At 39.4% G+C, this 72089-nt stretch overlaps 2 protein-coding genes across 3 annotated transcripts; both read right to left on the bottom strand.

Moving 5' to 3' along the window:
- Positions 1–18694: 18694 nt before the first annotated feature.
- On the bottom strand, positions 18695–35555 carry SMPDL3A (sphingomyelin phosphodiesterase acid like 3A). 2 transcript variants are annotated; one of them, XR_011145825.1, is made up of 9 exons: positions 35403–35555; positions 29555–29768; positions 28399–28543; positions 24306–24402; positions 23435–23604; positions 22665–22845; positions 20880–21004; positions 19106–19473; positions 18695–18928 (listed from the first exon to the last, which is right to left on the bottom strand). XR_011145825.1 is itself a non-coding variant. In XM_068985195.1 (8 exons), the coding sequence occupies exons 1-8, from the start codon at positions 35503–35505 to the stop codon at positions 19156–19158; spliced, it is 1353 nt and encodes a 450-aa protein (XP_068841296.1). In that variant the 5' UTR covers positions 35506–35555; the 3' UTR covers positions 18695–19155. The 2 variants fall into 2 exon arrangements, 1 of the variants encoding a protein (XP_068841296.1); XM_068985195.1 differs by having other exon boundaries at positions 18695–19473.
- A 4926-nt stretch (positions 35556–40481) lies between these two features.
- On the bottom strand, positions 40482–43863 carry FABP7 (fatty acid binding protein 7). The gene is made up of 4 exons (XM_068985284.1): positions 43791–43863; positions 43159–43331; positions 42409–42510; positions 40482–40532 (listed from the first exon to the last, which is right to left on the bottom strand). Exons 1-4 carry the CDS (start codon positions 43861–43863, stop codon positions 40482–40484), a joined length of 399 nt encoding a protein of 132 aa, XP_068841385.1.
- Between the last annotated feature and the right edge of the window lie 28226 nt (positions 43864–72089).

Raw genomic sequence — 72089 nt, forward strand, 5'->3', positions numbered from 1 at the left:
CAGTTAAATTTAGTACTGAAAGCTTGACCTCTCTGCCAATGCAATCTCAGAGACAGTTTTGGGTGAAGTAGAAAAGAATAGTTTTATTGCTTTGCCAGACAAAAGGGGAGACAGTGGGCTCCTGCCCTTAAAAACTATTGTTTACCAAGCCAGGAGGGTTTGATAAAACTTTTTTTTTTTTTAAGCAATAGACCAGGGGTGGAGTTAGGGCTTCCCAGCCCAGGTGGCACTATGGTAAAGAACCCACCTGCCAATGCAGGAGACATAAGAGATGTGGGTTTGATCCCTGGGTTGGGAAGATTCCCTGGAAGAGAGCATGGCAACCCACTCCAGTATTCTTGCCTGGAGAATTGCATGGAGAGAGGAGCCTGGCTGGCTACAGTCCACTGGGTTGCAAAGAGTCAGGCATGACTGAGCATACACACAATATGTCATTAAGACTCCACACAATATTTGGCTACTTTAGAGCCAGAAATACAGCATGGGGTCACTCCCCGGGGGCTTTGCAGGTGGCTCAGTGGTAAAGAATCCACTGGGCAGGAAGATTCCCTGGGCAGGAAATGGCAACCCACTCCAGGATTTTTGTCTGCAACGTCCCATGGATGGAGGATCCTGGCAGGTTACCGGCCATGGGGTTGCAAAGAGTCAAACACGACTGAGCAACGAAACAGCAGCAGGAGCACTTCCTGGGAAATCTGTCCGCCTGGGGCAGAACCCTCACCAAGGAGCTGAGGATCAAGGCTGGGTCTAGAGCAACTGCCTGAGCTCTCTTTGATCAGGGTCAGAGCCTACATGTCCAGCCTCGAGGTCTGCAGAAGATAGGCTCAGAGGATTAGAGAGAAGCAGGCACTGGTTAGGAACATTCTTATTGTATCTGGAGAGTCACTCAAGCCATGGGCGATCTGGTGCCCTGAGCTGACTTTTGGGGCTGGTCAGAAAGCTCCCCAGCTGCACCTGCAGCTACAGCCATCTCCCCAGCTTAAGGAATGAATCCGTCAGATCTCAACTTGTTTCTCCCTCCTTAACAATTCCTGTAAACTAAACTCTATCTCAGGGCTCTTCAAACATTTTAACTTACATACTTTCTACAGAAATTTATCCAACTGTGTACTCTCACACACATGTTTAAGTTCACAGGGAACACTACTCACCTTAAGTTTAAACAATTGCGAAGAATCTAAATTCCGGTGTATTGCCAATGTGACATTTTAAAATAGATCTGTTAAAAACTCTTGGGAAAGTAGCCAAAGTGTGATAGCTCCACGTTGTGTTGATTGGGCTAGGCCACACTGGTTTTCCCAGAATTCTCTTCCCTGTTTGTTTCTGGTAAGGGTGGCCACAGGAAAGGGTATTGTGAAAAATTTGGAGAAAAGCAGTGACCAGCAGACATTCTGAGGCTCGTGCGCATCCTTGCCTCCCTGCTGGCTCACCTTGTCTGTAGCTGTGCCACCGGCTCCTTCAGCTCTTCCAGCTCCTGGGACAAGTGTGTGTTTAGCTCTGTGGTCAAGGTACCACCCTCGCCTACAAGTCGCCCATGTCAAGACTAGAGGCAGTGAGAACTGACATGGATTCAAGTCTCTTCTTGCTAGAGCTCATGCTGAAAGGATGCGTGTTCTTCCTAACTTTACATCCATTTCCCCTCCAGCTGCCTTGTTGACTTCAAGATCCAGGACCAGATGCAAAGGCCACCACTTCACAGGGACTGTTTAGCCAGTTTCCACAATTGTATCAGATCCAAATGTGTATGTGCGTGTGTGTGTGTGTGTGTGTGTGTGTGTTCAATTGTGTTTGACTCTTTGCAACCCCATGGACTATAGCCTACCAGGCTCCTCTGCCATGGGATTCTCCAGGCAAGAATACTGGAGTGGACTGTCATTTCCTCCTCCAGGGGATCTTCCCAACCCAGGGTTCGAATTAGAGTCTCCTGTGGCTCCTGAACTGGCAGACAGATTTTTTACCAGTGTGCCACCTGGGCTTAAATCCAATCATTGTGGAAAATCTCTTATTCTGTAAAAATGGAGAAATTGATATAAAGAGGTAGACAGATGAATAGACAGACTCCCCCTCAATGGTTCTGGCTGAACCCTGATACACAAATCACCAGAGTGATTTGATCCCCATCATTATTCTTTTTTTTTTAAAAATACATGATCTATCTCTTCTTGAACAGTCATAAGCTACTTCATCTATTTTATTCCTTGAATTCACATTTTCATCTCATTTTAACTTAAATGTAATACTTTTGCATTTTACCCAAATATTAATCACTCAATCATACTTCTCTTGAACTAGAATAAATTCATATGTTATTTTTTAGAATTTCTTATGCCCATAATGCACAAGGTATTAAAATATGCTTTATTGATTTTATTCTTATTCTGTTAGTAATAGTAAGCAATTGATCAACATTACAGAAATACATCTTTAGTTCTTAAATTTTTTTTTTTCCTGGTTAGCTGTTGCTGCTGACACCCCAAAACTCAGGGGTTAAATCAATCATTTCTTTTTTTAGTTCATGTGTTTGTGGTTGGGAGTCTACTTTATTTTAGGTTGGTACTGGTGGGGGCAGATGATCTGGGATTATTCTGCTCAATGTGCTTCTCGTCCTTTCCATGGAAAAACTGCCTGGACAGACCATTCCTTTCCCATGACTATGATGGAAGCCTTAGAGAAACCAGGAGCATGTAAGTCTGTTAAAACCCAGGCTTACTATCTCTTCCACCAACTCTATTGGTCAAAGCAACCACGAGGAATTGGGAAATTCAAGATGCTTCAAAGAGAAATACAATCACAGGGAAATATACTTGAAGTGAATTTGATTGTAAAAGAGTAAAAGTAGAACTGATTAAAATCTGCCTTAAAACTCTGCATCAGAAAGCAAACATGATAAAAATTCCCCATTGTCAAAGAGTGCATGTCTTTCAGGGAGAATGACTTCAAAGCAACAAGAAGTACCAGGAAATGATGAAAATAATCCAGGTCACTGAAAATATGAATACTGCTTACAGTGGTGTTGGGTAAATTCCTGCATTATAATCTGCCAGTTTTTAATCAGTGAAAATGTTAAAAATTTTCAAAATAAAAATTTGATTGATTTTGACATTAGGTAACGTTGGCTGCAGTCCATGGGGTCGCACAGAGTCGAACACGACTGAGAGACTGAACTGAACTGAACTGAACTGAACGTTGGCTCAGTGGGTAAAGAATTTGCCTGCAATGCAGGAGATATAGGGGATACGGCTTTGATCCCTGGGTCAGGAAGATCCCCTGGGGGAGGGAAATGGCAATCTATTCCAGTATTCTTGCCTGAAAAATCCATTGAACAGAGGAGCCTGGTGGGCTATAGTCCAAAGGGTCACAAAAAGGTAGACATGACTGAGGGACTGAGCAGACACACAATCACAATCATATACACAAAAGAAAACTTTATATTTTTGTTTTACACTAAGCTTCAAAAGAAAGTATGAGAGAATCAATCCCCCCTTTCCCAGAAAAATGTAACTTATAGTCATATAGCTTTTGGCTACTCATTGCTGAATTAATACATAAAAGAAAAAATATTTATTTCAAGACCATTTAAGTAGATGAGAATCCCTTACAGAGATCTGAAAATGGAAAGAAATCATGTTAAGAAGGGTTATCCTTTCTTTTTAAAGTCGCAAAAAGAAACTGAAAATGTCTGTAAGAAATTAAGAATGATTCATACAGCTCTTCAACTTGGCCTTTTGAGAGAACAGATATATTCTACCCTGTGTTTACAGCATCTAATCCCCATTCCCTCCACAAGAAAGCCCATAATGAAAGCTGACTACACCACAACATACCCCTAGAAAGAATGATCCGTCTATTTTCCATTGTTTACTGAACTACAAAGAGTTACCATGGTTCAGGCAGCCTCATTACAGGCAGTGCTAAGCCTCATTACAGGCAGTGCTAAGCATGCAGTGTGAATACAGATTACACAAAGGCACCAGGGATGGTGAGGTATGTAATCCAAAGGTTCCTTGTTTTGTAGCAACAAAACAGTCTGGTAAATGGTAAGTACAGCAAGAGAGAGAAAAAAGCTCAGTATGACATAGGTAAGTTACATTTTATGTAAAATGTTTCTTAGCTTTTTATTGGAAGATAATTGCTTTCTAATATTGTGCTGGCTTCTGCCATACCATCAGCATGAGGCAGCCATAGGTAGACAAGTGTCCCTCCCTCTTGAACCTCCCTCTCATCTCCCACCCCTTTAGGTTGTCACAGAGCACGGGGTTGAACTCTCTGTGCCACATGGCAAGTTCCCACGGATATCTATTTTTATGTAAAATTTTATAAGTTAACTTAAGCAATTAAATAGTTTAACACTAAAGCCAAAAAAATAAGAGGATATTTTAGAAAGTAAAGAAGCGTGTAAACAAAACCAACCTCAATATTTTGCCCCTAATCTTTATGACTTGGTTTAAGTATTCCATTTTTTTTTTCCAAGCCACAGACTGTAGGAAAAACAATCCTTGTTGCTTCAATACTTTTCACTTTCTTTTGCTTTGTTTTACTAAGGTCTTTATCTTAGAAGCTTCTCTCGAATTAACTCGGCTATACATTGGTGTGTGGTTGCAAATGCAATTGTAGGATTTTTCCCTTGTGAACAAAGAGACTGATGGAGGCATGTCCAAGGAACATATCATCTTTTATTATCAGAGGCTCTGAGGACCCAGAACTGGTTCAGAAACTTGAAAACTATTCGATAAACTGAAGTAATCGAGTAAATAGGAACTAATTTTGTGCCTTGTATAAATGAATGTTCAGTAGATCATGTTAAATGGATAACTTAGATCTATTAAATACATACAATGAGAGGTTAGGGTTAGAAGATAAATTTTTCTAGTAACATATTGAAAGTAACGATACATTTACCATATACAAATCAAGACTGAACAAAGTCTCTTATACCTAGAAAGTTACATTTTACCTGTGTGATACGTGTTGGTCATTTAGTTGTGTCCCACTCTTTGTGATCCCATCGGCAGTATAGCCCTCCAGACTGCTCTGTCCATGGAATTCTCCAAGCAAGAATACTGGAGTGGGTTGCCGTTCTTTTCTCCAGGGGATCTTCCCGACCCAGGAATCAAACCCGGGTTTCCTGCATTGAAGGCAGGTTCTCTACCATCTGAGTACCTACTCTGAAGTACAAGAAAAAGGATAAATTCTTTCTTACAAGATTCCTAAATTGTGTCTGTCAGGAGAAAAAAGAGACCAAAATACAAAACAGAAGTTTTAATATGAAGCAGGTCAAGACAACATCATGAAGTCTTCATTGTGTTTTCAACCTATCAATAAGAATCAAGTGAATGTTTCCTCATAGGGAGGCATGTAGCATCAAAAGAATATTAATTCTGAGATCTCAGAACAGGCAGTTTCTAACAGGAAAAGAAGCAAGAGGTTACTGAATAAACACAACATTTTGAAATAGTGACAATCTTGGCAATAATCCATTGTGTAACTCAACTGTGAAGCACATAATTGAAACTGTTTTAGTAGAAGAGTTTGTTATCTGTTGCCCTATGAACCTGATGAATTATACATCAGTGTAGAAACTGCTGGAAACTGCAAATCTGACTAGTATAATGGAAAGAGTACTGAGCTTGGAGTCAGAAGGTGTGGGCTGTGGTTCAGCTCCTTTATTTACTTGAATATATCCCTTGATCAGGTTACTTAATCTTTCTGAGTCAAATGTGCCTATCAATAATGTAGCAGATGATCTAAAATGCTTTTGAAATATTAAAGAAGTAAAGGAATTATTATTTTGAATATTCATGTAAGAAATATATACAAAGATATGTAGTTTTATTTTTAAATGTTAATTTCCTTAATGAGCAATTTATGGACATATAAATGGATTGAACTGATAATGACTTTAAAAATGAAAGTTCACTATATATGCCTTACATGTCTTCAGGTGAACTTCAGTGTCAAAGGACATTGCTCTAGCAGGTCTTCTCCATGTATTCACAGAATAAAATCAAAAAGCACAGCAATAATTTTAGCTCCATAGAGGCAGGGATATTTCACCCTATATCGCCAGTGCCTAAATAGCACCTAGCATGTAGGAGGAATTCCATAAATATTTCATGAAAGAATAAATTAATTAACCAGGACTAAGAGTCATCCTGTTGTCAGAATCCAGAAAAAACTTGAACTGATGACTTGATGGGAAGAATAATTACTGATCTCTGCAAAATATATACTTAACCAATGCACATCTGCTGGTTTGAAAGAAAAAGAGAAACCTTTGCCTTTATCCCATGTCTGCTACTTGCTCAGAAGGAAACATTCACCAACTGGCAGTCTAGAGATATTCTTCTCTCCAGCCAGAGCACAGAAACTTGAGAATTGGTTTCCCTCATCCTTAATCAATGAGTATTATTCTGTAAAAAAATTTAAAAATTAGACTAAGACCCCCAGAAAATAAATAGGCAAGAAATAAGGAGGAGGGAAGGGGCTTCCCTGAACATTTATGTTGCTTCCAAGCCTTGACTGTTCTACATAGTGCTGCTGTATTCATTGGGGTGCATCTGTTTTTTCAAATTAGAATTTCATCTTTTCCAGACATACAGCCAGGAGTGGGATTGCCACATGCAGTATCATGTGGTAACTCGGTTTTCAGTTTTCAAGAACCCTCCATACTGTTCCTCATAGTGACTAACACATTCCCATCAATGGTATAGGAGCATACCCTCTTCTCCACACTTGCCCCAGCACAAAAATGAGCTTTTATTGGTGAAAACAATGCCCCGTGGACTAGCAAAATGAATGTGGGAAAAGAACTCTTGAAGGTGAAATTAAAGATATGCAAAATATATAGATTAGCTAAAATGGTACGGATAGACAGATAATGAGAGATAAATAGGCAGACATAGACATATACATGTGTATTTTTTTAATAGACATTCCTCCTATCATACACAAGCAAAGTAGATGAGCCCAGGAGGCAAGCAGCCTCATTTGTAAGGATGATACCTTAAACAATCCTCACCTTTCTGCCTCAGAAGGTGAACTCCTAAGGGTTTTAAAGCAGTGCCCCATGGAGCTATATTAAAGCATAAGCTCAGCAAAGAAAAACGTGCATCCTTATATACTCTTACCAAAACATGCTTTCATATTTTGAACCAAACATCAAAGTTCATAAAATCTCTACAATTAAAAACATGACCATAAAGAAACTTCATGTTTCCCAGCAAGATCACATGCCATTGTTAACCTTCACAAACTGTTCTGAAAATTTGGTAACCATTGACTGCTTGGAAATGACTTCTTGTTGCACAGATGCAGAAATATAAAACAATGACTGTTTTTATTTTAAAATTTGACATTTTATTCATGTTAAATTATATTGCATTCCTTTGGGTTTTTTAAAATATTATTTCTCTTGATTACTAAGTGTTTTGGCACCTCTTCAAGATTTGCACTAGAGGCTAATGCCTCAACCGCCCTGATTTTGAGCATCTGAGGAGACAAGACTGAAAATTTATCTCTAGAATCTGGGGGTTTGACTCTACCAAATCTTTTATCCAAGGTGCCATTCAAAGAACCCCAAGGAATGGAGAACTGGATCTTCTAGAGACTATAAAATGAACATTGTAAAATGCCTGTTATTTGGTTTTATATTGTATTGTTTTGTATGTTATTTTACTATTAATATTTAGTTAATAAATGTCTGTATGTGTGGTATAATCTGGCTGAAACTTGCTTTCACTATTACCTGACAGGTAAGAATTTGGGGATGGCTACCTTTATCTGCCAAAAGAGAATCTGAGAATAAATTGACTTGTCAATGCACAGCACTCAAGAAAACAATGGATGGGGTCAATCAATGTAGTAAAATAAGATAAACTATGTAATTTAAGATAAAATATAACTTTTGTTTTAAAATATTTATTTTATCAATATATTCATATAAAATATAAAATGTATATAAAGTATAAAATATTTATGTATTTTATAAATATACTTTTCCTTACTTAACTACATTTTCTAGCCCTTCAGTTCAGTTCAGTTCAGTTCAGTCGCTCAGTCGTGTCCGACTCTTTGCGACCCCATGAATTGCAGCATGCCAGGCCTCCCTGACCATCACCAACTCCCGGAGTTCACTCAGACTCACATCCATCGAGTCAGTGATGCCATCCAGCCATCTCATCCTCGGTCGTCCCCTTCTCCTCCTGCCCCCAATCCCTCCCAGCATCAGAGTCTTTTCCAATGAGTCAACTCTTCGCATGAGGTGTCCAAAGTACTGGAGTTTCAGTTTTAGCATCAGTCCTTCCAAAGAAATCCCAGGGTTGATCTCCTTCAGAAAGGACTGGTTGGATCTCCCTACAGTCCAAGGGACTCTCAAGAGTCTTCTCCAACACCACAGTTCAAATGCATCAATTCTTCAGCACTCAGCCTTCTTCACAGTCCAACTCTCACATCCATACATGACCACAGGAAAAACCATAGCCTTGACTAGACGGACCTTAGTCGGCAATGTAATGTCTCTGCTTTTGAATACACTATCAAGGTTGGTCATAAATTTTCTTCCAAGGAGTAAGCATCTTTTAATTTCATGGCTGCAGTCACCATCTGCAGTGATTTTGGAGCCCCAAAAATAAAGTCTGACACTGTTTCCACTGTTTCCCCATCTATTTCCCATGAAGTGATGGGACCAGATGCCATGATCTTCGTTTTCTGAATGTTGAGCTTTAAGCCAACTTTTTCACTCTCCTCTTTCACCTTCATCAAGAGGCCTTTTGGTTCCTCTTCACTTTCTGCCATAAGGGTGGTGTCATTTCTAGCCCTTACTAGGTGTCAAACATTGTTTTATATTTTTTTACAAAAATTCATTCATAAGAATTGCCTATATGAAGTACTGTTATTACCTCTATTTCACAAATGAGAAAACTCTCTTCTTTCTCTTGGTAAAATCCAAAACTATGTGTACCTCATTTGAAAATGCATGACAGAAAAAGTCCACAATGGGTATTACACAAAACTAGTGTAGCAAAAGGAAACAAAACAATAAGCCTTTAATATTAATTAATTTATTTATTTGGGTGCAATAGGTCTTAGTTGAGGCACATGGGGTATAGTTCTCCCACCAGGGATCAGACCTGGGCCCCCCACATTGGGAGTACAGAATCTTAACCACTGGACCACCAGGGAAGTCCTGAGCCTTTAAACTAAGAGCAGGACAGTGTTTCTAAATTAGCTCATCTCAAGAACCAAAAAATGTTTCAAAAATTTGTTAAAATCCTCAATCAAATGCAAAAGCTCAAGAACTTATAACTACATAGGATCAGGTAAAATAAGAAAGTGTATCAGGAAGATTTATCTACTACAACAGTTTTTTCAGAGGAGGGAGGAAGTTTTATTATCAAGTTAATATAAATCTTCTTAAAGACTGTTAAGTGCTTCTGCTCCACCCTTGGCTCAAATCTACTTAAAAATTGCAGCACTGATTGACAGAAAAATATCTGTGGTTCAGGAAAGTGTCTCGGAAAACAACTTATGTTCCTTCTAAGAGTTTCTGATATGAATTTGGAAAAAAAAAAAAAAAGCAAAGCCCACAGTGTGGACACATGCCTGCTCAGTCATGTCAGACTCTTTGCAGCCACGTGGGAGGCACCCTGCCAGGCTCCTCCGTCCATGGGATTCTCCAGGCAAGAATACTGGAGTGTGTTGCCACGCCCTCCTCCAGGGGATCTTCCTGACCCAGAGATGGAATCCATGTCTCTTGAATCTCCTTCATTGGCAGGTGAGTTCTTTACCACTGCACCACCAGGGAAGCATGAATTTAAAGGAAGAATATAATTTTTGGACTTACATCCTTTTATCCTGATAGATCTTTTCTCCCCCAGCTTTATTGAGATATAATTGACATATAACATCATGTAAGTTCAAAGTGTGCAACACGTTGATTGATTGTGTATTGCAATACAGTTACCAACTTAGCATTAGTTAACACCTCCATCTTGTCACATAAGTATCATTTCTTTTTGTGGTGAATATAATAATTTTCAATTATCCACTTAAGTGTATGTTTTCTTTCTTGTTTCAGGTTTCAGTTACCTTTGTACTCTAGTATCCAGCACAAATCCTGCACATACTAGGCATTAAGAAAATGTTTGATGAATAAATGTGTGAATCTATTACTCCTTTTCCCTGAAATAATCATCAAACATATGAGTAACTTAAATAAACACATTATGGCTTCTAAACAAAGGAGCCCCCAGTTTGATATTTTGTGGCCTATTTTTCTCAATAGAAGGTGAATAGCCTCTTAAATGTACTCTTATTGAAAAGATCTTGTTTTGATTCTAAAGCATTAAGATTCCAAATGAAAGATTTTGGTTCTTTCTTCTATAGCAATCATATCCATTAAAATATAATAATGAGTAGATGATATTTAAAATTTTTAATGGCTTCTTTCATTTCCAAAGGATACTAATATCCTTATACATCTAAAATCAATGCTACCAACCCTTGCCAAACAAATAAATGATTAAAAGAAACTACATATATTTCAGCTAAAGATTCCAGCTAGATTTTAAGGGAACTAGTGATTAATGAATTTTCAGGTGAATAGAAACTGCCTCAGGCTACCACTTCAGGGTTTTGACACCAGCTGGCAGTAATTTACAGGCTTAACAAGAAAGAAGACAAATGAAGACTGTAGCACAATGTTCTTGTAACTCCAGTCCTTGTTCCAAGCATAGTTCCATGGCTGTCTGGGTGATCTGAGAAGAAATGCTTTCAAGACACACACATAAAAGAGGCTTTATAAGTAGTATCCGGCAGGAATTTCAATATTAATCAGCAAAATACCAAAATCTGCCTGACAGACTGATCGGAAGAGGTTTTTCTTCTATGTTGTGACAGACATTTCCATGTTTGTGCAATCATATGGTTTTAGACAAAGCAATCATTTTAGCAACTTCTCATCATTCTTTTCAAATACTGAAGACTTAAGTGGACATCTCTGTAATACAGTTGTCAGTATTTCTGACACTCTTTTTTTGTGAATGGCAGTCACAGCCCCTACTAATTAGTGTCTGGGAATGACGTCCATTTTAATGACGTCCATCTTCAGGTGGTACTATTTAAAACATTTTATTGTTAAATCAGTTTGAGTTACACACAGTGTGGTTCAAAGGCAGTGTTCCCAGAAAGCTGCATGCAAACACGCACACACACGCAACATCACACTAATTAGCCATAAGGAAGGAATCTCCACCTCTTTTGTTCGTTGCTGTATACCCAGAATGCAGAACAGTGCCTGTAACATTACAAGAACCCCATACATATTTGTGGAGAGAACTGTGCTGTACAAAACTCAGGGGTCCGCTTTATTTGTGTATTCGACTGCATGTTCCACAGAACAGCACTGAAAAATATGAGATTCTGTTTTCCTTAACTTTATCTTCCATCTTCTGTACTTCCAAGTTCTTGTCAAATCTACTCTGCTCCTTTGCATCATTTAATAATGTCAAAAATCACATTAACATTTATAACTTTTATACAATGTTTACAACATCCAGGAACTGAGCTCTGCACTTGTCATTTTCACTTAATTCCTACAACACTTTTATAAAACAGGTGATGTTATAACTCTCAATAAGTGAGACAAACTGAATTACAGAGAGATTGAGTGCCCTGAACTATTAATACACTCAAAATGAATGGAGGAGCTGAGACCAGATCACAAATACCTCAAACTAGAATCCCCGCCCTCATCAACTTATGTATCACTTTACTCACTAAGCCCTTCTCCCTACCACCATGTCAGAGGACAGGTTACACTTCTTTTCTTGTGTCTGAAAATCCCCACTTCCCTCCTCAGGTTTCTTGCCCAACCCACCAGTGCCATGCCAGAATCCATCCTCTTTGTCTCAGCTGGAGTGACAGGTAGAGTGGCTGACTAACCAACTCATTACCCATTGGTGTAAATAAGTTCCCATCAACAGACTGCCTAAGCAGCATTTCCATTTTCAACAGTTAATCTCTGCTGATTAATGATAATAATCAATGGTTTTATCTATTCATTAAGGAACTTGGGCATCAGCAAGAATTTGAGAAAAATATCTTCCAGTGTAGATATAATGTAATTCATCTGATGCATGCATGTGTCCTCAGTCATGTCTGACTCTTTTCAAGCCCATGGACTGTAGCCCACCAGGCTCCTCTGTCCATGGGATTCTCCAGGCAAGAATACTGGAGTGGGTTGCCATTTCCTTCTCCAAGGATCTTCCCAACCAGGGATCAAACCCAGGTCTTCTGCATTGCAGGCAGATTCTTTACAGTCTGAGCTACCAGGGAAGCCCAATTCATTTGCCATTGCTCATTATAAAGATTATTTAACTATTGGTCAAGCATTGTGTTAAGCAAGGAGGATACAAAGTTGAGTAAAGCAGGGCCCTGTCCTCTCAGAACTAAAGGAAGAGAGAAAACAAGAGAAGGGAAGGCATAGTAATGGCATTGATTGTTTTAAACGAAGTTTGATGGTGGCCTCGAGGAGAAAAGATTAATTCTGTCTGAAGAGGTTAGATGAGTTTTGACAACAAAGGTAGTTTTTATGCCAGGTCTTTAAAAATAATAATATTAGAGAGATAAAGATATGGAGGTCCTTAGGTTTCGAAGAGGAACATTGTGAGCAACAATAAAGAAATGGGTAATTGCATGGATGGACCTAGCGGGCATTGTGCTACGTGAAATTAGTCAGAGAAAGACAAATACATGACTGCAGTTACGTGTGGAATATAAAAAACAAAACAAATGAACTAAGATAATTCAACAGAAACAGAGTTATAGATACTGAGAACAAATAGGTGGTTGCCAGAGGGGAAATGGGTGGGGTATGAATGAAACAGGTAAAGAGAGATTAAGAGGTACGAATTTCCAATTATAAAATAAATGAGTCATGGAGATGAAATATACAACATGAGGAATTTAATCAATTATATTATAATACCTGTGTATGGTGACACATAGTAACTAGACTTTTCATCATGATAATTCTATAGTGTAAAGAAATGTCCAATCACTATGTTGTACAACAGAAACTAACATACTGTTGTAGGTCATTTATACTCAAATTATTAAAAATGTATTATATGTAGACACTGAGAGTAAATGCATCAAATGCTCATGGTCATTACCTCTGAAGGGTGAGGATTATGGGTGATTGTTATTTTTCACTTTATCCTTTTATGTATTTCTAGTTGTCTCAAATGAACATGTATCACTTGTAAAATTAGAAAGAAAACAATTAAAAATGAAAAATAAATATATCCTAACCTTATAATAAATTAAGAAATTGAAATATATGCTATATTGGAAGTTAATAAAAAATAAACATTAATCTAATAAAGTGTACCAGTTTAAAAGTGAGGAACAGTGCATAACAGTATATGAGTTTCAGTTCTGTGTCTTCACAAGTTCTGGATATTGCCAACTTTTTTAAAAACAGTTCCCACAAGTGTATAGAAGCAAAGATTTTTTACTTTAAATGTACATGTTTTTAATGACTAATGTAGAGTATCTTCTTACATGCTCATTTGCCATTTGCATTTCTTCATTGATGAAACACTTGAATTTTTTGACATTTTAAAAAATTTAGTTGTTTTCTTATTGTTGAGTTTTGAGTTATTTATATATTTTGAATACAAGTAATTTATGGACATGAACAATGATATGTGTGTTTGAAAACTGACACTCTATTTTAATTAGAATATGGGGTAGTGATGGGAGGTAGGAGTCTTCCCTGAAGCTGGAACAAAGGCGATAGAAACCAACAGGACCACTTGGTTCCTAGTCCTGTATGAAGAACAGTCCTCCAAGTCTACAAGCCATCGGTCAGGGGACACTCATAGCCCACTTCATAAATCACCAGTTTGAGGACATAAAACTTTCACGACGGAATGTACTATGTACAATATAGAATGCCAAAGACATTTGAAGTTTGAATTTTTACAGTAAAACAGAGGAGTTTTAGAGTAATTTGTTTAAAATTAAAGAACAGATTACAGAAAGAAATTTGTTTCTTTAAATGTTAAGGATGATGAATCACACTACCTTTTATTGAGGAGAATTTTGTAAAACAGGTACTTTAGGTATGCTTTGAAAAACTGATTATAAAATAAATATGACCCTTATCATTTCTTTCAATGTTCATGGAAAGGTTGCCTACATTATATTTACACACGTAATTGCTCCAAGGAGAAGCAACCCAAGTAGGGAGGCTGTTGCTTGCAGAAATGCATTCTCTAACAAAAAATATATATAATGCATCAATAATTGAACTGACACTATTTTTCCTTTCCTTAAGTGTCCTCAACATTTGTCTAGATGACTGAGGCAGTACCAGTGGGGAGGCAGGCAGATAATACATTCCTAAAAGTGAGTCTTGTTTATTCCTGATAAATTTTAAATACTGTAAAAACAATCAGAGTTGGTTGGGCTGCTTTCTTAGGGTACTGATTAATTTTAAAAAGAAATCCTAAAGTTCTCTATTTAGTGATGATGAGAATAGCAAAATGTTTAAAGGACTAGAGGCGTTCTTGGGGAGCTGGTACCAATTGTAATACACGATAGTACTCGTAATCTGTTGCTCTGTGTCCCACACGCTCCCCGCAAGCCCTCCCCTCTCCTAGTAATCCTAACTCCCTCATGACACAGCCATGTTTCTCCAGCCATAAATCCAGGAGTCATCCTTTATTTCTCTCTGTACTTTGTCTCCTATATTCTTGCCATCAATAAATCCTGATGCTTCTACTTAACAAAATATATCACAAAACGGCTACCTCTCTTCACTGCCACGACCTAGGCCCACCGCAGTCCCTTCCCTACTAGACTACTTCAGACCCTCCTGGTGTCTCTATGCTTTCATTATGAACTATTCTCCATGGGTGAGCCAAAATAATCAACTTTAAAGGCTGGATCTCCATCTATATAGTATTTAATATTTTAAAAAATACATGGGGAAGAAAATGAAACTATGAGCCATGGCATGTAGGGCCATCCAAGACAGATGGGTCATGGAGGAGAGGTCTGACAAACGTGGTCCCCTGGAGAAAGGAATGGCAAACCACTTCAGTATTCTTGCCTTGAGACCCCCATGAACAGTATCAAAGGGAAAAAAAGACACTGAAAGACGAACTCCCCAGGTCCATAGGTGCCCAATATGCTACTGGAGATCAGTGGAGAAATAACTCCAGAGAGACTGAAGAGATGGAGCCAGAGCAAAAACAACACCCAGTGGTGGATGTGACTGGTGATGGAAGCAAGGCCCGATGCTGTAAAGAGCAATACTGCATAGGAACCTGGAATGTCAGGTCCACGAATCAAGGCAAACTGGAAGTGGTCAAACAGGAGATGGCAAGAGTGAGTGCTGACATTCTAGGAATCAGCAAACTAAAATGGACTCGAGTAGGTGAATTTAACTCAGATGACCATTATATCTACTACTGTGGGCAAGAATCCCTTAGAAGAAATGGAGTAGCCAACTGAAATGCAGTGCTTGGACGCAATCTCAAAAACAACAGAATGATCTCTGTTCATTTCCAAGGCAAACCATTCAGTATCACAGTAATCCAAAGCTATGCCCCAACCAGTGATGCTGAAGAAGCTGAACGGTTCTATGAAGACCTACAAGACCTTCTAGAACTAACATCAAAAAAGATGTCCTTTTCATTATAGGGGACTGGAATGCAAAAGTAGAAAGTCAAGAAACACCTGGAGTGACAGGCAAATTTGGCCTTGGAGTACAGAATGAAGCAGGGCAAAGGCTAATAGAGTTTTGCCAAGAGAATGCACTGGTCATAGTAAATACCACATCCAACAACACAAGAGAAGACTCTACACATGGACATCACCAGACAGTAAACACTGAAATCAGATTGATTATATTTTTTCGTAGCCAAAGATGGAGAAGCTCTATACAGTCAGAAAAACAAGAACGGGAGCTGACTGTGGCTCAGATCATGAACTCCTTATTGCCAAATTCAGACTTAAATTGAAGAAAGTAAGGAAAACCACTAGACCATTCAGGTATGACCTAATTCAAATACCTTACAATTATACAGTGGAAGTGAGAAATAGATTCAAGGGATTAGATCTGATAGAGAGCGTCTGAAGAACTATGGATGGAGGTTTGTGACACTGTACAGGAGACAGGGATCAAGACCATCCCCAAGAAAAAGAAATGCAAAAAAGCAAAATGGCTGTCTGGGGAGGCCTTACAAATAGCTGTGAAAAGAGAAGTGAAAAGCAAAGGAGAAAAGGAAAGATATACCCATTTGAATGCAGAGTTCCAAAGAATAGCAAGGAGAGCAAAGAAAGCCTTCCTCAGCAATCAACGCAAAGAAATAGAGGAAAACAATAGAAAGGGAAACCTAGAGATCTCTTCAAGAAAATTAGAGATATCAAGGGAATATTTCATGCAAAGATGGGCACAATAAAGGACAGAAATGGTATGGACCTACCTAACAGAAGCAGAAGATATTAAGAAGAGGTGGCAAGAATACACAGAAGAACTATACAAAAAATATCTTCACGACCTAGATAACCACGTTGGTGTGATCACCAACCTAGAGCCAGACATCCTGGAATGCAAAGTCAAGTGGGCCATAGGAAGCATCACTACAAACAAAACTAAGGGAGGTGATGGAAAGATGATGCTGTGAAAGTGCTGCACTCAATATGTCAGCAAATTTGGAAAACTCAGCAGTGGCCACAGGACTGGAAAAGGTCAGTTTTCATTCCAATCCCAAAGAAAGGCAATGCCAAAGGATGCTCAAACTACTCAACAATTGCACTCATCTCACACGCTAGTAAAGTAATGCTCAAAATTCTCCAAGCCGGGCTTCAACAGTACGTGAACCATGAACTTCCAGATGTTTAAGCTGATTTTAGAAAAGGCAGAGGAACCAGAGATCAAACTGCCAACATCCGTTGGATCATTGAAAAAGCAAGAGAGTTCCAGAAAAACATCTATTTCTGCTTTATTGACTATGCCAAAGCCTTTGACTGTGTGGATCACAACAGACTGTGGAAAATACTTCAAGAGATGGGACTACCAGACCACCTGACCTGCCTCTTGAGAAATCTGTATGCAGGTCAGGAAGCAACAGTTAGAATTGGACATGGAACAACAGACCGGTTCCAAATAGGAAAAGGAGTACGTCAAGGCTGTATATTGTCACCATGAATATTTAACTTATATGCAGAGTACATCATGAGAAACACTGGGCTGGAAGAAGCACAAGCTGGAATCAAGATTGCCGGGAGAAGTATCAATAACCTCAGATATGCAGATGACACCACCCTTATGGCAGAAATCAAAGAACTAAAGAGCCTCTTGATGAAAGTGAAAGAGGAGAATGAAAAAGTTGGCTTAAAGCTCAGCATTCAGAAAACTATCATGGCATCTGGTCCCATCACTTCATGGCAATTAGATGGGGAAACAATGGAAACAGTGTCAGACTTTATTTTTGGGGGCTCCAAAATCACTGCAGATGGTGATTGCAGCCATGACATTAAAAGATTCTTACTCCTTGGAAGAAAAGTTATGACCAACCTAGACAGCATATTAAAAAGCAGAGACATTACTTTGCCAAAAAAGGTCCATCTAGTCAAAGTTATATATGTCATAATGGATGTAGTCATGTATGGATGTGAGAGTTGGACAATAAAGAAATCTGAGCACTTAAGAATTGATGCTTTTGAATTGTGGCGTTGGAAAAGACTCTTGAGAGTACCTTGGACTGCAAGATCAAACCAGTCCATCCTAAAGGAAATCAGTCCTGAATAGTCATCGGAAGGACTGGTGCTGAATCTGAAACTCCAATACTTTGGCCACCTGATGTGAAGGACTGACTCACTGGAAAAGACACTGATGCTGAGAAAGACTGAAGGCAGGAGGAGAAGGGAATGAAAGGATGACATGGTTGGATGGCATCACTGACTCAATGGATATGAGTTTGAGTAAAGTCTGGGAGTTGATGATGGACAGGGAGGCCTGGCGTGCGGCAGTCCATGCTATCACAGAGTTTGACACGACTGAGCAACTGAACTGAACTGAAGAAAAATATAGAGCTAACATCAACATAGCCATTGATTGAATTAGGAAATAAAACTTTCCCAATGCATTTAAGTCCTCTTATATATCTCTCCCCAATCAACTTTCCCATTCATTAACCTCCAACATTCTTGTATTTGATTTACCAACGTACCTCTTTTGGGGGGATCTGTTACATACATCTCTAAGCAATCTATACTATCAATATCTCTGCAATTTTTAAAATTTGATAAAATATTTCATTTATCCATTCTCTTGCGACACTGTCTTCCTTAAAACCTAGCAGTACTAAAAAGGGTTCTCCTTCACTCACAGAGTGAAGACAGGCAATGAAGTCCTGTCCCATGATGTCTCATAGAATCAGAGACAGCTCTAATGTGACCTTGGTGTTTTCTCAAGAGTACAGACAGTGCAAAAACAGGGTTAACCTCATGATACTTAAAACAGTTTGAACCTGAGTTTATACATGAACTTTCCAAGAGAGTGAATTAAAAACTGAAAATGACCATATTAAAAATAATTCATTCTACTTAAGGAAAAATAATTTGTTTTATTGTATAAATGACAATTTCAACAAGAGTATAAATTAGGTACAATTATAATAAACTGGAAGATAAGGTGCGTGCGTGTTCAGTTGTATCCCAGTTTTTGGGACCCCATGGACTGTAGCCCACCAAGCTCCTCTGTCCATGAAATTTTCAAGCAAGAATACTGGAGCAGGTTGCCATTTCCTACTCCAGGAGAACTTCTGGACCCAGGGATTGAACCTGAATTTCCTGAGTCTCCTGCCTTGGCATTGGCAGACAGGTTCTTTACCACTGAGCCACCTAGGAAGTCCTGGAAGATAGGGTATTTACATTCAAACATCATTCTAGTAATGGGCAATTTAAATACATTCGATATAATAAAAATTGAGAGTACTACATTTTTGCATCATAAAAAAGCAAAGACAGGAATTATTCCTGCCCACTCAGTAACTCACAAAGATTTGCATAACAATTTCCACAAACTGACCTCAAGAAGCAGGCACTGTTTCATTATCAAAGAGAACAAACCGTGAAATATTACAGACTGTGCTTCATATGATATTGTCTCAAGCAATCTGTATAAGAAATAACATCAAGATTCATAATTGCACAAATCTGAAAGATCTTACATTTTCTCTGACAAATTACACTGCTGTCATAACTCACAAAGAAGTATTTGTAGTATTTTATGAACTGTTTACTCTCTTGGATTGCAAATTGTTTAGCTAACTTATACAAACTTTTTGGCTGCAAATCTTCAATGTCATAGGCCTGGGTCAGGTTATACTCCAGCTTCCAATTGGATTCTCCCTTTATATTAGCATCTGTCAGGTTCAAGTAATACTGCAGCATATCCTATAGTTAAAAATAGTTAAAAAGAGTAATAAAGCCTGGTTCATAGTTTGGCATATAATGTACTGCATAGCAAGCAGAGTTCTTATTAGGATTTACGTGACCTTCTTAATTTTAAAGTGTAGTCATTTTAAAAAACTGAGAATTGCTTTTAAGGAAAAAGAGTCCCGATAGAAAAATCTATATTGTTTTGCTCATATAAAATATAATGAAAGAACATAATAGAAAATAATCCAACTGTACAGAAAGATATACAGAGTAAAAAGCTTTCAGTTCATACACCTCAGAAGTAACCACTGCTAACAACTGTCTATAAATCAGTTATATGCAGCAGGTGGCTTGTACAAGCCCACAAATGCTGTCAAATTTTCAGGAAACTCACAAGCTAGTTTATATCATCACCGCAGCTTGAAATTGGCCATTTGGGGAGTATTTACGCCACGGAAATTGGCAAACACTACAAAACAAAGCACCTTCCACCCCCCAGTGAGCCAGCTATTAAACGTTTACCAGCACTCCAGTGTATGTGTGCTGTTCCAGACTGTATGTACAAAAGAAATACAGGTATTCAATTTCTTTTTACTATCTTTTTCATTTTTTCATAAAATGAAATCAAACTATACAAACTATTTTGCACTTTGAAAAATGATATAGTGTCATAGCAGGTACATCTTTCTATGTCAACGTACACACATACACATGAGTTTCAGATCTAAAAACAGGCAACTAATAGTTGCAAAAGATTTCTTTTGGACTATTCTTATCAGTCAATTGTTGTATTATCTTTCTTAATTTAATGCTTATGGATTAAAACCAGATTTCTCCTGCACTATTGTTTTTTGTAAAAACATGCTCCAGGGAATAACAGAACTATTGCTTACTAAATTTACCTAGGAGAAAAATGCAGTTACATCAGTAGAGACTTTACCTGAGAAACGCTTTTCAAATTACATATTTGTTGAAAGGTACAGTATTCATAAACTAATGTCTAGCCTTTTGAAGCTGAATTGATATAAAGCTGACATTCAAAACACAAAAAAGAAGACATCTTGAGATTTCAACATAAAGTACAACTTACAGTAGCTGTGTTGAAAACATTCAACTAAACTGATGAAAACTACATAGACAGGCAAAACTATGAAGTCAATTCTAAAAGTTACACCGACTTAAAGGAACGATGCTAATAGAATCCCCAGTTCTCACTGTCTCACACTTCCTTGTTTCTGAGGATCTTGACAGTTTTAAGGAGTACTAGTCAGGTATTTGGAGTCAGGTTTGGAGAAGGAAATGGCAACCCACTCCAGTATTCTTGCCTGGAGAATCCCATGGAGAGAGGAGCCTGGTGGGCTAGAGTCCATGGGGTCGCAGAGAGTCGGACACGACTGAGCGACTTCACTTCACTTACTTACCAATAATTTATAATCACGAGGATCATACTGAAATAGTCTGACACCGGGATTGTTGGTCAGTCTCTCTAAAACACTTCTCACTGGAGTAACAGCAGGAGCCACGAACAAAGAATTTACTGGCTTTCCTGGACAAAACATACGTACATAAATATATGTATTTTTAACAATTGAGCTTAATAATATTAAAGATGCAAAAAGTTTCAGATTAAGAAGTTATCAGTCATAATAGTCAAATAATGCGTGATGCTTGATGGATCCTGATGTAAAACAACAGTAAAGAGACACTTTTGAGAAAACAGGGAAAGCTTTATCAGGAAGGAGATTGAAAGAATTATTGTTGGTTCTGTTAGTTAAGTTAATGGAATTATGATTATAGCAATGTGTGACGCATGTAGTGTTGAAATACATTTAATGTTTGACATTTACTTTCAAATACCTCCAAAAAGAGAATCATTGGTAAAACAAATCTTGATAGATATTTCAATATCTCTGTTTTTACATATATTTGAAATTTTTCATGATAAAAATATCCAACTTATTACAAATATACACACATGAAAAATACAAAGCTAGTTTTTTTGTACTCCACCTATGACAATATTCCAATAGTTACATAATAAGAATTTGATTAAAGTGTCACCATGTTTTATATCTATTATAGAACTAAAATTCTTTCTGAGTAAAAAAGCTATCAAAGGCTGAAAAATGTTCATTTTTACCAAGTCCAGTCATCCTAGATGAAAAAGGCAAAACATTTCAAAATGTTCTCCAATTACTGAAATATATATATTTATCCTGGCTGACTACTAAAAAATCAAAACTTTTATTTTGTTAGCTCTCAGTTTTCTGCGCTCATACAGAAGTTATCTTTAAGAGCAGATAATCATTGTCTTATTTAATGCACGTGTTCCTTCTGTTTTTTTTCTTTTAATGCTGAGTAGATGACCATGTTGGTAAGCACTTAAAAGTTAAGAGCTTAATATATTTTACTTTAAACCACAGTAAACTGTGCTTTGCTCTTTAAATTCTAAGTAAGACTAGTCATAGCAAAAGAAACTGGAGGACTTCCCTGGTAGCCCAGCGGTTAAGAATCCATCCACCTGCAAATGCAGGGGACACAGGTTTGGTCCCTGGTGCAGGAAGATTCCACATGCTGTGGGACAACTAAGCCTGTGTGCCATACCTACTGAAGCCCGGACAGCCTAGGGCCTGTACTCCCCAACAAGAGAAGCCACAGCAATGAGAAGCATGCACACCGCACCTAGAGGGTAGCCCCCACTATTCACAACTCGAGAAGCCCGCAGGCAGCAGCAAAGACCCAGCGCAGTCAAAAATAAATAAATCGTTTTAAAAAAGTATGGCAAAACCCACCACAATATTATAATTAGCCTCCAATTAAAAATAAATGAATAAAAAAAAGAAAGGATCTTGAGTCTCACAAGTAAAACAAAAACAGTGTTTCTCTAAACTTTCAGATCTAAAAGAACATTTGAGTGAGCTGAAGGTTTCAGAGGCTTTTGGGTCAACAGCAATCAAATGGTGATGGCTTTGGGAAGTTAATAAGAAGTCCAGTGTTGGACTAGGTATAGTCCTACACACTATAGGACTATATATATATATATATATACACATATATATATATATATATACATACTCATTGAAGGGAAGTGAGAACAAGCTAGTGCTGGCAAGTAGATTTAATAAACTTTACATTTACTGGATCAGTAAAAGTTAATATTCACTATTTTGTGTAGCAAAATAGATACAAATAGAACACTCTATTACCTTTTTTATCTGAAAGAACCATAATACTATCTCTGTGAGTATGTCCATAAAATTGCCCTGCAATGATGTCACTGTATTTTCTAAAAATGTCTATCAATTTCTCATTATGGCATTTTCTCATTGCTGGGATGCCCTTTGCAAAAGGCAGATACCCCACTGGAACATGAGCTATGATGTACACCTGGAAAGAGAAACACAGAGGACTGATGGGATTCTTTCTGCACATTTATCATAACAAAAAGACATTTAGATACCCAAGATTGAAAGTACATTAATTAAATTTTAGAAAACAAATATACCATCTCGCCTACTCATTTATCAAAAAAAGGAGAAATTATGAAACTATTAATGGTCTTAAATTTATACCTGTCTATTTAAACTGCATGGTCTATGATATAATAGTCTTCCCAGGTGGCGCTAGTGGTAAAGAACCCACCTGCCAATGCAGGAGACATGAGAGACGTGGGTTTGATCCCTGAGTTGGGACGATCCCCTGGACATTGTGACATTAGGTAACTGTGACCATGCTGCAGTCCAGGGGGTCGCAAAGAGTCGGACACGACTGGGCGACTGAACTGAACTGAACTGACCAAGCCTTAGAGCAAAATAAAATGAAACTAGCATCAACAACAGAGCAAATCATAAACTGTTTCATGCAAGAACATCTTTAAATTTTAATCCTTTTCTTGTACCTGACCCCTTGCAAGTCTAATAAATTCACAAGTATAACCCTCTGTTTATCCCCAGTGATGTTGATCTATGGCGTCTACCTTCTCTTTATTTTGCTGAGAGAGGTTCAGTGTATTTTCTAGCCATTCAAATTGATTTGCTGGATCAGTCTGATTTAGGGTCATGGAATTTGGGCCATAGTATAAGTTTGTGTTGAGACTGATGATCCGAAGTTTCGGATTATTTGAAACTTTCTGTGTATAAAAGCCACCTATAAAAACAAATTTTAAACATATTCTATTAATAAAATAATACACAGATACATAGACACTGTGAAAGCAAAAATCTTAATTAAGGTTTACAATCCATTGAGGAAGGTTATACTCATTTCTCACCGCCTCGTTTACACTTAAATAGGCTCATCATTACATAAGAATCAGATTTAACAAACACTTACTGAAAACCTTCTCTGTGTCCAGTCCAGTGCTGCCCTTCCACATACTGAGGTCACAACAGTTGTGTTTAACATTCTTATGAAAAGATAACCAGGCAATTCAGGTCTGATTTTTATCAAGGAACGATTAAGAAATCAACTTCTACTTTTGTATGCTTGGGAAACTAAGATAAGAGATACAATGAAATCTAAAATCTAAAGAATGAGAACACTGAAGATACAACAGCAGATAAATCAAAGCTGCTAGGCTCTCAGGTGAGATGGGGCTTAAACGCATGACCCCACTCACACCTGTGAACCAGCGGTGACAGAACGCTGCTGTCATGGCACTTTCAGAGTTAGCCGCCGGGACCTTGGCCCACTCACCATCCATGCCACTCCTCGGCTTTCAAACATGGTAAGGCCTCTAGGAAACCTGGGCACAGAGACCCTTCAGAATTGGCACACCCAAGCAAACAATAAATATCCAAACAATATTAGCTGAACAAAAAATAAGGCTGAGTAAATCTTACACTTACCTTTCCTTAAAGTAGTAATTGCTTCTTCAGTCAGCCATGGTTTCCAGAGGTTTCCTACTGCATTGTACACTTTGCTGGTGACTACAGGCAGTTGATCCTGGCCACAGACAATATAATCCAACATTGAAACTCTGAAGATACATGGAGGAATTAATTTAAACATGCCTTGAGCGATTACTACCATAGGAGGCATCTGGAGATGCAGGAAGACTAGATATACTCAATTTTTCGAGGTATTTATGGCCTTGCTGGGGGGATGGAGAACAAAATGCAACCAGCCGTCTGTAAGACAGTGTGCTAGGAACCATCGCAAGGATCCTGAGAGTGAAGAAACAAGAATAACCGAGGCTGCCCTGGAGAGTCAGCAGGGAGAGCGAGAAGAGCATTTGAACCAGACCTTGAAGAATGGTTTCATCAAGTTGACAAGAAAGGGAATCAAAGCATAAACAATGGCCCAGACACCAACATGGTGCCGTATACAGAAAAAAGCCCTTGTTTTGGCATAACTGGAGTACAAAACGGATGTGGGAGTGTGCTCCTTAGACACTGAAGACAACTTTGCCCGTGAAAATGTAAGTTCTGGTGTAGCATGCCTAGGAAGTGGAGAAAACGTCATGATTTCAGAATTAAACAAAGTCCTCTGAAATGTTAACACTAGTATAAAGCATTTTAACTTCTTGAAAGAAGACTTATAACCACATGTTTTTGATTTGAAGTCTCTTTATGTCAACCCTGAATATCCATGGGAAAGACTGATGCTGAAGCCGAAGTTCTAATACCTTGGCCACCTGATGCAAAGAGCCAACTCACCGGAAAAGACCTTGATGCTGGGAAAGACTGAAGCCAAAAGGAGAAGAGGGTGGCAGAGGATGAGACAGACAGCATCACAGACTCAATGGAATGAATTTGAGCTAGCTCTGGGAGATAGTGGAGGACAGGGAAGCCTGGCGTGCTGCAGTCCATGGGGTCGCAAAGAGTCAGACACGACTTAGTGACTAAACAACAACTCTTCATGTTAGCCTAAATCATATAATTTTGATTTTCTAAGTATTATATGTATAATATATTACACAGTATTTTTATCATCCTACTTCATCATATCACTATTAAAGAACCCTTATGGTGCTGTAAGCGCTAGACAAGAAAAATAAAGCTTCAAGAAAATAGATACTGAATAAAAACTCAGAAATGATTTGTGAAATTGAGTGATTATTTCTATTTTCTTTTCAAAAAATTATACTAAAAAACTGAAGCCATTTTCTTCACTTTCTTCATTTCCCTCTGCATATTGGTGACCCAGACCTATTTCTTCAAGGAGTTTCACTGACATCATTAATTAAAATGCTTTACCTTTTTAAAAATGACACTCAGGTCACATTAGTTCTTAATACATATGCCTCATACATGATTAAAATATAAATATATTCAGGGAAAGTTATAAGTAAATGACTTCTTTTAACTGAAACTAATTATTCAAAGTATATTTTCAGTTTGTGTCAGAGATCGGAGTGATCTGTCTGAAAGTTACACAGTGGCTTTGCCCAATCTAAATCCTAATCAAACATTGGTAAGCATCATCATCATAACATTTTAGCCATTTGTTTACTTCAGGATGGATGCCAAGATACTGGTATAGTCATGTAGAATCAAAATTATATATAAACATTACTCTAGACTTTTCTCTCTACTTTAAACATGAGAAATATGAGCACCAGAGTTAAGTGACTCAGGGAGAGCTGGTCAGTTCCAGAGCTGGGTCTAAATTCCACGTCTTTCTATCATCACTCTTACATCCAATGATCTATTGCACAATGAGAAGTGGCGCCACCCACAGTTTGGTGGCACCAGCTTTGCCAGTGGAGGAGTATATGAGGATGCTGGGCTGGGCTGCTTCCTTGAGTGGCAATGGGAAGAAATCCTTGGGCTGTCCGTATGAATATCTACTTCTGACATAATGGGTGGGAACTTGTGTCTGTATCTGTGTGTTTATGTAGCTATGTTTACATACATGTTGATGGGAGAAATAACACACCCAATTTATTTGTTACTAACATTCACCAGAATTTGATTTCAGATATGAGTAGCCTCTAGGTGAATTTGTTGTGGGGCTTTCGTGTTACATTTGACATTCCTGAAACTGGGATGGAAGGAAAGATGGCAGAATAGTAGAAAAAAGATGTTCAGATACAAGATCACAAGCTAGAAAGAGGAAAAAATTAGCTGTTTAAGGTATAAAGGCTGCCCAATTTATCCTAGTTGTACAGGTAACAGGATATATTTTAGACTTGGATAGTACCTATATCTTTGAATTATTATAAGATTTCGCTTCACAAGAAGAAGGCAGAGATAAAAGTAAAATGAAACCAATCCTCAGAGGAGTTAGGAAACACGTGTCCATGTCACTGCTTCTTGCTACAAAACCACCACTCCACTGACTGAGGGCTTATAATGTGCCAGGTAAGAAACTATGCCGTTTCCACCGAGCGTCACTAATTCTCCCCAAAACTTTGCAAGGTTAAGTATTACTGCTCTTGTTTACAAATGATCAGGGATAATTACATGCATTACTCAAGGTGCTCAGCTATTAGAAGCAGGACAGGTTTTTAAATTCTAATGAATGTGACACTAAACCCCACAGGTTTTCCATTACAGCAGTCTGTCTGTCACCTAAAGCTTATAAAAACAATGTGTGTATCCTCTGATTCCTGGAGACTGTCCACCTCCAACCCTCTGCTCTGTGTGGTCTCACACTTCAACAGTAACAAAAGCTGACCACTAGTTAAGAGGCTGACTGTCACCAAGACTCACATATTATTCATCTCAAGACTGGAGGCCAGGCCCAGGAAGTCACTTAAACTTAAGCTCGTTCTAAAGTGCAACTTTCAAAGTCACAGTTTTTAGATTAATTAACTAATATAATCAAGACCCTCATTAAGCAGTCTTTTGACATGAGATGGAAAAGATATTCTAAACACAAAGCAAAACATAGCCAAAGAAAGGCATGAAAGTAAACACCATGTTCCGGAAATGCTGATATGTTAGTCTGGTAAGAGCAAAGGACCTGTGAAAGGATGTTTGTTCAACTGAACACAAAAGATTCAGGATGTGGGTTCTGCCACTAAGTGACTGAACACTTAAACGAGCACTGTTCAGGGCCTCAGTTTCCTCGTTCATAAACTGAAGAGTTATCTAGACCAAGGGTCAGCAAACTGTTTCTATACAGGGTCAAATAATAACACTTTAGGCTTCGGGGTCATATAGTCAACATGGTAACTATTCTCTGCTGTCACAGTACACAAGCAACCACAGGTAAAACAGAAAGAATACCCATGGCTCTATTCCAGTGAAACTTTTATTTACAAAATCAACTGTCAGGCCACAACTGGACCACAGGCCCTGGTTTGTCAAGCCCTGCAATAATCTCTAAGATCTCTTGAATCTGAACAAATGTAAGATTCTGCACTGCTACAGCGATCCCTGTTACTGGAACTGCTGTCCGACTGTTATGCACAGGCTGTTTAATAAAACAGCCACTCTAATAGAGGTTGAAGCCTAGGTTGTCTCAGACATTAAAAATACTCTGAACATACTCTCTGCCTTGAATTATATTTTGAACATGGACTTCCCTTCTTGGTTCTTAAGATAATTCTCTATACTTTCGTTTTTAATCACAATCCAGCTTAGATCAGAGTATGAGTAGCTTAGTATGTCTAATAGAAATTCAAAAACATGTAAACATTTGTCAACACTAACCTTTTTATGCTAGCCTGAACATGGAAATTAAAATGAACAAAATAATTTAAAAAAAAAAAACTGAGGAAGAATAAGAAGGAAATCACAAATTAATAACCCATGAACTAAGTAATCTGCTTCCAAAGCCCCACTATGGACATAACTTTTTATGAACTATTAAGAGTCAGTTTTAAGTCCCCAAACCATGTGTTTTGCCTTCCTCAATGGTTAGTGTTAAGAGCACACTCTACCTCCACGAGCCCTGATCCCATGCTCTATTACGAACCAGTCAGTTGCAAAACTTTGACACTACTGATGGGAAAATCCTCCAAGCATTTCCAGAAGTTGTGGTCAAATTTACCTGTGGCCAGTAGTCATGATTACCCAGTGCAGGGAAAACCTGGAGATTTGGAAAGAGATGCTGGATAGTGGTTGTGAGATTAGCAATCACATTTATGACTTTGTCTGTTGAGAGTTCAAGCACTGGAACATGAGGCGGGCTATCCCTGAAAAGAAGACAAGATCACAGAAAACAAAATCGGTTTCTATAAAAAGTCACTAGACTCTTGTGTAAAGCTTTGCTGTATTGTCATTCGAAGTCCACCATAAATCAACAGATGATAAAGAGTTGATAAACTACTCTGCACGTACTTTTGTTCCACTGAGAACCCTAAAGAAAAAGAAAACTTGTGAAATACAAAAGATAAACTGAAAATGTCAGCCTGTTTCACTGCCTGACTGAAGATTTGTAAGAGGCAAAAATGCTTAGTAATTAAAAGCACAGACTCCAGGGCCAAAAGTGCCAGGTTTGCCCTCTTATAGCTGTGAGCACTTGGACAAGTTACTTAGATGCTCAGGGCCTTAATTTCCTTATCTGTAAAATGGGAAGAATAATAACAATATCTATTGTGGAGATCAAATGAGTTACAATGTATAAGTTCAGGATGGGGAACATGTGCATACCTGTGGCGGATTCATGTTGATGTATGGCAAAACCAATACAATATTGTAAAGTAATTAACCTCCAATTAAAATAAATAAATTTATATTAAAAAAAAATAAGGCCATGATCATTATTGCAGGTAAAGGAAATATAGACCTTCACTCTGTCATGATGAATAGAATTAGTTAATAACTACACCACCAGAAGATGATGTTTGTAAAATCACTATCACAGGTTAATTCCCATTGCTGACTTTTGTTTTTTGATTATTTAATCAAGGCTTATTATCACATTAATAAACATCTCAAGATAATGACACAAAAAGCTATTTATAAACTCATTTCTTAGTTAATATGGACATATTTCTAGAGGATATATTCTAAACAAATAAAACTGGGACTATGAAAGTTTTTCTTATCCCTAATAATGCTGACTTATTTGATCTAGTATTTTTTAAGCCCCAATAATTCTTAACATGTAAATTAAGTTTCTTATGAAATTAAACATCTTAATGAAGCTTAGGACACTGTAGATATATACTCAGTAACTATATGATATTTATATAATCACTCACCCTGTCCATATCATAAAAGATACTTTTTGTCCTGAATTTTTAATAAAATCAAGTGCTGAAAAAATGAGGCGATAAGGAGAATCACACATTACATCTCCAAAAGGACCAGGATCTGAGGCTTTTGCACCTTTAGAGGAAGCGCACACTTTTGTGTGGTCACCTGTGATGTGGTAAGTAGGATCTAAGTGGAAGTCCGTCACATGCCAAAACTGTCCTGTTGATAAGAAAACAAGTGGTGTTAAACCTACTTCTCTTTTGGAATTCCCATACAAATATTTACAGTAAGACGAAACAGGCGTTCTGTCCTGTGTTAGAAGAAAGCCTTAGCAATTTAAATATCCATGTGCTGAGTAGCTCAGTAGTCCTGTCCAACTTTTTGTGAACCCAGGGACTGTAGCCCTCCTGGCTCATCTGTCCATGAGATTTCCCAGGAAAGAATACTGGAATGGATTTACACTTCCTTCTGCAGAGGATCTTCCCACCCCAGGGATCAAACCCATGTCACTTGCATCTCCTACATTGGCAGGTGGATTCACCACCTGGGAAGCCCAAATATCCATGTGCCCTGAAATTAAATACAGTCTTTCCCTGTGAGAATACTGACTCTAAAGACAGTACAAAGATTTTAGTAGAATTCACTATTTGCACACAACAAAATTGATGAAATCAGTGACAGCGTGACTAATTAACAATGACTACATAACAAACATAAGTTTGCATAGTGATATACATGGAAACCCTTTTCTGGGAAGTCAATAATAATCCCATATATTGTATCTTAATATGCTTATTAAGGAAGAAGCTTAAGGAAGAAGCTTAATATGCTTAAGGAAGAAGCATATCTTCTTCCTTATAGAATTTAATGTTTTAGAAATTATTTTCTTCTTGTAGAAAAATGGACATAAAAATATGATGTGTTTTGTTAGGGTTACACAGTGAAGAGATTGCAGATGTATGTATGTATGTTAGTCGCTCAGTCACGTCTGACTCTTTGCCACCCCATGGACTGTAGCCAGCCAGGCTCCTCTGTCCATGGAATTCTCGAGGCAAGAATACGGAAACAGGTAGCCATTGTCTTCTCTAGGGGATTTTCCCCACCCAGGTATCTGCATCACAGGCAGATTCTTTACTGTCTGAGCCACCAAGGAAGAGATTGCAGAACTTGTAACCAATAAATCTTACTCCTAATTTTGGTGTAAAACCTTGTCTCTCAATATTAATGGAAAATGAGCCTTTAATTAGCCAAAAATAGCCACTGCTATTCTCAAAAGGTTCTCAAAAGCAATTTAATAGAGGAACATCTTCTATTATACACTGTCTAAAATGTAATAATATTAAGGGAAGCATTCGTTAAAGAAGAAGGCAATGGCACCCCACTCCAGTACTCTTGCCTAGAAATCCCAGTACTCTTGCCTGGTAAATCCCAAGGATGGAGGAGCCTGGTAGGCTGCAGTCCATGGGGTCGGGAAGAGTCAGAAACGACTGAGTGACTTCACTTTCATGCATTGGAGAAGGAAATGGCAACCTACTCCAGTGTTCTTGCCTGGAGGATCCCAGGGACGGGGTAGCCTTGTGGGCTGCCGTCTATGGGGTCGCACAGAGTCGGACACGACTAAAGCAACTTAGCAGCAGCAGTAGCAGCACGCTTCCATTTGGGTTTTCAGGAATCATTTGATATCACCCTTGCTTGGAAATCATCTTGACAAAGATTCTTTCACTGAAGGAAACACTAGTACTAATAAATATAGTAGCAGCTCTCTTTATTAAGTATTCACCATATGCCAGACATTGTGGAAATAACTGAAATACACTATGTAATTTCATTCTCAAAACTACTTCTCAAGCAGGAATCCCTGTTCCTATTTTAGAGTTGAGAAATTAATAATGAGTCAATTAGAACATCTGCTCTAGTATATACAGCTTAAGAAACAGGAGAGCCAAAATCTGAACCCCCGTTTTGAAAGGCCCTCAAGTTTGCTTACAATTGATTTACATATATCTTCAATGTTTTGCTGCTTTCTTATATATGACCAAAAAATTGTTTTAATATTGAGACTTTTTCACACTTTGAATTTTGAGCTTAATCTGATAATGACTAATTTACAATAGGAAACACATCAGAAGTGACAGAGTAGCAACATACCACACCAGAAGCATGGAAAAAAATGAGCAGAATACAAAGTTTTATCTACACAAATAATAAAAAGCTAAGTTTGCACCTGAGCAAATACTTGAATAAAACCCAAAGCTGGATAATAAAGTAGAAAATTTAAAGCAGTTGATTTAAGGTGGAAAAGGCATATTATATATATTTGGGATGTTGTTTCTCCACAACGTTGTTACAATAGCACATTTTAAGCCCATAGCTAAGAAGTAGTAGACAAAAAAAATCCAGAACAAAGTAGTTATCAAATAGTCTTCATGGTCAATTATTCGGTATTCAGTCCTCATTTGAAAACTTTTGCCATGAGTAATTTATTTTATTCCATAATGCAGAAAGTACTCCAACTTTTTTCCAGCTTGGACCGACTTTACTCAGCACATAAAGTGGATTGGCAGATAACAGAATTATCCTGGAGACAGCCCTTCCTTGAGGTATAAATATACACTGCATCTCAGTTTTATGTAAATATGTATATTATTCAAAGAATGTTAAGGTGTGTAGTGAACTTACAAGCAGAAAAGTATAGTGCTATGGTTAAGAATGGGGGTTCCACAGACTTCCTTGGCAGTCCAGTGGTTAAGACTATGTGCTCCCAAAGCAGGGGGCATGGGTTCAAGTCCTGGTTAGGGAACAAAAATCCCACATGCCCGCCACGTAGCCAAAATAAATAAATAATTTAAAAAATTAAAATTAAAAAAGAATAGGGACTCCAGAATTAGACTGCCTGACTTCAAATCCAAGCTCTTCTTCCCAATCTAGTTGTATGATCTCAGCCTGTTTCGTCTGTAAAATGGAAATAATATTATTGTCTACTGAATGAGGGTTAAGTGACTTAGTAGAAATAAGGGCCTGGCACTTGGTAAGCTCAGCATTAGTTATATTGTTATTCATTTGTAATGTCAAGTTTGCATTTGACACTGAATTTCCTCATTTCCAAGTAGTGGAAATGTATTGAGTACTTACTTTAATACTGTTTCTTATGCTTTACATGTATTTACTGACCATTATTTTCATTTTACAGTTAAGTCCAAATCACATATGTCATATGCAACAGAACTAAGGCAGCAATTCCAGAAATCTGATTCCAGAGTCGACATTGTTCTGTGTTACTTCACATGCAAAAGTCCTTTCAGAATAAAAAAGTCCTTCCATCTCACTTGCCTCATGCAAAATAGATAACAACACACCTACAGGAAATACTGTGTCAAGTAAGGGACATGAAATTACTAATATATTAAATTTTTCTAAACAAAATTTTTGCAAATTTTTGTAAAACAAACCTGAAAACACATTGAAGACACTCATCTGATGTAACCTATTACCAGCATCTAGAATATGTCTGATTTATGGTAGGTCCCCAATAAACATTCTTTAATTAGGCACAGGAAGATTCAGGATTTCCTCAAGATCACATGGTGACTCAGTATTGAAAGCTGAAATGGAACCAGTCTCTCCAGACTTTCAGTCTAGAGCTCTTTCCACTACCATTGCACTGCTAGATAAATCAGTAAGGGGTAATTACTTAGATGCACTGAAGGGTCTCTTTAAATAGAAGCCAAGAACGGAGCCCTGACAGGTTCTTAACCCGGGATTATCAATAATAAACATCTAGAGACCTCACCTCCCGCCTCTAATGAAATTCATACAAAATACTGTGTGTGTGTGTGTGTGTCCAAGGCTATAGACCTGGCCTGTGGCAGAGCCCACTCTTCAACCCAGGGTTCACAGCCCAACATGCTTTTCACTACTCAATTATCACATCTTGTTTGGCAAATAGGGAAATCTCATGTGTCTCAGTGGTAAAGAATCCACCTGCAATGCCGGTGACACAGGTTTGATTCCTGGGTTGGGAAGATCCCTGAAGGAAATAGCAACCCATTCCAGTATTGTTGCCTGAAAAATCCCCTGGACGGAGGAGCCTGGCGGGCTACACACAGCCCATGAGGTCTCAAAGAGTCAAACATGACTTAGTGACTAAAACTTTTAAAAGATTCTCACAAATGTATACTGGGTGTTTGAACCCTGGTTCCCCCTCTCCCTCCCTCTTCCTCAGGCGACAGCTCTGAGTAGCTTCCTTACAGAAACAGAGAGCTGTGAAGATTCACCAGACCACAGAAATCTGTCATGGAGGCCTTCAGCAATCAGACCCTTAAAACCAAAAGGTGAATTTGCCAAGGGCTGGCCTCCTACAATCTAGGACATTTTATCTCAGAATCCTAAACAGCCACATAATTGAAGAAAAACAGCTTTAATGAAAGCAGAAACCAGCATACATAAGTATTTGGGGACAATTTTTTGTTACGACTGACAGTTGGGAAACCAGACTGACAGTTCTAGCTTTCAAACGAGTCATGAGTAGCTGAGTCATGAGGACTTGGCTCTTGGACAAACAGAAGGCATGTGAGAAAGTAAAGTGATAAAGATAAGCAGTCTCAGCAGTCAGCACTGTGCTGTTTGAGAGACAGCTATGCCCAAAGCACAAACCATAAAAATAACTCCACCTTGCTCATTTCCCCCTCCTCTAGATAACAGAGCCACCACCAGCACCTGTGTGCAGAGTCTGTGTCCAACTCTTTGTGACCCTATGAACTGCAGCCCATCAGGCTCATAGGATTCTCCAGGCAAGAATACTGGAGTTGGTTGCCATGCCCTCCTCCAGGGGATCTTCTCAACCCAAGGTTGAACTCATGTCTCCTACACTGGAAGGCTGATTTTTTACCACTGAGCCCCCTGGCAAGCCCAGATAACTGAGCAATTCTATTTGAAAATGAGTCAGGGAGGTGGGGATATTCTGACACTGAAGGCTCATATGGCATCATAACATCTCCCATCCAACGTTTATCTACTCAGGACCAGTGGTTCTCAAACTCCAGCATCTACCAGAATCAGCTGGAGGATTTGTTACACGGATGGTAGGGGTTTCGGATTTAGTAGGACTTGGGGGTGACTAAAAACTTGCTGCAGTTTTTACCCGTTTAGGTGATGCTGGGTCTCTTGGTCCCAGACCTCACTTTGAGAATCACTTCCGTCCAGGTACTGGGGTAGGCGTTGGGAATGAATAAAATTGACTCTGCCCTCAGAAAACCCAAGGGGGTCCAGGTAAAGTGAAATGAAGGCCCCGAGCCTTCTAACGTAGCCTAACGAGTAGGGAGCGCGGTGCCTGCGGTTGGTGCTGTGGTTGGTGACGTGGGACGAAAAGGCCACCAAACTTGGCGAGCAGGATATGGAATAAACTCCGAGTCGCACTGAAATGTACACGGCTGAGCGACTGAAACCCGGCAGCTCCCCCGCCCCACAAGGGCAGATTCGGGGCCGCTGGGAATGCGGGACATCCAGCCCCCAGCTTCTTTTTTCCCTTGAGACACCCAATGTTTCCTTCCTTTTGCCCGGGAGCAAAACACACCTGGAGACAGGAAGTGAAAAGCACTGCACGAGAGGAGCAGCGCCCCTGCAGCGCCCCCACTGTTATCAGCCAGTCCCGATCTCCCCGCCGAGCCGAGCGGGCGCTCTGGTGCCTCAGTCACCTCGCCCTCCCCGCGTCCCGCCGCCGGGGCACAGCCCCCGAGCTCGGGGCCTTTGGCGCAGGCGCCCCGCTGCCCCAACGCACTGTGCCCAGCTTCGCGCATGCGCTTTGGCCGCGGCTCGCGGGCAGCTCCAGGGACGGAAAGGATACAGACGACTCACCCACCGCGGGACCAGCGCCAGCGGGAGCCAGAGGCAGTCCGAGGCCCGGGCGGCAGTGCCAGGCGGCTAGCAGGCAACAGACAAGCGCCCCCAAACGCGCCATCGCGAGTTGCAGCCACGGGTCTGGGAGACTCTTGCTGTAAGGAGACTCCCCTGCACCGTGGGACCCGGGGAATCGGGGAGGAGGTAGACCTCTGCGGTTGTTAACGCCCAGCGGTCACGTGCTAGATTCCGATTCCTCAACGAGTAGGTTCTCTTGACCTTCAGCAGCTGTCTAGCGATTACCTGGTTTATTGTTGTTTCTAAGTTGGCGACAGGTCCTGGAAGGAATGTGCTCGAGGCAACTCCGCACAGATTGGGTCCCCTAAGTGCCACTTGACCCGAAGTGCATGGGTCTCCTCTTCAGAAGTGATACAGAGAACCTCCAAGTGTCTTGATTTGAGCCAGGTGAGCAGAGATTTCGAATACAGTGGATCTGAGTGTGATCCCTGGAACAGCAGCCTCAGCACTGTCTGGGAAGTCTAGTTAGAAGTGAAAATTTCCCAGTAGGCTTACCCCAAAGCTGTTGAGTCACAAACAGGACCTGAAGCCTAGTCCTTTGAGTGTCCAAGTCCTCCACAAGATGCTAAAGTTGTAGTGACGTTTGAGAACCACTACTCAGAAACACTGAGCTTCCCAGGTGGCACTAGTGGTAAAGAACTCGCCTGCCAATGCAGGAGATAAAGGAGAGGTCAGTTTGATCCCTGGGTGGAAAAGATCCCTTGGAGGAAGGCATGGCAACTCACTCCAGTATTCTTGCCTGGAGAATCCCATGGACAGTTGAAAAGCCTGGCAGGCTAGGGTCCATGGGGTCCCGAAATGCCAGACACGACTTGAGTGACTTAGCACTCACACTAGGTTTCAGTTTTTGTTTGTCTGGGGTTTTTTCTTTGCTTGCTTGGTTGTTTTTGCAGTTGAGTTAGAGCAATGTCTCAGAACTGTGTTCTATGCATTTCAGAGGTAACACGGAAATCATATATAGAACTGGTGGGTTTTATTTTTCAAGGAATTTTTGAAGATACTCAATCTGACAAAGGAGCCAAGATTCCCAAACTTCCTTGGGTTCTGTGTTCCTTGTGATATCACTTTGAGGATTCTGATCCCTTTAAGATAAAGGAGCATATAATTTAAATTTATAGGATATGGAATTCCTTTGAAGAAGAAAAAAACCTTCCAGAATTACTAACCTCATAAAAAATGCTATCGAATGTATTTGTTTCCCAACAGAGAAATTCTTATTTTGTATGCTGTGTAATTTAATGGGAAAGTGTCTCATGAAAAAGGCTTTGAAATGGGAATCAAGGTGCCTCCATTTTCTGTTTTGTGTCTTGCCAGGGAACTTCCCAGGTGGCCGAGTTGGTAAAGAATTCGCCTGCCAGTGCAGGAGACACAAGAGATGCAGGTTTGACCCCTGGGTCGGGAAGACCCCCTGGAAAAGGAAATGCAGTGTACTCCAGTATTCTTGCCTGGGAAATCCCATGGACAGAGGAGCCTGGTGGGCTACAGTCCACAGGCTGGCAAAGAGCCAGACAGGACTGAGCTATTGAGCATACAGGCATGGCCTGCCAGGGCTGTTCAAGTCTGCCATGGCTTTAGGATGATTCAAAACCCTTTGGACAACCAAAATGCTTTCTAATTGTGGAAAAAACGGTCCTTGGAAAACAACCTTAAGGACAGTAAAAATAACTTACATGTTTCTAGGACAAACACTTTGAAAGACAGAAAAGAACTTTTAAAATTCGTAAAAATAGTGATTCTCACTTTTTCTTTTGCCAGTTTTCTTGTGTGTGTGTTTATGAGAAAAGAATTGAATTTTTACTTCACATCACATGCAAAGTACCGAAAAAGATCAAGAGAGAAAAATAAAACTTTAAAACAGGCTAAAAAAGAATTTCTTACATTAAAAGCACATCAAGGGGTTTCCCTGGTGGTCCAGAGGCTGAGACCTCACACTCCTAATGCAAGGTGCCCAGGTTCAAACCCTGGTCAGGGAACTATATCCTACATGCTGTCTTTTACTGATGTTCAGTCAGTTTTAGTGGAAGTAAACTGATTGTGAAATAATTCTTCAGTCAGTAAGCATGAAATATGGCATACACATTTTGAAACTTAAGCAATGCTTCCATTTTTTAAAGGTACTATATTGAGTTAATGGGTAGAAACACTGTCCTCCCTTCAACTCTTTCCACTCTCTTTTGTTTTCCTTTATACCTTGTCTCTGAGGCGCACAAAGCTACAATGCCTTAACATCTCTGGGTGTACAGCTCACGCCTTGCATGTATTTGTAGGTCTCCATGTTCTAAAGGTCTGTCTAGTCAAAGTTAGGGCTTTTCCAGTAGTCATGTCTGGGTGTGAGAGTTGGACTATAAAGAAAGCTGAGTGCAGAAGAATTGATGCTTTTGAACTGTGGTGTTGGAGAAGACTCTTGAGAGTTGCTTGGACAGCAAGGAGGTCCAACCAGTCCATCCTAAAGGAGACCAGTCCTGAATATTCATTGGAAGGACTGATGCTGAAGCTGAAACTCCAATACTTTGGCGAAGTATTGTTCACTTTCACATTCTGGTGTAGGTGTAATTTGTTGTGAGGGTGTATAGGTTAATACACTGGGTGTATTAACGCAGTGTAGCTTTGCTTCCCATCAGGCCATCCCAAAACCTTCCCCTTCTTCAGAGAGTTGTTATGGAAATGAATGCCAGGATGTTATTTGACCTAATTCTCTGGAGAAGGAAATGTCAACCCACTCTAGTATTCTTGCCTGGAAAATCCCATGGACAGAGAAGCCTGGCAGGCTACAGTCCATGGGGTCGCAAAGAGTTGGACATAACTGAGCAACTAAACAACAATAATGAGGTGAAACTAAATCCCTATTCTTGCCTTTATGTCTTTAAAAATGGAGAGGCCAGAAGCCGTGCTTCCATTAGAGCATAAGCTGAACACCAAGAGAAAGCTATATTCCTCCAGAAGCAGAAGTGAAGGCGTTCAGAGCAATTGGAGCAAATACCCTCTCTGTTCCATGCTTTTAAAGACAACGCTTACTAATTTTAGTAATGATAACCTGGGCCAGTCTTATCTTAACATTCAGTAATAATTGCACATTCACGTGTTAAATCCTACAGCTGCACTTTAGACTTTTCTACTCTTATAGTAGTTAAAATAATAAAATAGCCAGGTAATAGTATCATTGTGGTGAATTGTATAAGTTAAAGAAAGTTTCCTCATACTTATATCCGAAAGTTCATTGGACCTTGAATTAACTTGTAGAACCTTACTGTACCTATTGCTTTGATTAAAAATGAATCCTGAATGTCCTGAAAAACACATTTTTTCTGCCTCACCCCCTACCCTTCACAGAGGCTAACAGAAGACAGTTTTCCTAAGAAGTGATTCAGGGAAAATAAAAATCTTACATTTTGTTTCAGAAGGAAATTTAGCTGAATATTAATTTTTAAGAGGAATATTATTATTACCAGTATTATTCACTAGTCAGGTGGCACTAGTGGTAAAAAAAAAAAAAAAAAAAAAACAACACCCTGCCTGCCATTGCAAGAGACAAGGGAACCAGGTTCAATCCTTGGGTTGCAAAGATCCCCTGGAGAAGGGCATGGCACCCCACTCTAGCATTTTTTGCCTGGAGAATCCTATGGACAGAGGAACCTTGACAGGCTACAGTTGATGGGGTCACAAAGAGTCAGACAGGACTGAAGCAATTTAGCATTCACAAAAGAACGTGCACACATGAATCTAATCTTCAGTTTCCTCATCAACAAAGTAAAAGTAGTACTTTCCTTACCTGCTTCACACTGTGGGTTTGAGAAAATGTACAAAAATCATCTTGTAAACAATAAACTATAAAATAACGTTTGTAGTTTACAAATGCAAATCTTAACCAGCCATAAACAGGTATTTACTTTCCTTTGGTCAACTCAGTTCCACCAACCTCCCCCATCTCCCTGCTTCCCTACTACCACACACACACACAGGAATTCAGATGCCCTTTGCACACTCCATTTTATCCATTTATAGCACTTCTCAACTTAGTTCAGCTCAATGTACTTGCCTGGAGACACATCTTTATGGTCTGGGATAAAATTCATTGCCTGTTTCTATTTACCTTTCAATAAGAAACTTGAATTACATGACATTTTGATTATGTGAGACTTTGATTATATTTACTTTTTAATAAGGCATTTTCATGTATATCAGCTTGCTTCTTCAGACTACCTGTTTTTAGTATCAAGAGGTCATTTGTGCAGCTCAGCTCACCATAACAAATCTCCTTTGGATCCTAGCCAAATTGTCTATGGAAGTTCCAACCCAAACATTTTCCACATTTCTCTAGGCTTCTGTTTTTTTTTTTTTAATTGGAGGATAATTATTTTACAGTGTTGTGTTGGTTTCTGCTGTACAACAACTGCAATCAGTCATAACTGTATATATATTTCCTCTCCCTCTTGAGCCTCCCTCCCACCCCCTCCCATCCCACCCCTTTGGGCCAGCACAGAGTACCAGGCTGGGTTCCCTGTGTTATATAGCAGTTTCCCACTAGCTGTCTACTTTACACATTGCTTATATTTTAAATTAGTATTTTAAGCAAAGTGCTAACTTCCCCAGCCTAATGTTATACCAGAAAAAAAAAAAAAAGGCTATTTTACTTAAAACTTTCTAATATACAATTCCCAGCCAGATTAGTGAGTGATATTAAAAACAGCAACACATTTCTCATGGGTGTAAGATTTTTTTATTCCAATTCGCTTTGCATTCCAATGGAAATTATAGCACATATTCCCTTCTTGATTTTAAAAACAGTAGCTTAAAAATTTAACGTGAATTATAAAATGTGATAAATTTGCAGATCAAAGATAGCTTTGATTGCTTGCAGCAACAAGTTTTTAAAACAAGGTTTAAAGTCATCATTTTCCACCTCCACACCAAGATAACCTTCTAATTAGTGATCAGCCGCACTGTAATAGCAGTTTAACACTGAGACTTGAGTAAACAGAAATACTGTAGAGCTTTTCCAGCCCCAGGTCAGGATGTTTTCTACGCCTTCTCATAATGGCGAACAGCAACCACATCGCCAAAAGTAAGAGTCTGAAAGATTCCAAAGATAACCAAATCTTCTTACACAGGTACATCAATGGTTGTACCTACTGATTATCATATTATTTTAAACATTATCATATTATTATCTTAAAGATTGTCATATATATAATTTAAGTATTATACAAAAGAATAATGGCATTTACAAACATTAAATGTTGTATGCTCAGTCATGTCCAGCTCTTTGCAACTCTATGGACTGTAGCCCAGCAGGCTCCTCTGTCCATGGGATTCTCCCAGGCAAGAATACTGGAGTGAGTTGCCATTTCCTCCTCCAGGGGATCTTTTCAATCCAAGGATCGAACCCTGTCTCCTGCATCTCCTACGTCACAGGCAGAATATCTACTGCTGAGCTACTGGGGAAGCCCTAAATGTTGTATAAAAACATTTTCATTTTTTTTCTACGTCTTCATTTTCTAAAAAGAAACCCTTATATTTATTGAGTGAGTGACATGTATACATAGTTCATATCTCTGAAAGAAATATGAAAAAAACTTAGATTAACTATCTAGATTCAGGTCAGTAGAATTCCTTTTGCCTTAAATTATCAGGGTAATTGGAGCATTTTAGCTCTGTCTTTTAAAAGTGCATAAAATTTATAGTAGGTTCTCTTAATAGTTTACAATTCATGACCTAGATAAATTTTGAAGTTTTTAGACAAATGGTATTTGCAATGACTTGGTCCAAAAGCAGGAAAAGGTAAACGTACAAATGTTCTCATTGCTTTGACTGTCGTGCTTTAGTCTATGTGAAACTTGGTGGTTATGTAGCTATAATGTGCACCGTGGGCTCTTGAATCAAATCCAACTTGAAGAATTGCTATAAATCCTCTTTACAAAATTTAGTGTTTTTAAGTGTTCATCATTTTCATGTAGTCCTGTGATTTTCAAGAGGATAGCATGCCCTTGTCATCCATTACTTTCATTTCCTTTTTTCAACTCAGTCATGCTTCATTACAGTCATACATACCAAAGCTGAACTATCTACTTTTCTGTCTTCAGGAAAAAAATAAAGAAAAAAAGCATAAAGGAGAACTGGAGAACTTCCAGTTGAATCTTTTATAAATGAATCGCTCTATCTCTCTCTCTTTTTGGTGATGATGATCACTGCAGAAAAATGTGGCCAAATATTCGTCAACGTGAAAGGAAAACTGTCCCTCTGCTCCCCACCCCTACTTCCACCCAGGAAAAAAATGTGAATATGTAAGTCCTCTATCTGAACCTAGAACAGCTGATAGTCAGGGGAAGGAGAAGAAAACTAGTCAATAGTCTTAAGTAACAAAACCAAAAAACCCATCCTGCTGTTATCTCAGAAGGAATACGTAAAGCAACTCCCATCCAAGAAAAAATCCAAAATGATGTATTGACTTCTTCAATGTCATCCATTACTCAACTCACCCAAAAAAGTGTCTAGGGTGCTAGATGAGGATAAAACACTTTCCCCAGTTTATGATGCTACTCCACCATTAGATACATTATTTTTCAACTATTTTCTATTTTATAATTTTTACAAGACTATCTAGTATTTAATAGACATGTTTTAAAGGCATCTTATAAAATTAAAAAGGACTGGAGGGAAGTAATATCAAAATAGTTCTCTCTGAGGGGGCAGTAGAAGGGAACTTTATATTTTTGTTAAATTTTCCTGTTATATCCTAAATTATCTGTACTGAACTTGTAAAAGTTTTATAAACTAAAATATAAAAATTTTCACACGATTAAATACCCTTGCTAGTGACTTAATGTTATTAGAAAAGGAAAGATGGGAGAAAAGGAGGGAAGGAGGGACAAGGAAGGAAATGCGAAATTTGAGGGCGGTGGGGGCAGGAGAAGAAGCAGGAATAGGAATCGGGAATTGCTCTACTTACCATGACCATTTTGCCATCCTTAATCTCTCTTACAAAATTTGTTTCTTTGCCATCCCATTTCTGTACATGAACAAGTTTGTCTCCATCCAGGCTAACAACAGACTGAGACCACCAACAAAATGCAGAACATAGCAATAGGTACAGATCAGATTTCTGATATGGAAGTCAAACAAATTGATTTTTCAAAAAGTAATGGTTGAACGAATAGTGATCAATTAATTATCACAGTAGTACCATTTCCTCTGTTGCTTCCAGAGTTAAAACTCTGAGAAAACTCTAATAAATCATAATTCGATTGAAATGTGTTCATTTAGATGCACAAAGTATCAGGCACATAAATTATCAGAAATAAAAATCCTAAACTAGTGCTTTCTGAAGAATCATCCTACTCCTTTAAACAGGGTCTTAGAATGAGGTAAACTACTGATTAAGCCAACTTGAGGCAAAAGAGAGATTAAACCAAGTACAATCTTTCTTTTAAATGAACATGATGAAATACTTTCTGAAATACAGATTTGATGCAAAATGAGAGAAATACGTGGTAAAGAAACAGATTGGAGATTTGAGCTATGATAGTTGCCCATTATTCAGAACATAAGCTATGGGACACTAGAATCCAAAATTAACCCTGGGTCTTTCTCTCTGAAGTGAAATACTGAGAACATTTTCCACTTCCCATCATCTAAAAAAAAAAACAAACCAGTTATTCTCTCCTCCCCTCCCCAGCCCAGAGGAAGGAGCGCTCCTTACCTTACAGTTTCTGTCGTCTGCAGTGGTTTCATCAAACTCTTCTCCCAGGTGAAAACTAATCTCTGTGTTCTTGAATGTGCTTTGAGTCCTGATCACCACTCTGTCCCCCTCCTGACTGATGATCACCGTTGGTTTAGTCACATTGCCCACCTGCCTAGTGGCAAAGCCCACACCTAAAATAGTAAAAAGAAGCGATACAGTTGGTGGCAACTTCCAAAATAGCTCATGAAGCAGGAATCCACTTTCCTATTCTGGAATCCAGGTCGTAAAGTGTAAGTTTCATTAGAGTACGTTTAGCCCATCAGTTATGCTAGACGACTACTGAGCCTTAGTCATCTGTGGATTGCCAATTTGGAAGCATAAATATTAAGAGGATGCTGGAAAAAAAAGCTGAAAAGGCACAGAAACTTCACGTTCTTGACAGAATACTTGGCCCTAGGCAAGAAAGTGGACAAATGCCAGATTTAAACAGCCCTTCCGTGCAAAATGGTTTTTTAAAATCAGCACAGCACGTGATTATGACAATGGGATCTGCTTTTGTCTCTTGCTAATCGGATGGGTGAAAAAAGGAATCCGCGAGTATCTGAAGCTGCAGGTTTAAGAAGAGAACAGCACATCCTAGTTTTACCTACCAAGCGCCTTCATGTACTCATCAAAGTTCTGACTCTCCGTCAGCTTCCAGGTAGCACAGAAAGCCTCCACCATCCTTGCCCCTTCCCGGTTTGCTTCAGAAGCAGATAAAAGCGGCGGAAACGGGGATCTTCGGATCGCAGTGCCACTGCAATTCCAAAGACCCCTTTGCACCTCACCGCAGCTCCTGCCTTTTTATTTAGAAAAGAGGCTGGCAGAAAGCCAAGGATTTGAATTGCAAACACATCCCTCCGGCGTCTTTCCCGGAGGTTGTTGGAGGGGCAGGGGATGGGAAGGGAGGGGGGCGGGAGGCTCGGGAGGTTCCAAGCCTCGTTGTGATTGGCTCGGGCCACTGGGTTAGCGGAGTAGGTCGCCTTCCTCTCAGTCCTCGCAGCTCAGCCCTTCTGCCTGAGAAATCTCTGCGAAGGTTCAATGAGGTTGGAGGCAGGGAGCCGAAAATGAGAGAGGGTCTTTCAGATTCAGCTTGAAAACTTGGCAAAGGCCATTTCAGGCTGTGAGAAAAGAAAAAAAAAGCACAATAGGACATTCAGATTGATTTCCGTTCATGGCAAAGCTGGTTACAAATGAGGACCACCCCCCCTCACTTCAAGAAAACCACTGAAATGCCAAACTTTTCAAACAAAGGAAGCTGAATAGTGTCTTTTATTTTTCTCTCATATTTATAGGAGGAGCAAAACACGAGCTAGAATATGTCAAGCCAGGGAAAGACGAGAAGGAGGAGACATAAATGCCTCTCCTAGACTGTGCTGCTGAAAGACTCCTCCAGCGGAGTACTAATGACACCCTGATTTTTGCCTCTTCCCAACATGAACTGAGTGAATTTAACGATCCCATTTTTTTCTTTCTAAGGAGATGAGCACCAGACTGAGATGGAAAAGGGACCTAAGGGAGAGGTGTGGTTAGGATTCACTAATGAGCTATAGTAATAAAGCAGAACCCACTCTTTCCCGCACTCCTTCACATAAACTGGACAGAAGTTCATCTGGTAAGAGTTTGAATGACCTGCGCGCTAGAACCTTTCGATTTCCCGAGGTCACATCTACATCTGTTTGCTGGTTGTGTTAGCAGTAGACGGAGGGGCAGAATTGGAGCAGCACTGGGAGTCAGAAGACTCTGGCCCCTGGTTCTGGAGTCCAGGGGCTTCCCTGACAGCTCAGCTGGTAAGGAATCCGCCTGCAATGCAGGAGACCCCAGTTCGATTCCTGGGTTGGGAAGAGCTGGGGAAGGGATAGGCCATCCACTCTAGCATTCTTGAGCTTCTCTTGTGTAAAGAATCCGTCCACAATGCGGGAGACGTGGATTCCATCCCTGGGTTGGGAAGATCCCCTGGAGTAAGGGAAAGGCTACCCACTCCAGTATTCTGGCCGGAGAATTTCTTGGACTGTATAGTCCATGGGGTCTCAAAGAGTCGGACACAACTGAGCAACTTTCACTTTCACTTTCTGGAGCTCAAACCTTCCAGTCAATGACTGCTGCTGCTGCTGCTACTACTAAGTCGCTTCAGTCGTGTCCGACTCTGTGGGACCCAATAGACCTCAGCCCACCAGGCTCCCCCGTCCCTGGGATTCTCCAGGCAAGAACACTGGAGTGGGTTGCCATTTCCTTCTCCAGTGCATGAAAGTGGAAAGTGAAAGTGAAGTCGCTCAGTTGTGCCTGACTCTTCGCGACCCCATGGACTGCAGCCCACCAGGCTCCTCTGCCCATGGGATTCTCCAGGCAAGAGTACTGGAGTGGGGTGCCATTTATAGTCCCCTAAACTTGCCATGGGCACTAGGCAGGACTTGCTGTTGTGCTGACAGGAACCTGAAGCTACCAGAGGCTACAGTAAAAAGTCTGAAAATCTGAAATTAAATAAGTCCAGAGGGAGCAAAGCTTGCAGTAACATCAGACACATCTGACATCATTTCAGCCTTTTTAAACCAACTCCCTGAAGATAGCCCCACCTAGGAATTTTTCATACTTTTTTTTTTTTTTTGCTAAATCTAAGCCACTAATTTATCCATTTACACAAACCATCTTTATGGTAGAATTTCTCAAACAAATTTATTTTGTTACATCAAAATGCTCTTCTATGTTCCACTTAACAAAACATATTTAAGCTGGTGGAATGGTTAATTATTATCCTAAAATGTAATAGATCATTTCTTTTTCATAGTCCAGAAATGTAAGATCAAGATTGTTGAGAGAAGGGACCAGGTGTTAGACATACTCATCATTGCTCCTTACTGAGTGTGATGCCGAAATATTTGTTTACCTAATTTATGTCTTCTATTCTTTAGATAAAGTAGCTTTTGATATATTTATTCTAAATTAAAGCATATATTTCTGTAATGCAATTTTTTTACACCTTATATAAAACATGAAAGTCCAGCAACTTAGATAATTTTTTTTGGAATAGTGTACTAATTTAGTAATAAGCAGAATATTGCTATGCAGATGTCTATAGCAAAAATTTTAGGAAAAGCCACTTGACTATTTTGTAATTTCCTAACCTAAACTGACACATTAAATCTTACTATTTTTAATTGTTCAAGATACCATAGATTTACAACCAAGAATAATTGCTTTCAAATAATAGGTAACTTGCTCTGTTTATTGAGGACTTTATGAAAAGAGAAAGTAAAAGAATAGAGAAAAGATTGTGTTCTGCTAAGGAGGATTCAAGTATTAATAATAGATTGTTTTTCAGTTTTCCTAAACCTAGAAGTAATTTATAATCCTGCTATGGCTTTTATAATATAAGTACATCACAGATTTAAACAAGGAAAGAATCTGACAGATTGACCTTTCTCTCAGGACTATTACCATTATATAGGTAATATGGACTCTAAAGAATCTATTTATAAAGACTATTTTTAATAATGAAATAAAAGAAACAAAGAAAGTTGCTTTGGGAGATCTTGACAAAATCTCCACATGAGGCTGAATCTCCAGGCTCCTGCTTTATGAAAATTTTTCTTTCTTAAGGAAACAGAAGGTTTTAATAAAATTTTAACACTGTTCTTGAGGCAAGTAAGCCAGCCAAGGTCTCGGAACTATTTCCTATAAAAAAATCCAAGGATCTTCACCAAAAGAGATTAAATAACATTCAAAGTACTTGCTTGAGTTTCTTTTCTTTTTTTTTTAATATAAATTTATTTATTTAATTAGGCTAATTACTTTACAATATTGTAGTGGTTTTGAGTTTCTTTTTGTTACCAAATAACACAAAAGAAAATGCTAATAGGTTATCTTTATAGTTGGACATGATATGTGATAACACCATGAAGGCACTATTTATTGACCCACAGTTAATAAATGACTCATGATAGCTAATATCTTCAGCCAACACTTTTGCTGCAACTGTGGTCTGTCTTGTGCACCACAGTCTCTCCCCTCAAGCAACCAACCAGGAAAACCAACTCTAGGCTTCAGAAATGATAAAGACTCCGACCTTCAAGCCAGAGTGAATGCGATATGGATGATGGAATTCAACAGGAGGAGGTGTGTGGGAAAAGACTTGTCTGTCCCTTGTTGTTGTGAAATTTTTATATTGTTATGTTTTTAAAAATGTGGACTAGACCAGAGAGGAGATACACCTGCAGGTGTGGCACAATCTTGAAAAGAAGTGCTGTTTCATCCTCTTCTACTGATGTGGAAACCTAAGAAACACAAGCTGCCGAGGTTTGGACTGTCTTTCCAACATCCTTCTCATTCTTTTTCACTTTCTGCAGCTTTTCCCCCTTTGTTTACCTCCCTTTGTCCAAGTATCCCACTCTCCATATTTTCCTGGGCATAAAATGCAGAAGAAGTCGTTTACCTGCTTCTAGATCTGACAAAGAGACTTGGGAGAGAAATTTGTTGCAAGTTAGTTTAGGAAAGAGTTATGGACCTTCCCTCTCTTCAGGCCGTCTATATCGCCACAACCCTGCTGAGAAAATGTTCCTCTCAAGTCCCCTGGTTACTTTCCAATTGTCTTTTAGGGGTTAAATCAAATAGTCACTCCAAGAAGAATGGATCAGAACCCCAATTATGTCACCTATGGTTTTGTTTATATCTTTTTAAACGTGTCATCAGTCAGTTCAGTTCAGTTATGTCCGACTCTTTGCGACCCCATGAATCGCAGCACGCTAGGCCTCCCTATCCATCACCAACTCCCGGAGTCCACTCAGACTCACGTCCATCGAGTCTGTGATGCCATCCAGCCATCTCATCCTCTGTCGTCCCCTTCTTCTCCTGCCCCCAATCCCTCCCAGCATCAGAGTCTTTTCCAATGAGCCAACTCTTCGCATGAGATGGCCAAAGTACTGGCGTTTCAGCGTTAGCATCATTCCTTTCAAAGAACACACAGGATTGATCTCCTTCAGAATGGACTGGTTGGATCTCCCTGCAGTCCAAGGGACTCTCAAGAGTCTTCTCCAAAACCACAGTTCAAAAGCATCAATTCTTCGGCGCTCAGCTTTTTTCACAGTCCAACTCTCACATCCATACATGACTACTGGAAAAACCATAGCCTTGACTAGACGGACCTTAGTCAGCAAAGTAATGTCTCTGCTTTTCAATATGCTATCTAGGCTGATCATAGCTTTCCTTCCAAGGAGTAAGCATCTTTTAATTTCATGGCTGCAATCACCATCTGCAGTGATTTTGGAGCCCAAAAAAACAAAGTCTGACACTGTTTCCACTGTTTCCCCATCTATTTCCCATGAAGTGATGGGACCGGATGCCATGGTCTTTGTTTTCTGAATGTTGAGCTTTTAGCCAACTTTTTCACTCTCCTCTTTCACTTTCATCAAGAGGCTTTTTAGTTCCTCTTCACTTTCTGCCATAAGGGTGGTGTCATCTGCATATCTGAGGTTATTGATATTTCTCCCGGCAATCTTGATTCCAGCTTGTGCTTCCTCCAGCCCAGCGTTTCTCATGATGTCCTCTGCATATACGTTAAATAAGCAGGGTAACAGTATACAGCCTTGATGTACTCCTTTTCCTATTTGGAACCAGTCTGTTGTTCCATGTCCAGTTCTAACTGTTGCTTCCTGACCTGCATACAGATTTCTCAAGAGGCAGGTCAGCTGGTCTGGTATTCCCATCTCTTTCAGAATTTTCCACAGTTTGTTGTGATCCACCCAGTCAAAGGCTTTGGCATAGTCAATAAGGCAGAAATAGATGTTTTTCTGGAACTCTCTTGCTTTTTCCATGATCCAGTGGATGTTGGCAATTTGATCTCTGGTTCCTCTGCCTTTTCTGAAACCAGCTTGAACATCTGGAAGTTCACGGTTCACGTATTGCTGAAGCCTGGCTTGGAGAATTTTGAGCATTACTTTACTAACACGTGAAATGAGTGCAATTGTGCGGTGGTTTAAGCATTCTTTGGCATTACTTTTCTTTGGGATTGGAATGAAAACTGACTTTTTCCAGTCCTGTGGCCACTGCTGAGTTTTCCAAATTTGCTGGCATGTTGAGTGCAGCACTTTCACAGCATCATCTTTCAGGATTTGAAACAGTTCAACTGGAATTCCATCACCTCCACTAGCTTTGTTCATAGTGATGCTTTTTAAGGGCCACTTGACTTCACATTCCTGGATGTCTGGCTCTAGGTGAGTGATCACACCATCATGATTATGTTGGTCATGAAGCTCTTTTTTGTACAGTTCTTCTGTGTATTCTTGCCACCTCTTCTTAATATCTTCTGCTTCTGTTAGGTCCATACCATTTCTGTCCTTTATAGAGCCCATCTTTGCATGAAACGTGTCATAAATGTAATTAAATGCTTGTGTAGCTAATTGTTTAATATCGTTCTCTCCCATTAGAACATGAGTTCCCTGGAGCTTCTATTTTAGCACCTATGTCTTTTATTATCCATTGTGCTCTATCCTTATTTTCTGTTACAGTATCAAGTTCATAGTGTTTGTTCTACAATGTTAAAGGTACGAACAAATATAGAGTGTGGACATAGAGAATCAGAGAACTTCAAAAAATAAGAATGAAAGCAATTGTATAAATGGTCTTTTCCAAGTTTCTAGTCACACTTTTCCTCTCTTTGCAACCTATATAATCCTTCCTGTCCTGTGGGATGGGCTTCCCTGGTGGCTGAGATGGTAAAGAATCTGCCTGTAAAGCAGGAGATCCAGGTTTGATCCCTGGGTCAGGAAGATCCCCTGGAGAAGGGAGTGGCAGTCCACTCCAGGATATAGTCCTGTTTGATAAGGATACCTAAAAACTCTTCCTCATACTGTCCATGGAGTTCTCCAAGCAAGAATACTGGAGTGGGTTGCTATTTCCTTCTCCAGGGGGCCATGTTTTGTCAGAACTCTTCTCTATCACCCATTCATCTTGAGTGACTCTGCAATCATGGATCATAGCTTCATTGAGTTATGCAAGCCATTTCACCACAACAAGACTGCAATTCATAAAGAGATCCAGTAGTCATATACAAAAGTGAGAGCTGGACCATAAAGAAAGCTGAGCACTGAAGAATTGATGCTTTTGAACTGTGGTGCTGGAGAAGACTCTTGAGAGTCCCTTGGACTGCAAGGAAATGAAACCAGTCAAAGAAAATCAACTCTGAATATTTTCAGGAAGGACTGTTTCTGAAGCCGAAGCTCCAATACTTTGGCCACCTGATGTGGAGAGCTGACCCACTGAAAAAGACTCTGATGCTGAGAAAGATTGAAGGCAAAAACAGAGGATGAGACGGTTAGATAGGCTGAGCTGAGCTTTGAGTAATACTCCCAGAACACACCACTGCATCATAGAAACTGGCCTCCTAAGGAAAGGGTTTTCTCTACTAAAGTCAAAAGTCTGGGGAATCAGGAAGCTGCTTCCCCACCTGTTGATGGGAGAAACCTCTTGCCTTAGCTGTCATTCAGGAATAAGGGAGCGTCTCCCAGAAACAGTGATTCCAGAGGCATGTCACATGGGCCAGATCTCAGGAGCAAAGTGGATGTCTGAGGTGCATTTTCTCTCATCATTTAACTGAGTTTTGAATTCAAGTCTTACCCGAGCATGCACGTTAGGCAGGGCTGAATGGAGAACTCCATGGACAGAGGAGTCTGGTGGGCTACAGTCCATGGCGTCACAAAGAGTCAGACACGACTGACTGATCACAGGCATACCAGAGAGGAGATTGGGAAATGTTATTTTGCTCCCTGCTGCTTCCGCAGAGCAGAGAAAACCACAGAAGGCAGTGGGATCAAAGGTCAACCTATCCACAAACTAGAGATAACTGGATATGCTTTTAAAATGTTTGTTCAAAAAGTTAAGTTTAGGGTTATAAAGAAAAGATAGAGATCCTGCTGCTGCTGCTAAGTCACGTCAGTCGTGTCCGACTCTGTGTGACCCCATGGACGGCAGCCCACCAGGCTCCTCCGTCCCTAGGATTCTCCAGGCAAGAGTACTGCAGTGGGTCGCCAGTGCCTTCTCCGACAGAGATCCTAGATGCCTGGAAATATCTTAAAGTAGGTAATCATTAGAGTCACTTGGAGAGACTGATAATAAAGCAGAGTCTAAAGTCACCCAGGGGCTTCCCTGATAGCTCAGCTGGTAAAGAATCCACCTGCAATGCAGCAGATCCCGGTTCAATTCTTGGGTCAGGAAGATCCCCTGGAGAAGGGATAGGCTACCCATTCCAGTATTCTTGGGTTTCCCTTGTGGCTCAGCTGGTAAAGAATCTGCCCTGCAGGAGACCTGGGAACCCTGGGTTGGGAAGATCCTTGGAGAAGGGAAAGGCTACCCACTCCGGTATTCTGGCCTGGAAAATTCCATGGAAAATACATGGGATCACTAAGAGTCGGACACGACTGACCAACTTTCATTTCACTTTCACTTTCAAAGTTACCCAGAGAGATTTTGAAATAGGTAGTCTGGGATAATGCTGAACTTTGTACTGAAAAACAAAATTTTAAGTTGAAATTCTGCATATGCTAATTACATTTAATGCCTTATAAAATAAATAGTATACCCAGGGATGGGGGAGCCTGGTGGGCTGCCGTCTATGGGGTCACATGGAATCAGACACGACTGAAGTGACTTAGCAGCAGGAGCAGTCTGTCAGAATCACATTAATTTGGATTCTCATACTTCTTCAATGCAAAATACAAGAAAAGACTAAGGGAACAGTGATACTATTATTGACCCTATCATTTCAGAAATGGTGTGTAACTTATACCAAGGATAGCTTCACATTTAAAATTATGTGTATTACACAATGTGTATACCATGCTGTAAGTCAATTATATCTCAATGAAACTGGAAAGAAAAATATTTTTAAATAAAAAATAATGTGCCATGTGATACCAGCAAGGAAGAAACACGATCCAACTATCCTAAGAATGAAACATTAATTAAACCAATGCTAACAAGTAAAATTCTGTGTCATAATAGAGAATATAATTTATCAGAGTGCAAATTTATCAAGATTTATAAAATTAAGGCACTCTTAATTAATTTAAATGGAGACACTTCTGAAGACACTGAGAAGTCTTGTTGCAAGAAAGTATCTGGTCTACCTGGGCCTTCTTGTGAATAAGATATTTTCATACTTGTTTTCTAGAAAAGGAATCCTTGAATAATATGTTCCATCTAAATTTTAAGTCTCTGCAACACGTAATTTTCAAGACAATTTATTGGAACAGCTCTTGATATAGTTTGATCAGTAACATCATTAAAAATTATAAATGGGCCATTGAGATTTATGGTATTTTTAATGCAATAACTTATTAGAAAGCATAGGAGTATTAGGTTTGTGCAAAAGTAATTTGCATTGTTGGACTTTTCCATTTGATGTTGGAATACATTCTTAAATAAATGTGGTTTTTTAAACATCATTTTATGCATATTTCTTGCTTTATTTTTTTGCTAATGACTTGTTATTTATTTTATATTTATTTTAGACTCGGTAAATGATGTTAGACAAAGAGCAAATTCAAGCAATTTTCTTATTTGAGTTCAAAATGGGTCATAAAGCAGTGGAGACAACTCACAACATCAACAACACACTTGGCCCAGGAACTACTAACAAACATACGATGCAATGGTGGTTCAAGAATTTTTGCAGAGACAAGTGCCTTGACGATGAGGAGCACAGTGGCCAGCTATCGGAAGTTGACAGCGAACCACGGAGAGGATCATCGAAACTGATCATCTTACAACTATATGAGAAATTACCCAAGAACTCAACATCGACCATTCTATAGTCATTTGGCGTTTGAAGCAAATTGGAAAGATGAAAAATTTGGATAAGTGGTGCCTGATGAACTGAATGCAAATCAAAAAAGCCATCTTGTTGAAATGTCACTTCTTATTCTATGCAACAACAACAAAACCATTTCTCAATCGGATTGTGACTTGTGATGAAAAGTGGATTTTACATGACAACCAGCAATGACCAGCTCAGTGCTTGGACTGAGAAGGAGTTCCAAAGCACTTCTCAAGGTCAAACTTGCACTCGAAAAAGGTCATGGTCACTGTTTGGTGGTCTGCTGCCAGTCTGATCCACGACAGCTTTCTGAAAACTGGTAAAACCATTATGTCTGAGAAGTGTACCCAGCAAATGGATGAGATGCACTGAAAACTGCCAGTATTGCAGGGATGCAGCTGCAGGTTGCATTAGTCAGCAGAAAGGGCCCCCTTCTTCTCCACGATGATGCCTGACCACACATTGCAGAACCAATGCTTCAAACGTTGAACAAATTGAGCTATGAAATTTTGCCTCATCCACCATATCTACCTGACCTCTTGCCACTTCTACAAGCATCTTAACAACTTTTTGCAGGGAAAGCTCTTCCACCACTAGCCAGAAGCAGAAAATGCTTTCCAAAAGTTTGTTGAATCCCAAAGCACAGATTTTTATGCTGCAGGAACACACAAACTTATTTCTTATTGGTAAAAATGTGTTGATTGTAATGGTTCCTAATTTGGTTAATAAAGATGTCTTTGAGCCTAGTCATAATGATTTAAAATTCACGGTCTGAAACTGCGTTTACTTCTTCATCAACCTCATCTAAACATTATCTTTGAATGTTAGTGATATAAAATTAAAATAAAATAGGATATCAATTAGTTTATTGCTTATTTCCAAAACAACTTGTTAAAACCATTATTATGATTACATTATTTTTGTTAAGTCATAGGAATGTCATAAGTCATAGAAATGACTTAACAAATGCTAGCACCCATTGATTTATTGAAGAGTAAGCCTACATTTGAAATTGTTAAGAAAATGCCAGAATATCACAAATTTTCTGCTCTTCATATTAATTTACTGTTTGGAAATAGCTAATATCCTGCAGTGGAGACAGTAATATTAATACATAGCATAATATTGTTTGAAGAGAATTTCTAGAAGATAGAGAGATATAGTGAATGATCAAAGTGAAAATAATAGATATAAAGAGAAGGAAAATACACCCTAATTATAGATATTACTAATAAAGACATCTAAACATTGGGTTTCCCTGTGGTTCAGCTGGTAAAGAATCTTCCTGCAATGCAGGAGACCTGGGTTCCATCTCTGGGTTGGGAAGATCCCCTTGAGAAGGGAAAGGCTACCCACTCCAGTATTCTGGCCTGGAGAATTCCATGGACTGTCCATGGGATTACTAAGAGTCAGATACGACTGAGTGACTTTCACTTCCCAAACAATTGGAATCATATATGTAATGAACTAAATGATAATTAGTTCTGTATGCTAAAATATCATCCATGCTCAGTTGCTCAGTCATGTCTGACTCTTGGCGACCCCTTGGGCTATAGCCCTCCAGGCTCCTCTGTCCATGGGATTTTTCACGCAAGAATACTGGAATGGGTTTCCATTTCCTGCACCAGGGAGTCTTCCCTAACCCAGGGTTCAAACTTGTGTAGTTAAAAAATAGGTACCAATATATAGATCAAAATGCCTCATTATTTGACATAATTAATGAAAATAGAACACAAGCTCTCTAATTCTAGCAATATTTTTGAATCAAATATAATTCAAATAAGAATACATAAATATAAGGGGAAATCCAACACTCAATCAGAGGAAAAGATATTCATAAATCATTGTAAGAAGTATGGCTGACCATAGTTTTTCATGGAGCCTTTAGAAACCAAATAAATATAGAGCACTGATACAGAAATGTTTTTTAAGTGGTGGCTCAGTTTTTTTCATCATATTGTGAATGTAGAGGAGGTTTTCTCTTTGAAAATCAGTCAGCAGTCATTTTCATTATACCGTTCTCATGTGCTACTTGTCTGTAGGAAGAGAATGTATTAGACATTGGATTTGAGAACTCAATTTACTCTACACTTATATTTCTCCTGCAAAGCCATAAAATCTGATTGCATATATCAGTCATGATAGCCTAGCTGACTTGTGTCTGCCGAGAGACAAGATCAAGGTCTGCTGTCAAATTGTGTCCAAATCCTCATCATCAGAGTTGGGTTTCTGAGTAATTACCAACGCTTCTCTGTTTCGTTGTTGAAAGCTGGTTGATGTGCCATATTAGGTTAGTTTCAGGTGTTCCACCTAGTGATTTGGCGCTCACGTAAATTATGAAATGATTCCCACAATAACTTCAAACAAAAGCTTATTTTTGATCCATACGAAGTCACTAAAATAGTATCGACCATATTCCTTATGCTGTGTATTACATCCTCATGGCTTCTCGTTTTTATAAGTGGAGGTTTTTACCTCTTAATGCACTTCACCTGTTTCTCCCCTCCCACTGCCCTCCGGCAACCACTGTTTGTTCTCTGTATCAACAAATCTGTTTTCACGCCGTTTTGTCGGCTGGTTTGTTTTGTATTTTAGATTCCACATGTAAGTGAGATCACATGGTGTTTGCCTTTGTCTGACTTATTTACTGTAATGTCTTCTAGATCCATCTGTCTTGTCACAGTGGCAAGCTTTCACTTTTTGTGACTAATATTCCAACCCACAGAAAAGATACACACACACACACACACACACACACACACACACCCCTTCCTTGAGGCTGAGGATCCTGAATGTTGAAAGAGACAATGTGTTTAGTTTAAGACACTATGTTCAAAATTGCATTGTTTTGACTTAAAAATCAAGGGAAGGCTTGCAATTTTTATTAAAAAGGAGATAGGTCATAAAATATTGAAGTAATTCTTCAGTTTGGGATCTTCAGCATCCTTCAGGAGAGAATAATCCTTCTGTCTCTTTAAACATCTTTTTCAAAATTTTAACAGGTCAGAATTGAAATTTATAAAATTCTCAGAAAGGATTGAATCACTGTTACATGCTAGCTCCATTTATTACAAACTGGTACTTCTTTCAGCAATGTGTTTGTCTTCCATGTATAAGTTTATATTCGCAATCTCTTCAAGATAGTCTTTGGCTGTAAAAATAATTAAAAACAAAATGAAGCAAAACTCCATAACCTAGGGATTATCACCTTTAATCTTGTATCTGTTCAGAACCAGCATTTAGATAAATTAATAAAATAATCTGCTGCTGCCCTACATGAAAAGCCTATTAAGAGAAGATTTTCTTGTTTTGACTACTGTCTAGGTTCAAAACACAGGATTTCTTATACTGGCTATCTATATATCTATCCTTAGATAAATTATCTAACCCCTTTAACGTTTGTATCTTTGTCTGGAAATGATGATGTTATTCTGGGTCATCAGTTTAGGTTTCTTCTTTCTCTAATGCCCTAGAATTCTTCGGTACTTCTACATTATGTTAGTCCATTTTCAAGTTTCGCTTTATGGAAACTCCATCTGAGAAGTTAAGAGAACTTTGACCTACTTATGTTATCAGTCACCTTATAGGAGCCTCATACTTCATATCTTATGCACTCACCCAGATGCAGCCAGTCAGTATTTAGCAACACCCAGCAACCCACTCCAGTATTCTTGCCTGGAGAATCCCAGGGACAGGGGAGCCTGGTGGGCTACTGTCTATGGGGTCGCACAGAGTTGGACACAACTGAAGTGACTTAGCAGTAGCAGCAGAGGCACTCAGGATTCTAATTCAGAGAAAATAAAACAATTCTATTGATGCAAAATTGTTTTTAAGTCTTTGTTGAATTTGTTACAACATTGCTTCTGTTTCATGTTTTGGCTTTTTGTTCAAGAGGTATGTGGGATCTTGGCTCCCTGACCAGGGATCAAACCCACACCCCCTACATTGAAAGTCGAAGTCTCAACCACTGGACCACTAGGGAAGTCCCTGATGTAAAAATTTGAGATTGAAAACATAATCTTTTTAGGAAGATGGAGTTAGGGAAAAAAGAAAGAACTAAATAGCTATGTTTGAATTTGTCAAGTAAATAATGCTAAGTTTAACCTGGAAATCTCATAAAATTCTCTTCAACATTAAGTTTTATTAAAAATTTGATTGTTTCCTTAATGAGGAGCTGAACACTAATCATTGTCAAAAGCTTTCATTTTAAACTGTTGTAGTGATACATGTCGGAGAAGCCAATGACAGCCCACTCCAGTGTTCTTGCCTGGAGAATCCCAGGGACGGGGGAGCCTGGTGGGCTGCCGTCTATGGGATCGCACAGAGTCGGACACGACTGAAGCGACTTAGCAGCAGCAGCAGCAGTGATACATGTGCTGTTTTCTTTCAGGTATCTACGGCTGACAAAATAGCCCTAGTCAACATAAAAGGAAATGCTCAGCAAAGACTCGTTTTAATTGTTCAAATCAATTTTGAAACAAGTAGTACATTGCAGAAGCCACACTTACAGATTTATCTCTCAAAATGTTTCATTTTTTCATTTGTAGCATTTTGTAGCTGTATTATATCCATTTTGGTCAGTCCGGCAATATACTTCAGTCAGTTCAGTTCAGTCACACAGTCACTCAGTCATGTACTACCCTTTGCGATCCCATGGATGGCAGCACACCAGGCTTCCCTGTCCATCACCAACTCCCGGAGCTTACTCAAACTCATGTCCATCGAATCGGTGATGCCATCCAACCATCTCATCCTCTGTCATCCCCTTCTCCTGTCTTCAATCTTTTGCAGTATCAGGGTCTTTTCCAATAAGTCAGTTCTTTGCATCAGATGGCCAAAGCATCAGAGCTTTGACTAGACAGGCCTTTGTCAGCAAAGCAATGTCTCATTTTAATATGCTGTCTAGGTTTGTCATAGCTTTTCTTCCAAGGAGCAAGCTTCTTTTAATTTCATGGCTGCAGTCACCATCTGCAGTGATTTTGGAGCCCAAGAAATGATAGTTTGTCACTGTTTGCATTGTTTCCCCATCTATTTGCCATGAAGTGATGGGACTTGATGCCATGATCTTAGTTTTCTGAATGTTGAGTTTTAAGCCAGCTTTTCACTCTCCTTTTTCACTTTCATCAAGAGGCCCTTTGGTTCCTCCTCACTTTCTGCCATAAGGGTGGTATCATCTGCGTATCTGAGGTTATTGATATTTCTCCTGGCAATCTTGATCCCAGTTTGTGCTTTATCCAGTCTGGCATTTTGCATGATGTACTCTTCATAAAAGTTAAATAAGCACGGTGATAATATACAGCCTTGACATACTGCTTTCCTAATTTGGAACCAGTGTATTGTTCCATATCCAGTTCTAACCGTTGCTCCTTGACTTACATACAGATTTTTCAGGAGGCGGGTAAGATGGTCTGGTATTCCCATCTCTTTAAGAATTTTCCACAGTTTGTTGTGATCTACACAAAGGCTTTGGTGTAATCAATAAAACAGAAGTAGATGTTTTTCTGGAGCTCTCTTGCTTTTTCCATGATCCAGCAGATGTTGGCAATTTGATCCCTGGTTCCTCTGCCTTTTCTAAATCCAGCCTGAACATCTGGAAGTTCACAGTTCATGTATTGTTGAAGCCTCGCTTGGAGAATTTTGAGCATTACTTTACTAGCATGTGAGATGAGTGCAATTGTGTGGTAGTTTGAGCATTCTTTGGCATTGACTTTCTTTAGGACTGGAATGAAAACTGACCTTTTCCAGTCCTGTGGCCACTGCTGAGTTTTCCAAATTTGCTGGCATATTGAGTGCAGCATCATCTTTTAGGATTTGAAATAGATCAACTGGAATTCCATCACCTCCACTATCTTTGTTCATAGTGATACTACAATAAAGTAATTTTATTTAATTTAAACAACCAGACAAAGAAGCCCAGAACAAAGAAACTTGCTAGGAATAAAGAGGGACATTTTATAAACAGGAAAAGGCAATTACTCAACTACTGTTTCTTGCAAAAAGGCATAAGTGAACATTTTAGAGAGAAAAAAAAATTCTCCATGTTGATTGGTTTGTTGGATACTTGGATGTGTAAGTTTGTCAAAACCATCAAACTGTACACTTCAAATGGACACATTTGTTGCATGTAAAGTACAGCTCATGAGTGCACACTTAGCCACTAAGTTGTGTCTGACTCTGTGTGACCCCATGGACTGTAACCCACCAGCCTGCTCTGTCCATGGGATTTTCCAGGCAAGAATACTGGAGTGGGTTGTCATTGCCTTCTCCAGGGGATATTCCTGACCCAGGGATTGAATCTGCATCTCGTGCTTTGGCAGGTGGATTCTTTACCATTGAGTCATCTGGGAATAAAATTAAAAGAGAAAAAAGCAACGTTTGCCAAATGAACCATAAGTAGTCTAGAGTTGTATTATAGCATAGTGATGTAGGATATTTGCTGTTTGGCCAGACTGCTAGGGGCTAAATACTGCCTCTACTCCTTACCATATGTAAAATTAAAGGGAACTTTTCTGCACCTCAATTCATCTTTAAAACTCTCATTGTCATAGTTAAGTCATGGTTGTGAGGATTAAATGAGTGCATACAAATTAAATGCTTAGAATAGTGTCACACTAAGAGCTCAATAGATACTTAGCTATTGCCAGAAGTGTATCCTTTGCTTAACCTGATTAACAGTAGATGCTTCTGACAATTTATAACATGACTTTAATATATCAAAAGGAGAAAGCTAAGAGGAGGAGGAGAAGAAATTTATAATAGCACTTTATTGCAAATCAGTTTTTAAATGAGGAATTATTTCGAATTGGTTTGCTTGTCTAGATTGTTAGTTTGAGCAGCGACAAATGCCTTTCTGTAATTCATTTGCACGGTTGGCATTCACCCTGCGGGGAAAGACGGCAGCCAAATACAGTTCAGAATTGTTGCCAAGAACGCTTATAACTTGATTTGGAAATTCTTAGGAGGAACCTCTGGGCTTTCTTTACACACAGGAGGTACTTAATGAGTACATTTGAATAAATTAATGAATGAAAGAGCGTGGGACTCATTCTGGGTTTGGGACACTAGTGATCCTGCTTTATAACTCTTCAAAAGAAAAACCCAAGAAGAGAACAAAATATATGTTGGTCCCAAAGGGCCTTGTTTCTTTAAGAACCTTCTTGAAGTACTGTGTAGCTCTATTATTTCCACTGTAAGATTTAGAAGTAGCCCTGCTAATAAAATGTTTATCCACCTCATATTTGTGCATTTATTTATTCATAACTTATATACATTTACCTACCATGGTAACATAGCATGCATAACTCATATAAAATATAAATTGAAGAGAATGAGATGAAGACAAATAATATTTTTATATATGATATTGCTAATTGTAGATGACTCCATATTACTATTCGGAGAAGGCAATGGCATCCCACTCCAGTACTCTTGCCTGGGAAATCCCATGGGCGGAGGACCCTGGTAGGCTGCAGTCCATGGGGTCTCAAACAGTTGGACACAACTGAGCGATTTCCACTTCTCTTTTCCCTTTCATGCACTGGAGAAGGAAATGACAACCCACTCCAGTGTTCTTGCCTGGAGAATCCTAGGGACGGGGGAGCCTGGTGGGCTGCCATCTATGGGGTCGCACAGAGTCGGACACGACTGAAGCTGCTTAGCAGCAGGAGCCATATTACTATAAACTACTATTTCAAGGCCAAATGTACACTTAGGTTTGAGTATTACTTTCAATGATAATGTCCATAAATGCACATTTCAAGTGGTCTTCTTGTAATTGTGAACTTTCTTTTCATTTTCCATTAAAACTATTTATATGCTCCCAGTTTATACCCTAGACTGTGACTGACAAGAACTTCCACTAGGAGTCAGAACACCCGTACCAGCACTCACTTTTTGCTGTTAAGTCGTATGCTCTTAGCATTGTTTTAAATCTTCGTTTTCTTATTTTCCATCTTTTTGCCTCATTTCATAATGCTTAGTTTAAATAAAACTGGATAACATGATTTATGAATTCACTTAGTTGGGTCCATATACAATGCAGTATATCATGGAACTGAAATGGGATGAAAAATGAGGGACTCACTGTCAAGCACTCTGCCTCGGGACATGGCATGACAAGTGACTGATATGTGCCTCAGTAAAGGACTAATGCAAATCTATCTATCTATTCATATATATCTTAGTAAAGATTAATTTAGATCTAATTTTACATAAAATTAAATACGAATGAGGGCATTAATATTTTCTTCTGGCTCCTTTATAGATCACCTTGCTGTTTCACTGGGGTTCCTGTAGCCTCCTTGAGCAACCTGTCAGGAAAGAAGAGAAACCTCAAGGGTAGTGGGTATGAATTTGCAGCCCAGACCTGTATGTAATAATGTATGTCTTTGTTCTTCTGTAACTGAACTTGACTAATAACTTACTTCCCATTTCGACCTAAAAGCAGAAAACTTTATGTGCTCACTTTTTTTGCAAACTTAGTAAAATTTATGATTATTGAGACATTTTAGATTTTTCTCCAGCTCAGTTCAAAGATTCCCTCCTCCTTCTCCATGAAGTTTCATCTAAGATCTAAAGACAGAAGATGAGATGAAAGGACAAAGGGCCGGGGGCCAGGAAGGAAGTGGTTGTCAGGATGGTACCATAGGAGCTAATCCTCAGTCATCTTCGTTGGACATTGGTGACACTCACCCTGCTGAGATTTCCTGTCCTGTCTCACATGAGAGAAAGGGCAGCATCAAGAAAGATGACAGGATTTTGACTGGAGCAACTTATTGAATTGTAATTCCATTTAGTGCATTTTAAAAATCTAGGGGGGAAGTGGTTTAGAAGGGGTAAATCAGCATTGCTCTTTGGAAATGATAAGTCTAAGATGTCTATTATGTATCCAAGGCAGATACCAAGCAGACTTTTGAATATGGCATTCTAGAGCTCAGAAGAGAGATTTTCCATTAAAATGTACATTTTGGAGCCACCAAAAGCATATAATTGATCTTTAAAGTCATGGGACTGGATTAGGTCATCAAACTCCTAAGTTCCAAGGAGTGAATGTGGACAGCACAGAGAAGCAATTCAATGACTGAGCCTTAAGGACTTTCTGTTAATAAATCAGGGAAAGTAGAAGATTCCAGACAAGGAAGCTTAAAACAAAGTGGCTAGTGAGGTGGGAGGCAAACAAGGATAGTTTTATGTACCAGAAGGCAAAGGAAGAAGAATTTCAAAGGGAGTGACTGATTAACTTTGTCAAATATAAATGAGAAACTGGGAGAGATGAAGACAGAGCTGATCTTCAGATTGGGTCACATGGAGGCTGTTGATATCTGATAGGAGTGATGAGAATGGGTTCCAGAAAAGCTAAGAGAGGAACTGGAGGAGTGAGTACAGAGAAGCCTTTTGGAAAGTTTTTCATAAAGAAGAACTCATAATTTGGGGAAGTGGCTGGAAGTTTATGTCAAGTCATGCAAACTTTTTATTTTCTGACTGTACCGTGCAGCAGGCAGGATCTTAATTCCCAGACCAGGGAATAAACCCGTGTTCCCTGCAGTGGAAACATGGAGAGTCCGACCACGGGACCACCAGGGAATTTCTCAGTTTTTTTTTGGATAATGGCAGGTATTACAGCATGTTGGTATGCTAGTGTTACTGCAGGAGGGCATGGCAACCCACTCCAGTATTCTTGCCTGGAGAATCCCATGGACAGAGGAGCCTGGCGGGCTGCAGTCCATGGGGTTGCAACGAGTCCGACAGGACTGAAGCGGCTGAGCACGCACGCACGCTCATGAAAATAGTGCAGTACATAGGGAATGATGATCAGAGAGGCTTGTACATCAGGGACAGTAAGGCTATGCTAATGATTGTCCCTTGAGGCAGTCAGCGGCAGCCCTCATTACAGTCTTCACGGAGAAGGTCCCATTACCTGTGATAGTAAAACGTGGGAGTGGCGGGGAGCAGCAGTGGTCTCGAGGTTCCCTGCAGCCTGCCTGAGAGCCTGCCGTGGGCAAAGGCAAAGTTTAACATTATACAAAGCACAAAACTTTGTACAAAGTAACATTATACACCAAAGTGCAATAGGGGAATATATTTTGTACTGTTTAGCCATGGTGTTTTTCACCCTGGTCATGCTCTTTTATCCCATTATTCTTTCCAACCAGACTTCGAGGCACCTCTTATTACCACCGAAGAACAGGGAAGGCGACAGGCGAAAAGCAAGTTTTGAAAGCTAACACTTTTGAGTTGAAAGAGTCTGACCTTTTGAATTAGTTGAAGTTTTCGTGTAAAGCTAAGAAAAAGGGTATACTTTCAAGAGATAAATCCCTGAGAAAGTGGAAAGGTCTGAGAACTACAGGGCAGTGAAGGAGTTGCCTTAAGAGTAGCGCTATTTCTTCCACTGAAACGGAGTGGAAGGGGGCAGGTCAGCATGTGGGCACTAGTGCCGGAAACCTGGTAGATTTGATTTGAGAAAAAGAGGAAATACCGGGCTGGTAGTCTTCTATGAAATACAATACATTCATCAGCTGAGAAGTTTAAATGAGATGAAACTATCTAGAATCGACAGATTAGGTAAAAATCACTTTGTGGAACTTCTATTTGAAACCAAATTTGACTATAAAAAATAAAATTGCATTACTTATGCAACAGGGTCTTGTAGGCTAAAATGCTACCTACTATAGAAGAAGCCTGTCTATAATAAACGCAAATCACCGCAGAACCGGATCATTTTGAGGGGACAGATGGGAGAGAACTGGCAGACTCCGAAGTCAACCCCAATTTCAGATAGACTGCTGGGTGGTGATGCAACTGAGTGTGAGCAGACTGCTGAATGCTTTGCATTTTCTGGGTAGATGCAGGAGAGCCTATATGAGGAAGGAAACAGATGTCAACAGAGCCTTCTAAACTGCCACAGAGATCCAATTCTCTGAATCCCTGGAGAACACTAGGAAGGAGTGAAAATATTAGTTAGAGCCCATTCTTTAGGCTCTGAATTTTTTTTCAAAGCTGTGTACAAAAACCTAGCAAGTCACCTTGCAGAGCGGTCATCAAGTAGCAGCCTGGGGTATGTGCTAGGCCACAGACTGTACTTTGGAAGAAGGGTTTAGACTCTATGGTAAAATCAGAGTCAACCACTTATTCCTGTAGAGAGATTATTTCAGATAGCTGTTAAACGTGACATCTGAAGAAAGCATTTTTCTCTTTCTTTGCCTTTGTGAAAATAGCATTTTATTCTTAGCCAAGACCCTTACAAAGAGGCTATGGCTAAAACAACAGGGACCGTGCAGGCTTAGGTGGACTCAACACATCAGAGGGAGGCCCCTGACTCTGTGCAGCCAAAGTTTAGTCTGTATTTTCTCAGGCTGTTGATGCCAAAAGACTAGGCCATCACCATGATGGGGAGTAGACATGGCTAGGGCTTTGTTTGTTGTCGGTAAACTCTAAGAGCCATAAAGTTTGATCTGTTGCGTGGAGCAAGACTATTCCAAATCATGCCTTCTGTCCTGGCATGATTGTTAATAGTGTGCCCTTTCAAAGGTGTCAGAAGCTTAGACAAAGGATACAAGGCACCCGGTCTATAAGCAAAGCCAACTCTTCACCTTTTATGCAAGAGATCTTTCACCAGAGCTTATTCTATGTGTGTATATGTATATTTGGCTATACCATGGCCTCCCTGATAGCTCAGTTGGTAAAGAATCTGCCGGCATTGCAGGAGACCTTGGTTCAATCCCTGGGTTGGGAAGATCCCCTGGAGAAGGGATAGGCTACCCACTCCAGCATTCTTGGGGTTCCTTTGTGGCTCAGCTGGTTAAGAATCCGCCTGCAATGCAGGAGACCTGGGTTCGATCCCTGGGTTGGGAAGATCCCCTGGAGAAGGAAAAGGCTACCCACTCCAGTATTCAGGCCTGGAGAATTCCATGGACTATATAGGCCATGGGGTTGCAAAGAGTCGGACAAGACTGAGCAACTTTCATATCTTCATTGCAGCTTGTGGAATTTTTTTTGTGGCATGCAAACTCTTAGTTGCAGCATGTGGAATCTAGTTCCCTGACCAGGGGTCGAACCTGTGCCCCCTGCATTGGGAGCAGGCAGTGTTAGCCACTGGACTATCAAGGAGGTCCCCAGAGCTTATTTTTGAAGAAGAGCTTCAACCTGTATTATGGCCAGTGTCCCCAGAGAAGAGCAAGAAAGGATGGCAGAAGTTTAGGCCAGCACTTGAAAGAGGAAAAGTCCTTTAAAATGACTGGCAACGCTAGTCAAGGGTGTTGCCTGTGATACTCACTTACTTAGGCTTAACCCTGGAGATAGGGAAGGAAATGTCACCCAGAGAAGCACAGGCTGCATTGCATGATGAGGAAGTTACTGTCCTTGTGAAATAGATTCTCTATAGGAAATTGGTCCTCGCTCTTTTGGAGACTGCCGACAAGAACGATCATACCTCCAGAAAAAGTCAGGTTTTTCCCAGAACACAAAGACTTATACAGACAAGATATATTTTGCAATATAAATCATTGATTCCTTGTTTTTGGTCCTTAGCCTTCTAGAATCACATTATTAAATTACTTTGCTAGTCAGCTAAGCCTCCGGGGAGGAGCTGTGCCCACAGAGAAAAGGAGGGGGAGGATATTGGGGTGGCAGACTGGGGAGGGGCAGTGGATTTTCAGATACAGAAGTCAGAACATTTGGGCATAGGGACCCAAGGACATTAACAACAGGTCTGAAGGAAAGCCTGATGAAATAAGAGCCAGCCTTCCATCTCAGATCTCAGAAGGTCCATAGGAAGTAAAGATTACCTGGGCTGGGGAAAAGGATGGGAGAAGAGAAAGAAGAAAGATGAGCAGGAAACCAGAGAGCTTGGGAGCTTCCGAGTCCCTGCTAAGGCCCAGAGTCCTCCACCGCCTTCCTTTCCTGAGCTGAGTTCTGAGATGGAACATAGGACAGCAATCTGCGACTATATAGGTGGAGGGACCTGAGCGATGAAGAGTCAGTGCCTTGATTCTTCGATGGAGAGGAGGCAGAAGCTTTGTTGAGTTCCCTTCTTACCTTCCAGCATCCCTGAGCATTAAATAAAAGTGGCCCTTTCCATTATTTAACACATGTCTGATGCAGAACCTTCCTGAGCTAAATGTGCTGAAAAGAGGTGCAAAAATAGCTAAGTGTGAAGGGAAACCAGAAAAGCCTGTAGACAGGATGGGGCAGTAACCTGAGCAGAAACTTTAAAGGAATAAGACTTCTCAGCAAGGATGCTAGGAAGCAAGCATAGACGGTGAAAACCAAGGACAAGATGCATGCCCACCCCCCTTGTCCCCTATGACCCGTCACCACTTGGGATCAACATCAAGGATGAGGGCACAGGTAATAACAATAGTAGCAAGCCATCACTATTATAGATTGCTATTATATTAATAGCTATTTTTACTATAGGGCTTTCTATAGGCCAAGCACTATTTGATGTAGTTTACCTATATTAACACATCTGCATGAAGTAGGTAGCCATTCCCTTCCCCAGGGGATCTTCCCAACCCAGGAATTGAACCCAGGTCTCCCGCATTGCAGGCAGATTCTTTACCAACTGAGCTACCAGGGAGGCCCCAGCTTACATATATTAACATATTTAATTCTCACAACAACCCTATGATGTAAGTGCTGCTATAAAATCTGTTTTACAGACACACAGAGTTTGTGTGGAAACAGACACACAGAGTTTAAGAATAAAAATCCTGAATTAACTTAGATTAAGTAGAAATTATTGACATCAGTTTCATGATCTCTTCTAGTCTATGATCAAAGAAAGTATTTAAGTATATATATATTCATGTACATTTATGTGCATATAAATATAACAATTTTCACACAAAGAGTTTTAAAAATATTTTTATTGATTTATTTGGTGGTGTCAGGCCTTTGTTTCTGTGTGTGAAATCTTCTCGTTATAGCAGGTAAGTTCTTAGTTGTGACATGCAGGATCTAGTTTCCCAATCAGAGGTTGAACCCAGGACCCCTGCCTTGGGAGTTCAGAGTCTTAGCCACTGGACCACCAGAGACTTCCCCACACAAAGATTTAAACTCACTAAACGGATGCCGAATATGAACTTTTAATGAGATAATGTGTTTAACAGATAATTGAGCAACAAAGTAAAAGCATATTTAGCACAAAAACACAGAAAAACTCAGAGTAATTTAAGCAATCCTGAAGGACAGGAAAAACTCCACAGTATAAACCTAGTCTTTCAACTTCTCCTCATTATCCCATTTATCACCTACGTCCTGACTTCATGTTTCTCTTTTCATGGGCCTTCTGTCATTCCAATGCTGCTCTAACAACACCTTAAATTCTTTTTATGACATCCAGGTTTAGACCAAGTTCCTTGTGTTCTCTGTTCATCCTGACTTTAACATTACTGGGTCCCAGAGGAAGAGGAAAGATGGAGGCTCCCATGCCACTAAATATAGGTCCTGTCTCCCTGCCTTGACAAATACATCTTCACAATGACTCCCTGCCCTGACAAATATACCTTCAAGATCCAAAGACATACGTAACTGTGTGAGTTCCTAAGGATGAAAATTAGCAAAATAATGAAGACAAAAGAATTTTTGTTACTGTACATCTGATTGCACTGTTAGTGAGCTATCTCAATGGATGGATGACTAATAATGAAAAACAAAATTTATAAATTATGCAATTATTCAAAATGAATTTTCTTATCTTCATTTAAGCAAAATAATTGTATTGCAATTAATAAGATTTTTCACTTATTTTGTGTTCTATTGGTAGCAGTTATTCTAGATGATTAAAAGACAGTATGTACTTATATTCAAAGTGTACAAAGACAGAATATAGTTTTTTTTAAAGTAAAGCAAAATTAGATAAAAACAAGGTCTTACTGTATAGCACAGGGAAGTATATTCAATAGTCTATGAAAAATTACCATGGAAAATAATATGAAAAAGAATTTACATGTGTAACTGAATCACTTTGCTGTACAGCAGAAATTAAGACAACATGATAAATTGACTATACTTCAATAAAATTTAAAAAAAAAAATTTTTAAGATGCCACCATGTTTCTGTAGATTCCAGTAGTTCTAACACCTAATTTCATAGAACTCTATTGGACTGCAAATATATCCAAGGCAAAAAAAAAAAAAAACAGGGAAATAAAAATCAATGCAAAAAAATAAAATTAGAAGTATTTTCTATGTTTTCAAAGAGCTTTCCTTCTGAAACATCCAATATAACCTATTAAAATTATAAAGCAAATAAAATTTAAAATTAATATTAAATTTCTTAAAATTAATGAATACTAGTATCATTTGGACTTCCCATGTGGTGCTAGTGGTAAAGAACTTGCCTGCCAATGCAGGAGATAAAAGAGATGCAGGTTCTATCCCTGGATTGGGAAGATCCCCTGGAGAAGGAAATGGCAACCCACTCCAATATTCTTGCCTGGAGAATCCCATGGGCAGCTGATGGGCTATAGTCCATAGGGTCGCACAGAGTCAGACACAACTGAAGTGACTTAACATGCATGCATGCAATATTATTTAATTATTAAAATTTAATAATTCTCATGATATATGTTAATACATTTAAAGCCACTCTTAATTCTAGCATTCAGTTGTTATCTAGTTGAACTGGTATCGCAATTTCCATGACATCTAAAAGTAATATAAATCACTTAATACTCTAAAATGTTCCTCTGCCATCGTGCACAACAGTTGTGAATGCTATAATTGATGATTAATACTGGAAACTCAAATTGAGACATGAAAAGAAGAATCAAAATGTCTGCTATTATGGAAAATTGTAATTCAGGACTCCACTGCATTCTTATTGCTTGTGAAAAAGGATACAAGTGAATTATGTCTTTTATCTTAGCTCAGTGATTTTCCTGCTTTAATCTTCACTGTACTCAAACCATTATTTGACCATAACAAGGAAATAGCCCACAAACATTCATGGCAATTAAGCATAGTTGACTTTAGTTTCAAGATTATGGGCTAGAAGAAAAGATATATAAGGAGGCTGCATGACGTTAGTCATGTGAGCTAATATTGAAGGTTACAAGTCATGTTACTCCATGAGAGGAAATATTTAGGGTGACGAGTCATACTACTCCATCTGGGAGCACCAGATCCCCAGAAACAGAGATGTATTTCTTTTCCCTAACTAACACAAAAATGTTCACATACACACAGATGCAGAGAAAAAATTAACCATCATTTACCTTTCACTTTATCACCGTGGTTATGTGTTCTTTAACAAATGTGAGCAGTATCATAAATTATTGTTAAAATTTAGGAAAATAAGGTATTTGCCTTTTTGTTGATTTGCTCCCCAGTGTAGGTACCAAATTAATCTTCAGTTGAATTTCACAGAGTTCAGATGGGGCTGACCCTCTCTTCCTTGCCACAGTGGAGAAAATAAGAGTCAGTCATGGCCACTCCAAGTACCCTCTCTCTATAGCTAAAAGGTTCAGTATGGAACATGTTTTGGGTCGGATGGACCAAAGTATCCCAGAAATTATTCACTGGACCTGTTGAGAAACAGCAGTCTCTTTCCCCTGTGGAAAGTTTAAGCTAGGAATCAGGAGTGTGGGGTCATCGATGGCCATCTTACCAGTCACACGTCTGGTTCTGGTATGGAAAATCAGTCAGGCGAAAGCAAGCAACACCTAAAGAGAGGGTCAGAGCCCTGTGACTTGCTTGAGCTCCTGGCTACAACTGTGAATAATCCAAACACACACACAGAGCTAAAAGTGTAGTCAGAGCCCAACAGCATTACTGAAGGCTCTGGGCCCACATTTTACCAGGTTGGCTACACTTCCGGACTTACAGTTATATGAATCAATAAGATATTTTTGCTTAAATTAAGACTGAGTGCATCTTGCAGACACTGATGAATACTTTGTTCATCTTAATCTTAAATACTTTTTGTTAATCTTATTAAATCACAATTAAGATGGTTAAGTATGGGTCATATAATAGATGAGTCTAGATACTACCTAAACATGGCAAACAGCAGGTGGAGGAGGTCTGTCCTCAGGGGTGGTATGAGTGATGCAAATTACAACATCATAAAAAGTGTGCATTACAGACACTCTCCCAGATAGTTAGTAGTGAGTTAACTGTGAAGCAAAGGTTAATTGGTTTCAGTTCAGTTCAGTTCAGTCGCTCAGTTGTGTCCGACTCTTTGCGACCCCATGAAGTGCAATACGCCAGACCTCCCTGTCCATCACCAACTCCCAGAGTTCACTCAGACTCACGTCCATCGAGTCAGTGATGCCATCCAGCCATCTCATCCTCTGTCGTCCCCCCCTTCTCCTCCTGCCCCCAATCCCTCCCAGCATCAGAGTCTTTTCCAGTGAGTCAACTTTTCGCATGAGGTGGCCAAAGCATTGGAGTTTCAGCTTTAGCATCAGTCCTTCCAGAGAAATCCCAGGGCTGATCTCCTTTAGAATGGATTGGTTGGATTGGATTGGTTTAGTATCCTCAAATAATAGACATTTAAGAGTTCATTAGAGGTTTGAAAATAGTGAAAGTACAAGGGATGAATGACATCGCATGACACGAAGAAGAAAGTCACTATTTCACTTTTTTTTTTGTGGCTGTACTACAGGTTTGTAGATCTTAGTTCCTCAGCCAGGGATTGAACTCATGCCCCCACATTACAAGCACAGAGTCCTAACCACTTAACCATCAGGGAATTTCTAAAAGTCACCATTTCAGAAACTTTGTCTCTGCTGCCAGCACCTTCTTATTGATTCACACCTTCCAGAGAACTCAAAATCTTGGACTTGTGAGACAAGTAGCAGTATTCCAATTATCTTAAGAAATATAGTAGATATTTTTTAAAATAGCAATCTTCATGAAAAATAATCTTTATGAAAAATAAAAAAATGGAATACTTGGGAAAATCCATTTTAATTTACCAACCTCTGTGAGCATTAGCCCATATATAAGAAGTATTAAAATTGATTAAGATTTTGATTAAATTAAGTATTTTAATTTAATTATTAATTAGGTATTTTAATTTAAATATTAATTAAATTTAATTAAGTATTAAAATTGATATAAGATTGAATACAGCTTTTTTCCTTTAAATTTTGGAATGTGCTTGACTACAAACAAATTTAGAATAATGCATCATTAAATTTTAAAATTTGATAATCATTGCCTAACCAATGATATAATACCAACAATAATGTTTAGTTCACTACTGAAGAAAAACTGAAAAATAGTAATTTGATTACATTAAAATGTTTTTTGACAGTATATTAGACATCAAGATTTAAATATTTTCACTGTTTTAAAGGAAATAAGGATTACTAGAAGAAAAAGGGGGCTTCCCAGCTGGCACTAGTGGTAAAGAACCCATCTGCCAATGCAGGAGACATGAGACTGAGGTTCAATCCCTGGGTAAGGAAGATCCCCTGGAGAAGGAGATGGCAACCCACTCCAGTATTCTTGCCTGGAGAATCCCATAGACAGAGGAGCCTGGCAGGCTACAGTCCTTGGGGTCGCAAAGTCGGACACTGCTGAGAGACTGAGAACACAGATTTACTGATAATTAAAATGTGTGGCTGTCCTGCTCAACTAAAACATAAAATGACCTCTAAAAAGTATACATACACAAGCATAGGCTGTGCTCAAATGTCATAAAATATGCAGAGATGTTACATACATAATTTGATTTTTCCCCTCATTTTCTGTTTTCTACCTGGATCCAGGAAAACAAATAAATACCAGTAAAGCAAAAAGCTACCATGATTTTCTTGGCTTTCTCTTCCTCCTTTCTACTTTGGAAAAATCTTGACTTTGATGCAAGGCTTCCCTGCTAGCTCAGATGGTAGAGAATCTGCCTGCAATGTGGGAGACCCAGGTTCAATCCCTGGGTCAGGAAGATCCCCTGGAGGAGGACGTGACAACCTACTCCAATATCCTTGCCTGGAGAATCCCATGGACAGAGGAGCCTGGTGTACTACACTCCATTGGGTCACAAACGGTCAGACACAACTGAACGACCACTTTCCCTTTCACTTGATCCACCCAGGTGACCAAAGTTTGAGTACTGCATTTGCTTTGTTTCTAGTCCTGCTGTGAACTTCTTAGATTTA

This window comes from Capricornis sumatraensis, chromosome 13, assembly GCF_032405125.1.
Source record: "Capricornis sumatraensis isolate serow.1 chromosome 13, serow.2, whole genome shotgun sequence".
NCBI lineage: Eukaryota > Metazoa > Chordata > Mammalia > Artiodactyla > Bovidae > Capricornis > Capricornis sumatraensis.

What these genes read in the sequence shown, in the direction of transcription:
- FABP7 (XM_068985284.1), bottom strand. Translation starts at nt 43,863, where the DNA reads ATGGTGGAGGCTTTCTGTGCTACCTGGAAGCTGACGGAGAGTCAGAAC. An exon ending in TGAGTACATGAAGGCGCTTG is followed by an intron (nt 43,332 to 43,790) that starts GTAGGTAAAACT and finishes TTACTATTTTAG; the next exon opens with GTGTGGGCTTTGCCACTAGG. An exon ending in CAGACGACAGAAACTGTAAG is followed by an intron (nt 42,511 to 43,158) that starts GTAAGGAGCGCT and finishes TGGTGGTCTCAG; the next exon opens with TCTGTTGTTAGCCTGGATGG.
- SMPDL3A (XM_068985195.1), bottom strand. Translation starts at nt 35,505, where the DNA reads ATGGCGCGTTTGGGGGCGCTTGTCTGTTGCCTGCTAGCCGCCTGGCAC. An exon ending in TCTTTTATGATATGGACAGG is followed by an intron (nt 28,544 to 29,554) that starts GTGAGTGATTAT and finishes TCTTCTTTTCAG; the next exon opens with GGATAGCCCGCCTCATGTTC. An exon ending in AATTACTACTTTAAGGAAAG is followed by an intron (nt 23,605 to 24,305) that starts GTAAGTGTAAGA and finishes TTGTTTTTATAG; the next exon opens with GTGGCTTTTATACACAGAAA.